Below are 72089 nucleotides of genomic sequence, written 5' to 3' on the forward strand. Positions count from 1 at the left end.
TAGACAGAAACAGGATAACTTCAAGCAAAGTTTTAACTTAGTTTACTAGTTGTTACTAGGTGGGTATATGGACAGGCATTAAATAGAGAAATTGCATGCTGGGGTCGGATTACCAATCAAACAATCATATATTAGGGGCTAGTTGAGAAGTAAGTAGACATAAGTCTAATTTACATATAAGCAAACATGTAGACATGCTGGAAGCAGAAAGCACATAGGTCTAGTTAAAACAGAAGTAAACATGCTGAAAGCAGAAAACACATAGGTTTAATTAAACAGAAGCAGACATGATGATTATAAGGAAACATATAGGTTTAATTAAACAAAAAAACATGCTGATTACAAGGAAACACACAGATTTGATCACATAGAAATTTGAATTGATAGCAAAAGTGGAGGCATACCAGTTAAGAGATAGCAATAGAAGAGTCAAGCAAACAAGGCCCAAAGGTCTAGCCTTGGCTTCTAGTCGGCTAGATAGTGTAACAAACAAAGAATAGGAAAATCGTGATAGAAGATAAGAGCAAGAACTTTGTGTGTCTTTTAATGTCTGTGTGCGTGTGTGTTAAAGAAAAAGAGTGAGGCTTATATAGCAATGAGTAGAGTAAAGTAAATAAAGTAAAGAAGTTTAAAGGTTAGAAAATAAGGCAATGAAAATAATCAGTCAATCAATTAAGTATGACAAGGCCAATCAATAGGCAAACATCATGGGATTACATCCAAAAATAACTCGGAGTTGAGGTCTAAATAAGGTAAGTGGTAAGTCTGATAGCCAACTAGAGTCAGAACTATAAAAATTCGGCAAGTAACAGGGCAATTAGTCACACATATAAGGTAACACAAGTAAATAGAGATCAATTTGGGGTTGATAAGGCAGTTAGCCCATAAATTAAGCTTAATAGGAACAATTAAGGTAAGTAGTACCAATTAGGAGTCCCAAAATAAGGGAAGTAGGCAAAATTACAGGAAGCAATCACCTCAGTAAGCAAAGCAAATTTCAAACCCTAGACAGTTTAGGTAATCAATCAATTACTCAAGAATAACGGGCAAACATTGAAGCGAGCAATGAAATAATCGAACAAACTAAAAACTGGAACACATTCATGAAAGAATCAGTGGAAAAGGATAATCAAACATATAGAAATTTTTAGAAAAGCTTTGCAGAAACAGATGAAGTGAAACACTAGTTTGGAGAAACATTAAAATCAGTTAATGATAGGAGAACAAGAGATTTTTAAAGAAAACTACTGTATAAACTCAAAACCATTTCTGGTCTACAAGGATCTGAACAGATTCAAAGTGCAAGAGATGAGGGTTTTGATAAAAGGGGACAAGATGAGGGAAAAACCCAACCATAGCCACAAAGTCAACAATACTCACAAACATTGATGAACAACAGGCGAGTTCAAAAGAAAACGAAGAGCCTAAGTCGACTATGAGTCGAATCTCTTCGAGGTTCGCTCAGAAAATAGCAAGAATCGAACAACCAGTAGATGTAATAGGTTAGATAGGGTAGCAAGACACCAAATAACCCCATATATGGTCGGGGATCGAAGGGGTTTGGGAGATTTAGGGGTGACAACGCTAGGGTTAGGGATATTTTCAGAGAAAACGGAGAAGAAGAGGGATTCAAGGGTGACGTGTGTCGAAAAATGATTAGGGCTTGGGGGTTAGGGGTACTTAAAAAGGCAATAGTATCCTGGACCGTTGATCTCTAAGATCAACAGCCAAGATTTGATCTGGGTCGGGCGGATTTTAAATAAACGGGTTGTGGGTTGGTTGGGCTGGGGGTTTTAATTTGAATTGGGATGTGGGGTCCGAATTTAGTGATAATTAAAGGGGCTATTTGTTAAATACCCAATTTATTAATACAATAATTTTTAAAAATAGCTAATTAAATGATTAAAAAATGATTTTTATGCATAAAAGTGATTTAAAATAATTACTTAACATTATAAAAATATAAAAAGTCATTTTCTGTATAGATAATGTAATTATGCATATGTATGGGTTGTTATTGCAAAATATGCAATTATAGTCCTAAAAATGCAAATATAATAAAAAAAATGCAATTACTATAATTGAAAACTTATATGAGCATAAATGATGAATTTAAATGATCAAATCATTATAAAGTAATATGAGGGATAATTATTGAATATTTTTATAATTAAAATGCAGAAATAAATTAATTTAAGGTCTTTAAAAATTATAAAGTACTTGTGCATGTTTGTAAATGTATGTGCAATATTTTGAAAGTATGTATGCACATTTTAAAATACATGAGGAAAATATTTGGTATCAACATTACTTATAAATGCATTAGTATGACTTTGTGTTGACTAGCATTACGAGGAGTAGCTGGAGGTGTTTCAAGATTATTAGGTGATTGAATATCATCTAAATCTATTATCTATACCATAATTTTTTTGAAGTCATTCATAATCTACATTTAAATTTTCAGGTGAACATCCAGAAATATGTGTAAAGCTACTAGAAGAACCAGCACCACCTCTTGAATTTTTTGAAGTTTTACTCTTACTACTACCACTCGTACTAGTACATGCTTTTTTGGCTGCTCAAAATATATCCATTATGTAAATTAAATTAATAAATTAAATCAATAATTTTAAATAATAAAATAAAATATACACCAAAGAGGAGAAAGAGATGGAACGAGTGTACCGGGATTCCGGATGCCGCACTAAAGTTTATATCAAACTTCAGTTGATAGACTGATACTTGATATTTGATGATATTGAATATTAATACCACACTTCACTTAAGTACTTGATATTTGATAATTATAATTTTGTAGTGACTAAAGTAATATTTGATGAAACTTGAACCAATAAGTAATTGTGAATTTAAGAGCAATAATCAATATTATCAAGAGAGAATTAAGGTAGAAAGAGAACAAATTGTGAGGAAAAAATGAAGAAGAAAGGGAGCCATTTATAGTTTTTAAAAATTTAAAATAATAATTTATCCATTATTAGGTGTAACGACCCGACGGTCATTTTGAGCTCTAGCACGTTGTTCGCCGGTTTGAGGCCATGAGCAGCTTCACTTCAGGTATTACGACTTGTACACGTGTCGGAATTGAATTTCGGGATGTTCGGAGTTGATTTGGAAAGAAAAAATTCTCATTTCAGAACCTTTAAGTTGGACGAATTAACGAAAGTGTGATATTTAAGTAAACGACCTCAGAATCGGTATTTGAAGGTTCCAACAGGTCCGTATGATGATTTTGGACTTGGGCGTACGTCCGGATCGAGTTTTGGATGATCCGAGAGAGTTTCGCCGCCTATTGTAGAAGTTGGCATTTTGGAAGAATTTCTTAAATATGGATTGAGGTGTATTTCAATGTTGTCGATGTTCGTTTGGGATTCCGAGTCCGAGAATAGCTCTGTATGGTAATTATGGTATTGGGAGCATGTTCGGAAGTGGATTCGGAGGTCCGTAGGTCATTTTTAGGTAATTTGGCGAAAGTTAGAAATTTGAAGGTTTTAGAGAAGTTTGACCGGAATTGAACTTTTTGATATCGGGGTCGGATTCCAATTCTGGAAGTTGGAGTAGGTCTGTAACGTCGAATGTGACTTTTGTGCAAAATTTAAGATCAGTCGGACGTGATTTGATAGGTTTCGGTATCGAACGTGGTTTGAAGTTCTAAGCTCATTAAGCTTGAATTGAGGTGCGATTCATGATTTTGGTATTGTTTGATATGATTTGAGACCTCGAGCAGGTTCGTGTTATATTATGGGACTGGTTTGTGTGATTGGACGGGGTCCTGGTATCCTCGAGTATGTTTCGGGGTGGTTTCAGACCAAATTGGAGCTGTTTTGGACTGCTGTTGCTGGTGTCTGGTTTCCTTCTTCGCGAACGAGAAGGAAGTCCAGCATTCGCGAAGAGGATGTGTGGGGCTGCTGGGTTTGGCCTTCGCGAACGCGAGCCAGTGGACATGGAAGCAAAGCAAGATCTCGACAAGCCTTCGTGAAAGCAGCCAAGGCGGCGTGAACGCGAAAAAGAAAGGGGGAGTTGGGCCTAATGTCATTTTGCCTACGCGAACGCGTAGAAGGGAACGCGAACGCGAAGGGTCAGGGCAGCTGGCCCTAGCGAATGCGATCAGTGGGTCGCGAACGCAAAGAGAGATTCTTGGGAGTGAGGTTGTTGAGCTACACGAATGCGAGGGATGTGTCGTGTTCGCAACGAAGGGTCGGACTGGGCAGTGAGTTGTTTTAAAACGGGATTTTGACCATTTTCACTTCATTTCTTCCATGGGAGCCGGTCTTGGAGCGATATTGCAGCTCCATATTCATCATCTATGTCAAGGTAAGTGATTCCCACCTATTGCAAGTTAAATACTTGGATTATACGGATTTAGACATGAAAATTTGTAGAAATTTGGGATTTTGAAGAAAAGCCTAGAAATTGGTATTTTTTGGATTTTGACCACGAAATTGGACATGTAATTTGGAATAAAATATATATATTTGAGTTCGTGGTGTTATGGGTAAAGTTAATCTTCGGAATTTTTTGGAATCCGGGTACATGGGCTCGAGGGTGATTTTTATCGACTTTTCGAACGGAGTTAGAAATTATTGTAAATAGGATTATAATGAGTATTAGAATATATATATTTATGGATTTGTTCATTTATTGACTAGTTTTGGGAGCGCTAAGGATCGGTTTGAGTTGTTGGAAAAGCTTGGGAGCCGACCATGAAACTTCGGAACGAGGTATGTCTCATTTCTAACCTTGTAAGAGAGAATTAACCCCATAGGTGAAATAAATTAATATATGCTTCTATTTGCGGGGGCTACGTATGCACGAGGTGACGAGAGTCCGTACGTAGCTACTAGTTATGCATATGTCTGGGTTGTTCTAGGTTTACACCATGCTATGTTGATACTGTTATTTGATTTTGTTTATTATTTACCTTTAGAATTAAGATCAAGTATTCTTATTAAATGCCTTGAAAAGAGTTGAAATTGAAGATTTCAGGACTTGAAAGTTTTTATCTGAATTTCGTATTTTTGAAAGAATTAAAGAATATTATAATAACTCAAGAAATCTATGTGCAATCGAGTCTCAATTATATTCCGCGAGCAGGTAAATTTCCACTACTCTCATGGGAGCGGGTCGTTTGCCTCGGCAGGTTAATAGATGCATCTATGGTTCGTGTTGTTCGACCCTAGACAGTGCACAATTTATATTTATATTTATATGTTGGATCGAGCCGTAGGACCTCGGCATGACTTGCGCATGATAACTCTTTCGAACTAATAATAATTTACCTTGCTTTATTGGCTTGAGATATAAATTGTTAAATAATGAAAGACGAATTTGGTAACTTCCATTAGTAAAAGAATTTGTTCATTGTTTCTAGTTATTAAATTTTCGGCTATGTTTTGTATTCCATGCTTAAATAATATATCGACATTTTATTGTTAGCCCATAGTAAGTGTCGAAGTTGACCCCTCGTCACTATTTCTTCAAGGTTAGACTGGATACTTACTGGGTACGCATTGTGCACGTACATATGTGCCTAATGGCCCTGTGAGAGCAGAGACGTGGCGATTTGCAGGGACTTAGGTGAGTTGCATTTCCATATTTTGATCCGTAGCCAGTAGAGTCTCCTTCAGAGTTACTTATGTATTTTCATGTCTAATTTATATTCCGGACAGATGCTGCATTTTATTTTATCTTCCTAGTTGATGCTCATACACTTGTGACACCGGGTTTTAGGGTGATTATTGGCTGTTCAGCCCTGAATTGTTAAAATATTATTATTTACTCTGTAAATCCCATCTTTACTATTTAATAATTGAAGGAAATTATGATTTCAAAAATATTAAAATGAGAACCAAATGAATTAATTATTGTTGGCTTGCCTGGCAGTGGTGTCCGGCGCCATCACGACTTTTAATGAATTTTGGGTCGTGATAACATGGTATCAGAGAACTAGGTTCACTTAGGTCTCACGAGTCATGAGAGATTCTAGTAGAGATCTGCAATCAGTATAAACACGTATGTACTTATCTTCGAGAGGCTACAGGGTTGTTAGGAACACTTCCCTTCTTGATTCCTCATCATGCAATTTGATTCCTTTGAAGAGTATGCCTCCCTTTCCTTCCTATTCAATCTTATATGACGTGAAGAGCTTGTTATAAATCGAGAATAGAGGAATTGTAATGGTACTATAGACGTGGTGCAGGATATTTTCCCTGCTTATTTGATTGGTCTAATGTCATCGCCTTGCGGAAGGAAGTTTTTCCATTTAAGCTCTATAGCTATATTTTGCAGAGTTTTGAGGCTATGCACAGGTTGCCATGATGTTCGTGAGTTGTTATTGCACTGTATTGATGTGATGGTAGGATGCTTGTCTATGTGTCGGGGCAGTAAATGAATTGAAAAGAGGTTTACTCAGTGCATAATTCAGAGATTCAGTATTTTGATTCCAGCAGAGGAAAATCAATCGGACTACGAATGCTGAGATTTGGTTGATGGAGTAACAAGACTTGGTATTTTTGAGCGCGTTGGAATTTCATCTGTGATATGATGTCGTCGTCCTCGTTGAACACGTTAAGGTTCGCCGGTGTTATGGTCTTCATCAGTTTGCCTTCGGGGAAAAGTAGTGTGAGATGGTGCCAGAGAAGCAGTTGTTAGAGATAGTGAAGTGTAGCAATTTCGGAATTTAAGTGTGTATTTCTAATGATGACAGCTCGAGGAAGATGATCTTTGGAGAGGTTTAAAGTTGGCAGCGATCTGTTTGCTCAGGTGCTACATAGATGGATTTTGACTTAAGGCAACAACTGGGCAGCGAATGATGAGGAAAGACATGTGTGAGGTGTTTTGCGGTGGATAAACTACTAGAAGGCCAAGTGTGAGAAACAAGAGTCGAGTAGTTGCTTAAAGGAGTGAGTTTGACCAAAGTGGGATAGTGGCAGAGTAGCATATGTGTTCTGTGGTAGGATGACTACACGCCTTGAGAGAAGTTTAGAGTGATTTGGGATTCATGGTGGACAGTGACTAGGTCTACAGACTTAATTTGGAATATTGACTATTATACGGCGGGAGATTGGATACGACAGAAAGAAGTTGCTTGATATGAAGAAGGATACAACATGACTTTGGATTGGAATGTATTGTCGTACCTTTAGTTGGTGTTGACGAGGATTGAATAGACTTATACAGCTGGTGAATGAGCATGGACTCAGGATGGATTACTGATTTTATAGTAATTGTACCTAGTGTAGTGACGTTAAAACTTGTCGGCACGTAATTTTCACAGGTGGGTTATCTCCTGTGAGCAGGTTAGCGGTCGTGTGGTTGATGAAGCTTCTACGAATAATTCTACTGGCTATCCGGTAAGAGGTCGAATATGAAAATGTGGCTAGTGATTCAGAGAGTTAATGCTAACAGAAGGATTTCGAGGAATTTGGCGGGTTGATTGTGCAAGATCATATCAATGGGGGGATAAGGAATCTCGGTGTGTTCCAGAGTTATGCAATGGTATCTTCAAGCTAAGTGGGATAGCCCCACCACCTACGATTGGATTGCATGGTTATCTATTTGTGAGGTTTCTGGTTATCGGCGTATTGGTGGGTTATTTCGACTAAGGAAATCAGTGGTGATTTGAGCAAAGGATTTGAGGAATGTGTGCTATAATTGGCCGTATCAATTTATGTTCAGGATTTGGGAAGACTTAGTGTTTATGCTTCGTGTAGATTTAAAGTACAAGGAAAGTGATCCAGCCAGGTGCTTCTTTGAGACAGTGTTCACGTGATAGCAGGGCCTTAGAGTTTGATTATATTCGGGACCAAGTCAGAGTGGGTGACTCTCAACAACGGTTCTAGTGGACTCAAAAGTTAAAGCACAGTGCCTAAGGATTTTGAGTCCATATTATGGTTGAGCATCGAGCTTTTATAGCAGATTATGAAAAGGGGATGAGAATGTTCTATGTTATCTTCGGTCTACGGTGTAGCACTGGAGGAATGTGAGAGAATATCTTTGGATTCATAGAGGAATTATCAGAATGGGTATACTAGTCGAAGATGCGAATATGTGCACAAGGAGGTTATGAGATGGTTTGTGGGCTTTGAGACAACGTGGTCCCGTGAAATAAGGTCACTCAGAATGAGTGCGGATTTGGGTTCGTTATTTTTTGAATGGAATTATAATTATTCCTAAGGCAAGTCTGGAGTAAATTAGGGGAGGTCAGATCGGTTAGCAATAGTTGAATTGACATGATGGTGGCGATGATCAGTTCCTTCAACATGTTAAGTTATGCATGTGATTTGTGACGGTACGTGCGAGGCTTGCGGCCGCCGTAACTGACTTTATTTGGAGGCATTCGAGTATTATAGCTTGTTATGTGTAGATGGATCCCCGAAGAATTATGGTGGTTTAGACCACTACTCGAGGTTTGTATTTTTCTGCGGTTATGGGAATTCAGTCACGTGTTGCAATGGTTATCCTGAAAAGAGTTAAGTGAAGGGTTTCTATATGATGAAGTGTGTACCCTATTGGTGGTTTAGGAGTTATGATGGAATTCTTGTACTCCTGCGTTTGGCATTATTAAGTGCAATAGGTACCATGGGAATTGGAAGTTGAGGATCAAGGTTGCGGTTCGGTGTTGACAAGAATGTCACAAGCTCGGATGAGCAGAAAAGGATATAGAGGTTTAAAGCAAGTTGTTATTGTCTTCAGTGTCACCTGAGATCAGCGTCATGTGTAAGAGGCTTTGTGGATCCTTGAATCGCTTTACAGCATTTGTATGGCAGGTGGTATGGATGTGCAGACTTGTTACCTGGTGCGGGAGGTCGTAGGAGCTAGCCCACGAGAAGATTGTATAAGTGTGACATATAGTCACTTGATTGATTGAAGATTGAAATCATGGTACTACCGCTATTGTGAGAGTTTAGTCCTGGAAGGCTCTCTATTCATTTGGTTGTGAACTGTGGAAATTTGTTCTGGATTTGACGGTTGTTCTAGTGTGTCATGGACAAAGGGTTATTGTGGACTCTTGAAAGGTTATTAGCCTAGTACAGTGCGACCAGATGTGTTCATTTCAGCATAGTGTTATTTATGGAAGAGTATTCAGACATTGGATGTTATTTCGTCGTCGGCTATTTCATGTAATCTCTATTGTGCCATGTGGGTTGTGAGGTGGTTTTATTATGCGCACTCGTGTTGAGATCCCGTGTAATTTGTGGTGTTGTGAGAGCAAGATGGCTCTCAAGATACAGGTCATTTATTGCACCTTAGTCGTGCTTGAGTTTCGTGGCGTATGGCGCTATCTGTCTCCCCAGGATTTGTATTATGCACTTCACGTGCTTGTGGTTAATATTCGAGTATTTCGCAGTTATGAGCATTTTAGCTCGGTAAGTATTTCCATATAGATTATTATGTGTGGATCGGGTGGCACGCCGCCACGGTTATGTTGTTTGGATCGGGTGGCACGCTGCAACGGGCATCATGGTTGGATCGGGTTGCACGCCGCAACGGTATCATGTGTTGATCGGGTTGCACGCCCAACAGTGTGATGTTGAGTACATTTTCCCATATATATTATTGTGTGTTTTGCTTTTTTGTTTTTCTGAGGAAGGTTCATAGTATCTTTTCGGTTGTTTAAATTAGTTACGTGGGTTGAGTAGTTCTTTCCAGAGTTCACTTTCCTTATATATCACATTCGACCTTTGGCAGTGTCTGGGGTGGCTTATTGCCCGAGAAGCTTGTACTTGGTGAGACGAGATTATTGGGCGTGGAATCAGTGCGATCAAATTTACATGAAGCGTATAAAAGAGCAAATACCATTATTTGGTTCATAATGAGATAATGGTTCTTATCAAGAGGAGAAACTCAACGATTTGTTGACTCTGCAGTTGGTTATAGATTTCTACACATCTCTTCTGTCGTGGCAGTATTGCGAGAGTTGAAACAGGACTTATATGCGTCATGAGGTGTGTTGAGGGCATCAGATTCAAGGGATTCCGGCTATTATCATAGGAGGATGTTATTATGGTCATGTGAATTATGCGGTGCATGGTGTGAATTTAGTAAGAGTATACAATCATGTATTAGTACATCGTGTAGTGATTGATACAGTGTTCGTATGTTGGAAACATGCCTGGTAGAGAATTTCTGATGATGGAATTTGGCTCTAAGGATTATTTGCCTAAATAAATGGGAGGATCTTCAGATTGGCTCGAGGTAATGTGCTCAACTGAGTTGTGGTAGCACGGGTAGGTGCACGAGGTGTTAAACAATGATTTCGGACAACTCCAAAGCAGTTTTTAGCACGTTCAAGGACGAACGTATGTTTAAGTAGGAGAGAATGTCATGACCCGACCGGTCGTTTTGAGATCTAGCACGTTGTTCGGCAGTTTGAGGGCATGAGAATCTTCACTTCAAGTATTATGACTTGTACGTATGGTCGGAATTGAATTTCGGGAAGTTCGGAGTTGATTTGGAAAAAAATTCTCATTTTGGAAGCTTTAAGTTGGAAGAATTGACCAAAGTGTGATTTTTGAGTAAACGACCTCAGAATCGGAATTTGAAGGTTCCAACAAGTACGTATGATTATTTTGGACTACGGCGTATGTACTGATCGGGTTTTGGATGACCCGGGAGCGTTTCAATGTCTATTGTGAAAATTGGCATTTTAGAAGAATTTCGTAAATATGGGTTGTGGTGTATTTTAATGTTATCAATGTTCATTTGCGATTCCAGGTCTGGGAATATCTCTTATGCTGATTCTGGTATTGGGAGCCGTCCGGAAGTGGATTCAAAGGTCCGTAGGTCATTTTGGGGTCATTTGGCGAAAGTTAGAAATTTGAAAGTTTTTGAGAAGTTTGACCGGAAGTGGACTTTTTGATATAAGGATCGGATTCCGATTCTGGGAGTTGGAGTAAGTCCGTAGAGTCGAATGTGACTTGTTTGCAAAATTTAAGGTCAATCGGACGTGATTTGATAGGTTTCGTCATCGAATGTAGATGTTTGAAGTTCTAAAGCTCATTAAACTTGAAGTGGGGTATGATTCATGATTTAGGTGTTGTTTGATGTGATTTAAGACCTCGAGCAGGTCTGTGTTATGTTATGGGACTGATTTTTGTTATTGGACGGGGTCCTGGCAGCCTCGGGTGTTTTTCGAGGTGGTTTCAGACCAAATTGGAGCTGATTTGGACTACAATTCCTTGTGTCTGGTTTCCTTCTTCGCGAACGCGAAGGAAGTCCCGCGTTCGTGAAGAGGAAGTTGTGGGGCTGCTGGGTTTGGCCTTCGCGAACGCGAGCCAGTGGATGTGAAAGCAAAGCAAGATTTGGACAAGCCTTCGCGAAAGCAGCAAAGGACACGCGAACGTGAAGAAGAAAGGGGGAGTTAGGCCTAAGGTCGTTTGGCCTATGCGAACGCGTAGAAGGGAATGCGAACGCGAAGGGTCAGGGCAGCTATCCCTCGCGAACGCGATCAATGGGTCGCGAATGCAAAGAGAGATTCTTGGGCGTGAGGTTGTTGAGTTTTGGAACGCGAGAGATGTGTCGCGTTCACCAAGAAAGGTCGGACTGGGCAGTGAGTTGTTTTAAAACGGGTTTTGGCCATTTTCACTTCATTTCCTCCATGGGAGCCAGTCTTGGAGTGATTTTGGAGCTCCATCTTCATCATCTATGTCAAGGCAAGTGATTCCCACCTATTGCAAGTTAAATACTTGGATTATATATAGATTTAGACATGAAAATTTGTAGAAATTTGGGATTTTGAAGAAAAATCTAGAAATTAAGTATTTTTGAATTTTGACCACGAAATTGGACATGGAATTTAGAATAAATTATATATTTGAGTTTGTGGTGTTATGGGTAAAGTTTATCTTCGAAAATTTTTAGAATCCGGGCACGTGGGCTCGAGGGTGATTTTTATCGACTTTTCGAATGGAGTTAGAAATTGTTGTAAATAGGATTATAATGAGTATTAGAATATATATTTATGGATTTTCTCATTTATTGACTAGTTTTGGGAGCGTTGGGCATCAGTTTTAGTTGTTGGAAAGGCTTGGGAGCTAGCTATGGAACTGCGGAGCGAGGTAAGTCTCTTTTCTAACCTTGTAAGAGGGAATTAACCCCATAGGTGAACTAAATTAATATGTTCTTTTATTTGAGGGGGCTACGTACGTACGAGGTGACGAGAGTCCGTACGTGGAAACTAATTATGCCTATATCCAGGTAGTTCTAGGTTTATACCATGCTTTGTTGATACCGTTATTTGATTTTGTTTATTATTTGTCTTGAAAGAAATTGAGACCGAGTATGCTTATTAAATGCCTTGAAAAGAGTTGAAATTATGGACTTCGGGACTTGAAAGTTTTCATTTGAATTTGTATTTTTGAAAAGAATTAATGAATATTATAATAACACAAGAAATCTATGTGCAACCGCATCGCAATTATATTCCGCGAGCGGGGTAAATTTCCGCTACTCTCATGAGAGCGGGCTATTTGCCTCGGCAGGTTAATAGATGCATCTATGGTTCGTGTCGTTCGACCCTTGGCAGTGCACAATTTATGTTTATATATTGGATCAGTCTGTACGACCTATGCATGACTTGCACATGGTAACTCTTTGGAACTAATAATAATTGACCTAGCTTTATTGGCTTGAGATATAAATTGTTAAATGATGAAAGATGAATTTGGTAACTTCCATTAGTCAAAGAGTTTGTTGATTGTTTACGGTTATTAAATTTTCGGCTATGTTTTGTATTCCATGCTTAAAAAATATATCAGCATTTAATTGTTAGCCCATAGTAAGTGTCGGAGTCGACCTCTTGTCACTACTTGTTCGAGGTTAGACTGGATACTTACAGGGTACGCTTTGATTTACGTACTCATACTACGCTTGCTGCACATTTTGTGGAGGTACGTATGTATTGTCGCCCCCCTTTTTTCCTCGCGGAGTACGGGTTTTGACATTAATTAGGAACAACTCATTTTCTTTTGGGAATTGGGTATGAGATTTGAAGAGTCGTCACCTAACGGATTTAAGGTGCGTTAGGGTACCTAAAGCAAGTAACTTATAAAAATCGGTTTGCATTACCAGATATAGGGTAAGGGCTCGAAATAACCTTAAGGGAAAGGTGTTAGGCATCCCTCGCGGTCCACAACAGTGGGTCCCGGCTGAACTCAAATTATGTGAATTAGTCTTATAAACAGATAAAGAAATTTAGACAACTTGATATTATATTTAAAATAGGGAGTAAGAGGGGGGTCCTAGGTTTTTTAGCCTACAAGATCACTTTTGTACAATGTTTGGTAATCGTCCCCAAGTTGGGGTGCTACACATAGCATTAGCGCAAAGATCATCATATCTTTTACTACCCGATTACCTCCCCTTAGTGGTTATATAAGCGATGCTAATTAAACGTACTCTATGTGTGCATTACCCGTCCCTTCCTTGTGGCCCTAGAGGTGTTTAGGACCTCTAATTAAGGCAGTTCTAGACTCTTCTAAGGTGTTTAAAAGGAGAAAATCTAAGCGACAAGCAAAAATAAATAGGACATTCACATAAAGGGGCAATTAAAGGCTCACTTTTACCTACTCACACAAGCAGACAATAGCACGTCTCAAACAACAAGATTTTAGATATTTCAAAGGATCCTAAAGCAGGATATCTAGGTGAGCACAAAGCATAACATATGTAATGCTTATTAAAGCAGGGCAGCAAGTACCTAATCAGTTTGGCTACTGATATTATTACTTCTTAAATCTGGGCAGTTTCAGGCAGCAAGAAATAACCATTTTGAACCTACCTGATTTGCCTAAATGATGAACGGATGAGATTTTATAGACTAGATGTCTAAACTGTGAACTGACTGCTGATTTTAGAGGCTGATGTTATCTTAAACCCTGTAGGCATGATTTCTAAATGCTGAAATATGTAGAAATCCTATTAGCATGAATTTTATGTGCAGAAATTGATTTAAAACTTATAGGCATGGTAACTAAAAAATATAGGGTTGATTTTAGCACCTATAGGCATGGCCTCTAAATGCATGACTGATTTTTAGAACCTTATAGGCATGGTATCTAAATGCACATAATCAGACAAACATCAAAATAACTTATAGGTATGGTTTCTAAGTGTAGGAACTGATTAAACCCAATAGGCATGGTATCTACCTGTTCCCAACAGAATATATATAAGAATCCCTCCCAGTTTTACTAATATCCCAATATCTGTTTACAAGGAAATTACTATTACAAACCAATCATAAATGAATTACAGAAATAAATGATACTATACTATAAGGATCCTGGATAGGCCCAGAGTAAACCTAGGAAAAACTAGGCCTTTAAACAGTCTAAAGTACCATATCCCATAGTGACCGAGAGAGGGTATCCTAATGTGTCAAAGTTTCTAAGGGCCTCAGGGACCCTGGGCAATGCTCACACCAAGATCCTCCTTAAAGAGCAACAGATTTGTGCTGTGTGGAATGACCAGGCCAAGTGTGTCAGAGTTCAGAGGAGTCTCATGGACTCCTAAGTAGTGCTCACACTGGAGGGGCAGGACCCTAGGTATTCTAAGAATAGGAATGAAAGTGCTTTAAAAGAGTAGTGACAGTTTAAGGAAAATAATTTAGGAGTAAAATAGTTCATAGGTTCCAGAGGGAAACAACTCGGAAGTGGAAATATTTAAGGAGTAAAACAGTTCAGGACAAAAAACAACAATCAAAAACATTCTGAGAACAACAACATAGTCACAAAGCAAGAATTCACATTGCCCAGGGTCAGCGGAAGGAGTTTCAGCCTTGAACTCAATCAACAACCGACAAGATCTATTGATTCAGCAAAGGTTCCTTATGGTCTTGGTCCATTAACTAATATTAGGTGAACATAAAGCCTTGTACCAATCATAGGGCAGTATGTTGGATCAAACAATCACACATAAAGGCAAGCAAGTTGAAGGCATAGATACCATGATTTAATTAGGGGTTTATTAGGGATGAACATCTATAACAGGACAGCAATCATAGGTCTAATAACATAGGGGCAGGCACATAGATATGTTGTAAACAAGACAGCACATAAGTCTAGTGAATAGAAACGAGTAGGTTGACATGCTGAAAACAGGACCCTCTAGGTTTAAACATATGTGAGTAAGCATGATGATTAAGGCATTAGCATATAGCACATAAGTCTTAGAAATAGGCATACTAATACCAAGGAAACATACTGATTCAAACAATATGAAAGTAGACATGCTAGGAACAGAAAAACACACAAGTCTTGGAAACATACAATGCAGACATATTGAAGGTAGGGAAAAACCACATAGGTCTTAGTTAATAGCAGGCATGCTAACACCAGGGAGACATACTGATTCAATGACATGAAAGTAGGCATGTTGAGAACAAGAAGCATACTGATTTAGTAACATGCAAGTGATCATGTTAAGCAGGAAGTACATAAACTAAATCATACATATGTTTGAATAATAATAAAGTAAGGCATACCAGTTCAGAATTTACAGTAGGAGAGTGAAGTAAATAGGATCCAAGATCTAGCCTTGGGCTTTCAACCGGCTAGACAGTGCAATAGACAAATAGTAGTAGAGAGCAAGAGTTTTTAGAGGTGTTTTTCCTCAGGTCTCTGTGTGTGTGTTTGAACAGAGTCATGTATTTATAGGAGTCGAGTAGTGTAAAATAAATAAGGCAAGGTGGTTCAACATTGCAAATAAGGCAAGGAAAACAATCAAATAATCAATCAAGCTTGACAGGGCAGAAAATCAGGGAGTTATACCCAAAAATAACTCAGATTGAGTTTCAAATAAGGCAAGAAGTGAGTTTGACAGCCAATTAGGGTCAGAACACCATAAATCAAGCAATTAACCATACAAATAAGGTAACATAAGTAATTTAAGACCAATCTGAGCTTAATAGGCAAGGAATGTCAATTAAGAATCTTAGAATTAAGGAAAGCAGGCAAAATACAGTAAATCACCTCAGCAAAACATGAAACATTAGACGGTTGAGTCAGTCAATAAACTATTCAAGAAATAACTAGTAGAATGTTGAAGTGAACAACGAACAATCAAACAACTAAGACCAGAACACAGTCATTAAAGAAAAATTAATCAAACACATAAGGAATTTCAGAAAAGCCCTTTGCAAAAACAGACGAAGTGGAACCCTAATTTTGAAAAACATTTAGAGTCGATTAACAGTAAAGAACCAAGAGATCTTTAAAGAAAAATCACTGACAAACTCAGAATCACTCCAAATCTGGACAAATTCATGTCTAAAAGATTAGGGTTTTGAGGAAAAGGGGTGGGGTAAAGAGAATCTGGTTTTGAACCAAAGATTCGAACCATAAAACTCAAGATAATAGCACTCACAAACGGATGTGACCATAGGTAGACTCTTAAAGAGTCTCGAACAAGATCTGGGCTAGATCCCTTTGAGATCTCTTTCATGAGATAGAAAAATTGAACAACCAGAAGAAGTAGGAGACCGGTAGAGGTCTGAAACAACCATGGAATCCCATGGAACAGGTAAAAATCGAAGGGATTGGGGGTAGGTTTATGTGGCGCCGATTAAGGTTAGGGTTGGTCTCAGACAGAATCGGAGAAGAAGGGATTCAAGGGCGGTTGGTGTGTGAAGAATGATTAGGGTTAGGGCTCATTTGGAATAAAAAGGGAAAGAATGAATGGTGGTCGTTGATCTCTGTGATCAACGGTCAAGATTAGAGGGGTTTGGGACCGGGTAGAAGTCTTTAGGGTTTGGGCTGGGTAGATTTGGACCTGGTTTTTAATTGAATTGGATTGGGGGTCCGATTTTGGGTATAATTAGGGGCTATTTGTTAAATACCCAATTTACTAAATAAAATAATTTTAAAAATAGCTAATTAAATAATAAAAATAATTTTAATGTATCAAGGTGATTTAAAATAATTGCTTAATATTACAAAAATATAAAAAGTCATTTTCTGTATAGATAAGGTAGTTATGCATATATATAGGGGCTATTTTTGAAAAATATGCAATTATAGTCTTTAAAAATGTAAATATAATTATAAAAATATAATTAAAATATTTGAACACTCATATGAACATAAACGACGAATTTAGATGATTAAATCATCATAAAATAATATGAGGGATAGTTTTAAACATTTATGTAATTAAAAATATAGAAATAAATGGATTTAGGGCCTTTAAAAATTATAAAAATTTATAAAAATACTTGTGCATGTTTGTAAATGCATGTAAAATATTTTAAAAGTGTGTATGCATATTTTAAAATATATGAGGGAAAAATTGGGTATCAACATGTGCCTAGTGGCCCTGTGAGGGTAGAGGCGTAGTAATTTGCGGGGACTTAGGTGAGCTGCATTTTCATATTTCGATCCGCAACCAGCAGAGTCTCCTTCAGAGTTACTTATGTATTTTCCTATCTAAATTGTATTCGGACAGATGCTGCATTTTATTTTATCTTCCTAATTGATGCTCAACATTGAAATTGTTAAAATATTATTATTTACTCTGTAAATCCCATCTTTTACTATTTAATAATTAAAGGAAATTATGATTTCAAAAATACTAAAATGAGAACCAAACGAATTAATTATTGTTGGCTTGCCTAACAGCGGTGTCCGGCGCCATCACGACCTTTAATGGATTTTGGGTCGTGACATTAGGGGTGGGGGCTATTTTCTTAAGGGTTAGGCCGAAATGGCCATTTTTGCAAAAAAAATGGCCTTTGCCCAATGATCATTTTTGAATTTGACAGTTGGAAATGGTCATTTTTAAATTTTACCGTTGGCAACGATCCAGAAATAAATTAAAAAAATTTGCAGCGGTAACCGGACTGGACCAGGCTGTAGCCTGATAAAAACCCGGTAACGGGTAACCGAGCTAACCGAGTTCTGGGGCACCGGTTACCAAATTTTGTTCTTTGCGGCCCGCCTCCCCGCCCAACCCTCCCCAACCCGTCCCCATTCCCTAGCGTACCGGGCTTACCCGGGCTGAACCAGGTTAAATCGTGCTATGAATAGGTCAGCTCGGCCCGATTAACTGGCTTAGTTAATAGTAGGAACTGGAGTCATCATCATAATTTGACTTCTTGACTGTGCATAGGAGTCATTCAAACCAGTGAGAAACTGCAGTAGTCTCTGAGCCTCAAAGTGCTGAGCATATTGTTTAGACTCAGGACATGGACAACCTGGGCATGGCATTAGAGCATCAAACTCATCCCACAAATCTCTCAGCTTTGAGAAGTAGTCTGCTGTAGCCATGGTTCCCTGAGTCAAATTGTGCATTTCTCTATGAAGAAACAATACCCTAGAACCATTCACTTTGTCAAATCTCTCTTTTAGACCTTCCCACACTTTATGAGCACCAGATGTATACAGTACACTACTCGGCAAACTGGGTCTTACAATATTCATTATCCAAGAAAAAACAACAACATTAACCTTTCCCCACAAATCATGAAGCTGGGATTCGAACTTTTATTTTGAAAATCTTCCAGCGACAAAATCTAACTTACTTTTACCTAACAAACAAATTCTCATAGCACGACTCCACAAGGCATAGTTATCAACACCAGTCAATTAAATAGAGACTAGAGAACTACCTGGTATGTCAGTTGGTTGTAGGTACAGCTGGTGATTATGATCGATAGAGGGGAACTGCAAACCAGCTGGAGCAGAATTGCCAAAAATGCCATTAGCTAGTGTACTAGCTGTTGTATTGGTCATCTTCAGTACCAATCGCCAATTTTGACTGCAGCTTTAGAGAAATTACAAACCCTAGCTTCAATTTGAGATCACTCTAAGACAAATTCTGCACCTAATTCTGCAGAATTGAAGTAATTTAGAAGCAGAGGAGAGAATCGCAGAAAAGTCTAGATCGTTGCTGGTGGCTCTGATACCATGTTAGCTGCCATGGACGATTGATCTAGAACTTGAGAAGAGAGAAGACTAGCACACTGAAAGAGATGAGAAACGAGAATTATCTCATTGAAGTGGTTGAAGAAGCAAAAATAAAATTGTGTAACTAACTGTTCTAAGAGTACAGATATTTATATATCTCTAACCACTAACTAACTACCTTTATTAACAAACTAACAAACCTAGTTAGTTATTACAATAATAGTTAACTATAGTTAAGTATCAGCTTGTTAATAATACTTCAACAGCATTCATTTGAACTTTGTTTGAGTTACTACTTTTATGGGCCATAAAATTTATTTACCATTCAAGAATGTTAAGTCTAAACTTGAAATAATACGTTAAAAGATAAAACTGTGAAAACTTTAAAAAATAATTATAAATTACATTAATATAAATATTTTTATGTATATTTTTTAAAAAAAAATTATATAAATATAGCATCGGGTTAGTTTGGTTTCGGTTTGACTTTTTTAGTTAAAACTAAACCAAACCAATTATGGAAGGGTTTTATTTTCCAATACCAAACCAAACCACATCGATTCTTTTTTTCGATTTAATTCGGATTATCGGTTTAGTGTTGTTTATTGGTTTTCTTTGTACACCCCTATCTCTATGTATCTCATCACTTGATATACTCACCTTAATGGTGTGACTATTTACAGAAAAACTTGGCACAAGACTATTCACATTTCACACTCAAAAAGGCAAGAAAATTTGACTAGAGAGTTGGTTTTTGGGGAAGAAGCGAATTGGTGGTTATATTCAATAAGGATGTATCTTATACTCCACTTGTTAGAAACTTTTAGCATTTGGAACTTTTCTAAGATGTGAATCTAATTTTGGTCTCTTTGCTCAGATGCAAGGGCTCTACCCATCAGTTGAAGTAGTTGTATAGGATTTTCTTTTGCTCTTTTTTTACAATCATTTTTGTTGAAAATTTTGTTAAAAGTTGTTGGCTTTCTATTTGTCCTTATTACACTTGAATGTGTCACTTTCTTTCTTTTCTTCTACGTTCATGAATACGTGATTTATATATAGTAATTCCCTATTTTATGAATTGATTCGACGACAATAGGATAACTTTGCGAAGTCTGATCGAACTCATGGCTCGAAAATTATTACTACTTTTTATGTCTTTTATGATTTATATATGATTTTTTGGTGTTCAATCGAGTCAAGGATTTCTGATTTGTAAGTTTCGTATTTTCTAATTCTACAATTGATTGAGTGACAATTACATTTCTTTCTTTCTTTCTATCATCTCCTTTTGAATCTAATCCAAAACAGATTATTATATTATTGGGAAGAAATGAAAAGCCAAGTCAGATACTCAGGTATGATAATTTGAATTTCAGTGTCATGAGTCCAAATTCGATGATCTTTTAGTTATTGATGTCCAGTTAAGTCTTCTCTACTTTTTTTTCTTCTTTTTTCTATGTTAAAAATAGAAGAACCGTTCACCTAATCTCTTAAACTAAAAATAGCCGATGAATGTATATATTGAAGGGGAACCTCAGCGTAACTGGTAAAGTTGTTGTCATGTGACCAGGAGGTCACGAATTTGAGTCGTGGAAACAGCCTCTTGCAGAAATGTAGGATAAAGTTGCGTACTATAGACCCTTGTAGTCCGGCCCTTCCCGGACCCCGCGCATAGTGGGAGCTTAGTACAATGGGCTGCCCTTATATATATATATATATATATATATATATATATATATATATATAATTTATGTATACTGACTAGAAAAAGTAAATACTAAATATGGACGGCTATTTGTATAACAATCTTAAAAATATAAACTTGATCTCTTGAATTTTGATCCATCAACAAAACAAAAGATAAAAGAACAGAAAATTGTACGAAAATATAAAAAAGTCAAACTTAACCATAAATTAAAAACTTTAAACGTCATTTAGTAATATCAATGTGTGTTGCATTTCCTTGATATTTTATACGATGTCACCAGGAAAACTACGCCAACTTGTATGGTATTTGCTAGAATGGGAAATTTAGAGCAAGATTTTTTAATTTTCCTTTTTAAGACGTGCTGCCTTTTGCATAGCATTTATTATTTGTTGACCACTGGCTTAAATTCATGAAGACAGATCTAATTGATTTGATCTGAGTGATGTTTACATATTTTAATCCTTTTGCAACTGTGTATCATTCAATTGATGTCAGTTAACATATGTAAGATCAAATCCACAATTTTCTAATTATATTGGTTGTGTGAAATGAACCGCACTCAAAATAATTCAAATACATTTTTGATTGGGGATACTCTTGGTGGGTGACAAATTCATTTTATTTTATTAATAAAATTTTGCTTGAAGCCGATTTCTCCCCTATTTCATATATTTATTGGGTACCAAGTCATAGACTTTTTTTTGCTTATTTTAAAATACAAGCTATTTCAACTTATCCATGTGGAAAAAGAAAGTTAGGTAATAGTGGCAAATGAAATATTGATAAATAAATCTATGTCAAACATGTAAAGTGTTGACGTGTAGCCATTTTGTATACAAATTATATCTAATTAAGAGACTCCAACTCCTCAAGAAAAGTGGCGAAGTGAGTGCAAATGTCAAATATAGCTGTAAGGAAAACTTGGAATTACTTGCGTAAATTTCCACATGGATTAATAATGCCCTTCCTTCGCATTTCATTAATTATCATTGACCATTTGGAGTTTTTTTTATTATTGTGAATAAAAAGCTAAGTACATAAGACATATTGATACATGTCAAAATTTTGGTACACTTCACGCGTCTAAATATCAAGAATATAAAATAATAGCAATAATTTATATAAATAAATCATTGAAAATATTTGAGCAATGAAGCTTTTTTAACAGTCAACTATATGTAAGGGATTACATTAAGTATAAGTTGACAATTTGGATGAGATGGTCCTGCAAAAAGGATGAAAAAAAAACTTTACAAAAATGGTAACTTGTTCGAGAAGCTAGGTTAAATTACACTGATGAGAAACTTTTTATTCGTCAATGCAGAGAATTTAAATTTTCCTACGCGATAATATGCAATTTCTTTAATTATTCCTTTTACTTTATTCATTATGAAGCACTTATCCTTTAGAAAGAAGGATCAAAAGCAGAAAGACTTTCTAATTGTAGATGAATCAAGGCTTAATTCATAAATTGATAGTTAGTAGTAATTACATCCTTCTAATAAAGGGTGAAGCGTGTTATTTATAGCTACCAATCCATGGTAATTGAAAACTTAAACCGATAAGTAATTTCAACGTAACTCGGTAGTGCAAGGCACATATGGAATCCAATATATAATCCTAATAAATCCAATTTTAGTATAATCAATCTTTTGTCCATTATTCAATCATTAGATTTTCTGAGTTTATGTATTTGTAGGTAAACAACCATTAACCGTCCATTTTACCACGTATAAATATATTTACTTTACGTTAATATGTGTTACTTATTTTTTTCCATGATTCTTTGACCTTAAATTCAATTTTATAACGTAAGCAGTTGGGGCGAATTCAAACCTCAAACTTTATAATTTTCATCTATTTTAGAACATACTTTCTCACTCCCTTGCGAGCACTTTGATCCCAAATCTGTATAAGTGGCTGGCTTTGTCCCATGTCAACAAAGTCATTTGCCTCACATAATAATATCAATTGCACCATATTTATATTATTCACTTTTAATATTAATGGCAACTCTATTTCGCTCAAGCTTTACACAAACACCCTTATTTATTAGTATTTTGTATGATTCTTGCATATCGATTATTAATATAAATCTACGCGTTTGGTGTCCTCCGAAATGCCACTCATTTTAATATTTTGCATTGTTAACCAAAATTTTAGCAATAGACTTTCGTCATGTAATTAAATTCTTTTTTTTAATAGTAAAAAGTAAGTTTGTATAAGTAGGTGGCTTTGTCCACTACAATAAGTGTGTTTGTCAACGTAATAATAGCGATAGCACTATGATTCGCTCTCTTATTTTGGGGCAAACTGTTAACCACTTTCTACCCGTGTGTTACTACAAAATAATAAAAGCCAGCCCTTTCTTAGCTCATAGTTATAATTTTTGCTCTTACATTTCAAATTGCAAGTCTTCATAACAAGAAGGATCATAATAATATTGTTGCGTAGAGTTTACACAAAGACGAGAACATTACATTTAATGTTTGTATATAGTAGTTGTTGTCAAAATACTTTTAACATTAGCGAAAATCCTTTTACTTCTTTTATTAAAAGTTAGAAAACACGTTTCGCTCTTTCCTTTTGCATATAGCTAACAAATAAGTGGGAGGCAGAGGCGGACTTATGGGTAGTTGTTGAGATTGGAGTTGAATTGTATTTAATTTGTAGCCATATTTGTTAGGAATGGCTATTATTGCAATTGGTCGGGTAAGTTGTTAGTTAGTGTCAGTTTATTAGTTATTGTTAGTTAGTGTCAGTTTATTAGTTAGTGTTAGTTAGGCGGTTAGCAAATGGCAGTTGTACAATGTCTTGTATATGTAGGCGTACTACTTCTCTTTTCTTTTCAACGAATGAAGATAATCTTCTCAGTCCAAATCCTCTCTTCTCGAAGCTTCTTTACAGTCTCTGAGCTCCATGGACTTCAGCCATGGTAGTTGAGGCTGTTGAGCTTCTGCTCAAGTTCCTCCTGCTAATTTTCATATTTGACAAGGTATCAGAGCATAGGCTTCATCTATTGAGGTAATTCATGATTTCTTACTTCATTCTCTCTTTCATTTCAAATTGAAGATTTAGGTTTTTTTCGAGATCGTAATTTAATTTTTGACGTTTTGCTCAAAGTTGTACTCTATTATAGTTTCGTCTAATAGCGACGATTTATAGTAATTTCAGTCTGTAATTTTTTCGAAATTGTGTGGTTTTCTGTGTTGCCTCTATTACTTTGATTTTGTCTTCGATTCATGTTCAATCATCTGTCCTGTGATTCACGATTTGAGCGATGGCTGGACATAAGGAAAGCACTGCAGACAAGGATGCTTTAGACTCCTCGAGTCCACTGTACATGCATCCATCGGAGAGTGCCAGGTCAGTGTTGGTGCATGTAGCCTTTGATGGCACAGGATACAAATCTTGGAGGAGAGATATACTTAGAGCTCTCTCAGTGAAGAATAAGGTTGGTTTCATCACAGGGAAATGTCAAAAACCAACAATTAGACATGCAACTTTTCATCAATGGGAACGATGTGATTATATGGTGACTTCATGGATCCTAAATTCTCTTTCAAAGGATCTAGCAGATAGTTTACAATATGTGAATGATGCAAAAGAATTATGGCAGGAGTTAGAGGATATGTATGATCAAACCAATAGTGTGAAGCTTTATCAACTTCAAAAGGATATTAATGACTTAAGTCAAGGAACTCTCGACATCACATGTTACTATACGAAAATGAAGAAGCTATGGGAAGAGCTGAATACATTGAATGCACACGCACAATGTAGTTGTCAGTGCACTTGTGGAGCTAAAGCCAATATGCATAAGGCTGAGCAAGATAGAAGATTGATATTGCTTTTAATAGGGCTGAATGAGGTATACACTGTTGTGAGATGAAGCATATTAATGATGAATCCTCTTCCAAGCATTGCACAAGCCTTTTCTATTCTCATACAAGAAGAAAAGCAAAGGAAAGTCAAATCACACAGTCAGTAGCTCATGGTTGAATCTACATCCCTGAATGTAAATGGCCTAGGGAACACCAATTTTAGAATAAACTACAATCAACACATGAATACTTCTGTGAACAATAGCTATGAAAGAGGCTATATGGGAAACAGACCTAGACTATTCTGTGACTTCTGCAAAAGACCAAGGCACATCAAGGATAAGTGTTAAAAACTTCATGGATACCCTCAGAGTTCGAATTACAACAATGGCAACAAGGGAAAGAAACTTGTAGCAAATGTGTTTGATAATGAGCATATTAGAAAGCTTTAGAAATGGAAATAATGCAGACAACTCAGAAAACATCAACATGACTGGTAGAGCCATTAACTTTACAAGTATGACTGCTTGTACCACCTCTGTTGAGTCTAGTAAATAGTCTTATGAAAGTTTTAAAGAAAATATTAATTCCTAGATTCTTGTCAGGAGCCACTAACCATATAATCTATAACAAAGCCTCACTAAGCAACATTAAGAGTCGAGTTTACCCCTTTTTAGTCTCTTTACCAAATCGATACAAAGCAAAGGTGACATTAATTGGAGATATAATTCCCAGTCCTCGGTTCACTCTAAAAATAGTCTTATATGTGCCAGTTTTAGATTTAATCTGATTTCTGTACATTTATTGATAGTCCAGCTTGATTGCATTATCATATTCACTAAATTCTCATGTAATCTTCTATAGGACCTTTCACTGAGGAGGCCTTTGGAGATTGGTAAAGCTAAGGGCAGTCTCTACTTTCATTATTCAAGTTCAGGAAAGAGCAATTCTTTTGTTGTCACTAAAATCTCCACTACATCATCCACGCACAGTTCTGCACCTAGTGCACTCATCTCAACTCATAGTCATGGCATCAAAATGTCCACTACTCACACTGCACTTGCAATTCTGCACCTAGTGCTTCCATTTCTTCCCATGTTTTTAATAATAAAGTTCTACAAGTTGCTTTAAATCCCATTAAAAATCCTCTAATGAGATAGACTTAGTGTGCAGTGCATGTACTTCTAATAAAAATCTTGTAGATCTCTTGTGGCATAATAGGCTGGGTAATATGCCTTTTATCAAGATGAAGGGCATCAATTCTATACCAATAACTTTGCAAACAAATAACCTTTTCTCTACTCTATATGCCCAATGGCCAGACAAAATAGATCTCATTTTCCAGAAAGAACGACATCCACAACTAAGATATTTGAACTCTTACATATAGACATGTGGGGTCCTTACCATGCACCAACTCATGATAATTATTAATACTTCATTACCCTAGTTGATAATTATAGTGAATGTACTTGGACACATCTTCTAACCATCAAAGCAATGCCTTACACGTTATAAAAGCCTTCTTTGCAATGGTCCAAAATAAGTTCAATAACTCTATAAAGAATATCAGGACTGATAATGGCTTAGAATTTGTGAATACTGAGACAACCGTATTTTTCCCAACCAAAGGGATCACACACCAGAAAACATGCCTCTATACTCCACAACAGAATGGTATAGTCGAAAGAAAACATAAGTACCTTCTTAAAACTGCAAGAGCATTGCTATATCAGTCCAAGTTACCTATAAGGTATTGGTGAGAATGCATTCTAACCTCTACCTATTTGATTAAGATTACCATCCTCATCTCTTATAGGCAGATGCCCCTTTGAGATTCTGTATGCGAGGAAACCAAACTACTCACACCTTAGAAGTTTTGGGTGTCTATGCTTTCCTACAAATATGAAACCTCACAAAGATAAGTTTGAACTAAGGTCAACACCTCAAGTGTTTGTAGGATACCCTTTTGGATCAAAAAGGGTACAAGGTACTCAGCCTTGCTACAAGAAAGATACATGTTTCAAAAGATGTACTTTTTCATGAAACAGGTTTTCCTTTTGCCCTACCAGGAAAGCATACTGATCTAATATCTAAGTGTGAACATCTATCTCTTTATTTTCCTCATATAGGTCCCAGCATAACTCATACTAAAACTGCAGTCCTACGGGTAATAGTAATGGTAGTGATCTACATCAGGATCATCAACAATTAATGTCACCTGAACTCTCATTTGGTAATGACACTAATGACAACATTCATGAATCTGCTTCACTATCTTACCAAGACTACCAAAGCTCCTCAAATTCAAATAGAACCTTCAGCACATCCCTTGAACCTTGTATTCATACCCAGAGCCAGCAACAATTTCTTCTAAGTGATTCACCAAGCTCTGAACATTCTGAGCAGACTACAACCTTAATCCATAACAGACCTCAGAGAACACTCAAACGTCCTAGCTATTTGAAGGACTACATTTGCAATGTACCTAAACTTAACACTGATAGTAGGGAGCATATTCTAAATGATGACCACAGTTCACCCTCTTTCTCTTTTCACACATATGTTCCCCATTTACAACTTGTATCCCTCAACGCATTAACTAATGATAGTCAATATTTAATTGAACAATTTTCTTTTGGTTGTGAACCTGAGTCATATGAGGAGGCAGCTGCCATACCTGCTTGGCAGAAGGCTATGAACCAAGAATTTGATGCACTTTACTCCAATCACACCTGGGACATTGTGCCACTACCTACAGGAAAGAAAGCAATAGGATATAAGTAGGTGTACAAAGTTAAGCATAAAGCAGATCGGGGTGTTGAAAGGTTTAAAGCTAGTCTAGTTGTTAAGGAATTTACTCAGCAAATAGGGATAGACTATACTGAGACCTTCTCACCAGTTGTAATCAGAGCCTTGGTCAGCACAGCAGTGAAAAGGGCTAGGAAATTTTCCAGCTTGATGTAAACAATGTCTTTCTACATGGAGACTTAAGTGAGGAAGTATACATGCAGGTGCCACCAGGGCTAGCGATAGAAAAATAAGGTTTGGTGTACAAGCTAAACAAATATTTGTATGGGCTGAAGTAGGCCAGTAGGCAGTGATATGCCAAGCTGACTGAGGCCTTATGTTCTAAGGGATATGTGCACTCCATGATGGATTATTCTTTGTTCTACAAAAGGGAAGAAAGTTCAGTCATTTTTGTAGCAGTTTATGTAGATGATGTTCTTCTAACAGGGAGAAATTTGGGAGAAATTAAAGCAATAAAGACCTTCCTACTTGAGACCTTTAAGATAAAGGATGTAGGGAAATTACATTACTTCTTGGGATTAGAAATACTATACAAGCATAACTGGGTAATAATTACACAAAGGAAGTTTATGTCTGATCTGATAAAAGAGTTTGAGCGTTCACACTACACTTCAATGTCTTCTCCCGTAGATCCTTCAACAAAGTTAAAGGCAGGTGATGGCAATTTACCCACAAACCCTACTCAATACAAAAAACTAGTGGGGAAAATAAACTTCCTCACCAACATACAACTTGACATTGCTTACAGTGTTCAATATATCAGCCAATACATGTAGAATCCTAGAGACTCTCATCTCAAAAATGTTATGCATGTGCTTAGATACTTAAAAGGTGATCCTGGTCTGGGGATCTTCTTATCGAATAATGCAGATTAAAGACTGAGAGCCTTTTGCGATTCAGATTGGGTAGCTTGCCCTGAAACTAGGAAATCAGCTGGTAGTTATATTGTATTGCTTGGGGACAGTCCAATTAGTTGGAAATCGAAGAAATAATCCATTGTGTCCTTAAGCTCTGTAGAAGCAGAGTATAGATCTGCCAGAAAAGTGGTTGGAGAACTTGTTTGGCTGTCCAAACTTCTCGAGGAACTAACCATGCCTTTAACCCTTCTTATTCCAGTCTGCTGTGATAAGCAAGCAGCTCTGCACATTGCGAGAAATCCAGTGCTTCATGAACGAACAAAGTATATAGAAGTGGATTGCCATTTTTTAAGGGACAAGCAAATTGAAGGGTTGATTTCCTTGCATTATGTCCACACAGAAGAACAATTAGCGGACATATTACTAAGTCATTGATAGGTATCAAGCATTCCTCATTACTTCGCAAGTTGGCAGTGAGTACCTCCCTTCCAACTTGAGGGGGGTGTTGAGATTAGAGTTGTATTGTATTTAATTTGTAGCCATATTTGTTAGGAATGCCTATTACTGCAATTGGTCGGTTAAGTTGTTAGTTAGTGTCAGTTTGTTAGTTAGTGTTAGTTAGGCGGTTAGCAAATGACAGCTGTACAGTGTCTTGTATATATAGGCGCATTACTTCTCTTTTCTTTTCAACGAATGAAGATAACCTTCTCAGTCCAAAACTTCAAATCATCTCTTCTCGAAGCTTCTTCATTGTCTCTGAGCTCTATGGACTTCAGCCATGGCAGTTGAACTTCTGCTCAAATTCCTTCCGCTAATTCTCAGATTTGACAATATTATTGAAGGGTTATCGGACTCCGGAAGTTTTGGCAAAATTTTTGTACATGCATATGTATACACCTTAAAAATAATTATATTACCCTAAACATTGAAGTCTTTTTAGGGAACTAGTTGAGTAAAATAATGATGTCTAAGTCATGTTAAAATCTTGAATCTGTCTCTGGACTGAGAAGGCTCAGTTGGAAGATAATGGACGGTCTATTAGGTCAGTATGATTCGAACCCATGAGTCGTGACGTATATACTGAGTTGTAACATAATACTTGCAAGACTATAATCTTTTTTAGCAAAATAAGGTTTCACAATTGGAAAGTCATACTTTGCTATATTTTTAAATTTGAAACTATTCTAATTTCTAAGTACTAAGGTTTATTTTCAAAACAATTTAATAATGTATTAATTTCACTTTGAAAATGATCTAGTTAACCTTCAGTAACCAGAGACATGTTATGTAAGGAGTCAGCAGGTATGCCTCGACTTCTTAAATTTTAAGAATTATATCGGACAAATGCTTCAAAACTTTGTAATTCACTATAATCTTGATAAAGTCGATAATTACGAGTGCCACTTTAATTTGTAACCTGTCGAGTCAGAAGCTGATATATCAAGCAGTTAATTACAACTATCCCTTAACTAGGCTCTACAAATGAACACATGAGGAAAGGGTTAAAGCACACCCCTACAGATTTCACGGGTCAATAAATATAAAAACTAGTTAGTACAATGAATGTTATTTTCTTCGTCAATGTCAACACAATCAAACATCATCTTCCTCTAAAATATTATTACACAATTTAACTAATCATACAACAAACTGACCACTAATCTATCACATTCCAAATTCCTGTGCTCTTTTTTTATAGTATTTTTTATTGTGATTGCTTAAGACAGACAACCGTTATACTTATATTCCGGAAATTATAAAATGAAAAAGTTAATCAATATACATTAGACAAACTAAACCCTACACAGTTGACAAAACAGCATAAAAATTTCTTATTGTTATGAAATAAAAGCAATTTAGTAAAACATGAACAAGAAATAAAGACAATTTAGTAAAACATGAACAAGAAAGAGATAGAGAGAAATGAAGAAATTTTCTTCTTCAATTGTGTGTATTTTCCTATCTATTACAAGGCCTTTATATAGGCATGAAAAGTGAAGAAAATATGTCATGGAATATGTCATTGAACATAGAAAATATGTCATTGAATATGTCATTAACCATTTGAGACAAAGATTATGGAGGAAGAGTAGACATCCACCATATTTTGATTTTTATCATAACACTCCCCCTTGGATGTCCATAAATAATGTGCCTCGTTAAAACCTTATTAGGAAAAAACCCTATGGGAAAAAAATCCTAATGAAGGAAAAAGAGTACACATATTTAGAAATACGCCTTTTGGTTGCCTCGTTAAAAACCTTGCAAGGAAAACCCAATGGGACAAAACCTTGTAAGGGAAAAAGAGTACAACGCGTATTAACTCCCCCTGATGAGATCATCAGTTCACATCGTTGAGCCTTCGTATCCCAATCTTGTACACTAGTTTCTTGAAGGTTGACGCCGGTAGATATTTGGTGAACAAATCAGCCATATTATCACTTGAACGGATCCGTTGCACATTAATATCACCATTCTTTTGAAGATCATGTGTGAACAATAATTTAGGTGAAATGTGCTTTGTCCTAACTCCTTTATGAATCCTCCCTTTAATTGGGCTATGCATGTTGTATTTTCTTCATACAAAACTGTGGGTAGTTTATCACACTTCAAACCACATTTGTCTCGAATAAGATGTATAGTAGACCTCAACCATACACATTCTCGACTTGCTTCATGAATAGCAATTATCTCAGCATGATTAGAAGAAGTAGCCACGATTGATTGCTTAGTCGATCGCCAAGATATGACAGTGCCACACATGTAAACACATAACATGTTTGAGATCAAGCCTTGTGTGTGTCAGATAAATACTCCACATCGACATAACCAACAAGATCGGTATTGCAATCATTGCCATAAAATAAGCCCACATCGGTAATTCCCCTTAGATAACGCAATATGTGCTTGATTTTTTTTCCAATTTATCCTTGAGTGGAGCTATATCTTGTTAAGACATTAACTGAAAAGGTTATGTCATGCCTTGTAGTGTTAGCAAGATATATTAGCGCACCAGTTGCATTACGATATGGTACTTTAGGACCAAGAAGCTCTTCATTATTTTCATGAGGTCGGAGTGGATCTTTATTTATATCGAGTAATCTCACAACCATCGGGGTACTTAATGGATGTGCTTTATCCACATAGAAGCTCTTTAAAATCTTTTTAGTGTATGCTGATTGAAGGACAAAAATTCTATCTTTCATATATTCAATTTGTAGATCAAGACAAAATTTTGTCTTTCCAAGATCTTTCATTTCAAATTCTTTCTTTAAACAGTCTACTGCTTTAGGAAGCTCTCCGGGAGTTCTAATGATATTTGAATCATCAACATACATGGCGATTATAACAAATTCAAATCCATATCCTTTTATAAGGACACAAGGACAAATTGAATTATTCTTATACCCTTCTTTCAACAAGTATTCTCTCGGGCGATTATACCACATGGGCCCTGATTGTTTCAATCCGTATAAGGATTTTTGAAGCATTATTTAATAAATTTCTTGGAAACCTTAATATGCTCCAAGACAATTTAAATCTTTCAATGATATCCACTATACGCATATCAAGTTTTTCATATATTGCCAGATTAAAACCTGAAGTGACTATATCCACTATAAGAGAACATGTCTCCATATAATCAATGTGAGGATATTTACTAATTTTCTTGTGCCACAAGTCGTCTTTATGTCTATCGACTTGAACCTTTCGCACAAGAACACATTTATACCTCAATTGACTTTATACTTTCAGGTGTTGGACTATCCGTCCAACTTCACATTTTTCAAGTGAAGTCAATTTCATTGCGTATTTTTTATTTGGCCAATCTTTTATCCGTCCAAATTTCATGACAGATTTGATCTCAAGATCCTCGTCAATATTAATCATATTGAGCGCTACATTATATTAACAATATCGTCGACAATCATTTTATGTCGGTTCCATTATTACCCAATAAAGACATAACTTATTGAGATCTCTTTATTTCATTATTTTCAGGTACCTGAGCCTCTCCCATGAGGTCTTATGAAGTGTTATGTCGTGGTGCTCTTCTAGGGCACTTGCCTCCTTATTATGACCATTTTGAATATTTGCCCCTCTCCTTCTTCAAGGAGTTTTATCTTTGGAACCGATTGGTCTGTTACACTTCATGCGTGCCATAGACTCTGTCCCTCATGGACTTTATTCTATTTGGAGCATTAGCAGCTGAACTATGACATTTAGCTTTGGGTCAGCAAATACGTCTGGCAATAATTTGTAAATGAATTATCACTTGAACTTCAAGTTTATATTTTCTTGTAGGAGGATCTATATGTATTCATAATAATTCATTTCACGTATCACTTTCTCAGCTGCCCATTTTCTCCCCCTAATGTTGGAATCACCAACACATTTCCCAACCATCTTTGGGAACTCATCTTTGTGCATTTTGGTGGCATAATTAAATCATATAGCACATCCATATTTCTATATAGAAATTATTTGGTTCCTGACCCTGAACCGATTGTGATAGGGAAATTTTTTTATAACTTGGCTAGATGCGTACAAGTGCTGCTGTATATTAAATAATAAATCTCATACCAAATTTCGTTTTTGGGAGTTTTGTTCTCATAACCAATGATTTAGCTATAATTGGAGGCATACAATTTCTGCTAAACCAACTTGGATTTAAACCAGTATTATTAAGATAAATCATCATAATTTATATTCTGGAATTGTGCTCTAATAATTTGAGCAAGCAATCTTGCAAAAACCAAACTGCAAGTTGATAACAAATGCACATGTGACCATAAAATAGATGCATCTATTAAAATCATATTATAGTAAACAGTCCACATGGCAGGTGACTGGGCCCATATATATATCACCTTTTATTCCTTCCAGAAAATCAAAGGATTCAATCCCAACCTTTAACTGGTATATCATGAGAATAAGCAGCACAAGAGAATTCTTGAAGAATCTTCTATTCTTCAATATGTGTCAATGTAATTCTTAATTAATTTTTCGCATCATAATTGAACCGATATGGTCAACCGGTCATGCCAATTAATATTTATTTTAGTAAATCTCTAGTTTACTTGTGGCATATGATTCCAGCATCATGCTTATATTTGTGTAGTACAAATAGAAAGAAGATCGGGTAACCTTTCATATTTACCCGGTATGATTATAGAAATATGAAGATATTCAATCTTCCTTTCATTTATAGTCTCAATATGCCAATCACTTTGACTTATATATTTGAAACTCAAAAAGTTTCTTTTGAGACTTTACAATATCAATGTCATGAATAAGTTTATTCATCGGGGTAGTAACAAATTAGTTTTTCCGGAGTTCTTAACAACTTTTTGTACTACAAAATCTTTTATCATACCATTCATATGGTAAATATTTCATTCACGGAGAAAATTATATCATAATAAATTATCATGGTCAAAATCATCATAAGCAAAATCATTTCTTGCTTTAATTTTGCCTTTAATAACTTTTATAAGGCATGACAAAATAATATTTGGCATATCACATGTACGCGACCAATGACATATTTATGTAACCACACAATAATATTTATTCTCTTTATTTTACTCAAACCTCCCTTAGAGGTGAGTTGTGTGGTATTCATATAATCATGAATTGCATGTCTTTATTCATTGCTTTTATCACATATTGCCACATTCAACTTTAGGAATGGGTTTGCATTCTCAATGCTTATCATAAGTCACATTCTCTTCAAGGAATGGATCATAATCAGCGACGTGTTTTATTATTTTCATACCAATTTGATGGTAAGCATTGCTTTCACATTTTGAAGGACTATTTTGAGAACCCTTATTGTTCTCCTTTTATAATCATAGTGATGATTATTATTATTTTGATATTTGGAACGCTCACGTTCATTGTTTAACCACTTGTCTTCATTGAAACTTATTATGCATTGTTATCACATTCACTTCAAGAATGGAGCAAATCAAGTGGGACAATTTTCATGCCTTTTCATGAAAAATATATTATTTTTCTTTAGTCATCATTATATCATCAATATGGTACATTGGGACTCAAACCCAATGTCTTACCAATATAAAGGCATGGTAGACCATAATAAATTGGGACTCAAACCCAACTCTTATCATTATGGAGCATCAGGACTTGATCTCGATGTCTATTCCTCAATTAATGGCATAATAGGCTAAACAATATTGAGATTCATTCTCAAGCCTTAATTTCAATCACATGCCAAAAAAAGTTATACACAACTAATTTGCAACTTAGCAAATCAAATTTGCTTTCTTAAATAAGTGTACAAATCTCAAATCAGCGTAAAGCTTTATTAATTATTTGTAGCATCTATATGAAATACAATCGTTTGTAGTCAGAATATTTCTTCTAAATTCTATTAGAGTTTAAAAGGATCATAAAATCATTGTCATAATATTTATTGAGTCTCTCTCAAAAATATTGTTGTTTTCGGGGTATACCCTACCTATTGGATTTGATTTAACGCCATGACTTTCCTTCACTCAATTCAACCAAGCAATTAGTGAATAAATTTATCAAAAGTACACCATATAGGTAACAACACATATATAATACTAATACATAAATTTAGTATTTATATTACCTGAAAAGCGACATTATAGGTAACAACTTACCAGTTGTAGCTTGTGCATCATTCATATAAAATACTTAAAAATGGTATGTCAGTAGCAAGCATCAAGTAAGTCATGGATACTCAAAAATACCTCTTCTAGTAGTCATACTAATCATTGTTTGCTTTCAAATGATACGACCATAAATTATGAAGTATACTTTCTCAATAGCCGGTTTGTTTTCCAAATTTCAAAGAAGTAATTAATCAACCTAAATAAAGATGTGAAGTATTTTTTGTTTTCTTCAAGGTGATTTATGTTTTTAATCAGTATGACCATTTTTTTTTGTACTATATGCAAGTGTAAAAATCCAAAAGGAAAACAAATATTCATCCAAGTAAAAGAAAATGTTAAAAGCGGCAGGACAAATTGAAGATAGTTAACATACAAATATGCATAAGACAATTTATATAAAATATCCTTGGTTACCATGACATGCATCATATCAACAATTAACTGCTACTATGATTTTCACATATAGAACTTCGAAAATTTTATTCCATTCATGCGATATAAAAGATGTAATATTAATATGTGCTTATGTAATATAGGTGTAGTACGAAGTTGTGTGCATATGGGATTTAAGAGGAATGACAAGTATAAGATAATCATACCTTCTTACATTTCATTACTTACCATATGTAGTTTCTCTTTACATTTAACCATATGATGATATGTATAGCTTCTAATTGTAATCTTTCCGGATGTAGGAAAATTTTTGTAGATATATATACAATTGGTTAGAGACTCGTGCTGATAACGTGTTATGAAATAAAAGCAATTTAGTAAAACATGAACAAGAAATAAAGACAATTTAGTAAAACATGAACAAGAAAGAGATAGAGAGAAATGAAGAAATTTTCTTCTTCAATTGTGTGTATTTTCCTATCTATTACAAGGCCTTTATATAGGCATGAAAAGTGAAGAAAATATGTCATGGAATATGTCATTGAACATAGAAAATATGTCATTGAATATGTCATTAACCATTTGAGACAAAGATTATGGAGGAAGAGTAGACATCCACCATATTTTGATTTTTATCATAACACTTATCTATTTATGTGAAAGATAAAGATAAAAGAAAGAGGAGAAAGAGTGGACGGGAGAAATGCAACGTCAATGAAATACCAGTTAGTGAATCCTAATTTATTGAGTCAAGATGCGGAAGAATTTGGGCATATGTTTTGAGTCCTGAAGTTAGTTTTATTACTATTTCAGTTCTTTAGATTTAATTATTAGTCAAGTCTTTTTTAACGAGAGACTGAGACGTGGTGGTTTGCTGAGCTGAATTTGTTAGAAATCTGTTACAATGGCCCCATTTGTTATATTCCAGCATTTAATTTTCAGAAAGCACTATATTTTGGTGATTATTAGCTTGTTATACCTACCATTTACTGAATTATTTTCTATACCTATGTTTTTAGTTGTTATAAACTGTATTCGATTTATTTTTGCTACTGTATTCATGAATAAAGTAGCAAAACTCGACGAAAAATAAGAGAGTCCAGCTAAGCAGAGAATGTATTTGACTGTATTCGCGAGTTGTATTCGTGAATAAAGTAACAGAATTTGCGGAAAAAAAGGTTTTCAGTTGTTTAAAAACGGTAAGTGAATCAATTAACGCAATAGACTCCTAATATAACTCAACAAACTCAATTATAACACATGAAATTTGTATATTCAGTTATAGAAAAGATTCTCAACCGAAAAGCACCCAAAAAACAGAGCAATCTTTAGAGATTCAATCCATCCTTTCTTTCTTTTTTTAGTGGTATCTTTACTAAAATATTTTTTAGTGGTATCTTTACAAATAGATTTATATATTAAAATTATATAATTACATTGAATACTGTTAAACACATAAAAATACATTGAATACATGAAGTATAGCAAGTCATCTATAATGCAAAAATATATGAATACATACTGCAGACACATTTGAATACATATATACATCTGAATACGTAAATTATGTTAATTAAAAAAAATATGAATACATTCATAGAATACAGTGAGATAGTGAATACAATGAAATACATGGAATACAGCGAGATACATTGAAGAACAATGAAAAAAAAAGACAATAAATACAATGAAATACATGGAATACATCGAGATACATTGAAATACAATGAAAAAAAGGTAATAGACTCTTCAAGTTTCTCAACCCCAAACTCCGTCTCCAATCCACCGATATCCAGGCTGCCTCCATGTGGGGCGTCGCTGCCGGTTAAATGAAGACAGTTGTTGAAGAAGCACCAATTTAAAGGATCAAACGGAAACTAGAGACAAAACTTCTTCAGATCTCACAAGACAAATATGAACAATCATTGCAAAATCTAAGAAAAATTTAAAATGTGTAGCACAACTGTATGAAAAAAATCGCCGGCCGGAGGAGGGGGTTAGGGGTGGCACAACAAGGAAGGGGGGAAGTGGTCACCGACCGGATCTGTCGTTGGCGGAACACAGCCCCTGCTAGGGTTTTTAAAAGTAGGGGAGGAAAAAACCGGGAGAAAAAGAGAAGAAAAAGGAAAGAGAAAGGAGGAGAAAGGGAAGAGAGAGGGAGAGAGAAAAATAATACACAGCATATTTAATGGCTTAAAGGTAGGAAGTGGTCATAAATAGATATTTTGCTATAAAAATTAAAAGGTAGTCATAGGAGATAATTTTTTAAAAGGGTATTTATTTATAATAAATAAGGTATCAACCTTTGCTATAGGAGGTAAAATTTCCTTTACTTTAAGAGACATTTTTAGAAACCACTATTGTTTAGTGGCTATTAACTTCTTACAGTTATTATATACATAATTAAGCTATAGCTAATATTTAGTTGTTATGCTACTGTATTCGTTGTATTCACGCTATTGTATTCATGAATACAGTAGTGAAATTCTCCTAAAAAGTAGGGGAGTCCGGTTGTGCTACTGTATTTGCTATATTCGTGCTATTATATTCATGAATATAGTAGCGGAATTCGCTTATAAATAGGGAAATCCAACTGTTTAATAACGGAAAGAGGATCAATTAGCGTGTATCACTCCTAATTTAACACAACAAAATCATTTCTACATAAATTTTGTTACTATTATGTTGTATTCCATGTATTCGCACGATTGTAATTATAAATACAGTGAGGTAAAAACAGAGATTATAGATATTCAATTATGTATTCCATGTATTCACGTGAATGTATTTATAAGCCTAGTGATTTACGGGTGTTTAATAACGGAAAGCGCAATATGGAATTATATTTAATTACATTATAATGAATTCAGTTGTATTCAAACAACAAAAAATCAAGAAAATAGGGTATATACTATTCTATTCAATTCGACTATATACATTGTATTCAATTCACAAATATTCACTATTATAAATTGTATTCAATTCACCGTATTCAATTCAACTGTATTCAAATAAAAAAAACCACAACATATAATATATTCAACTATATTTTTAGATCTTTGGGATACATAAATACATGCAAAAAATTAATATATTTATACAAAAATACAATATATTTGAGTGTATTTATACAAAATATAATGTATTTGTATTATTGTATGTGACTAAATAGCAAAGAAGAGAAGAAAGTTCGTCCGAGATGGCGTTTTTCATCCAAACAAAATATTGTATACATTGTATTAAATCTAAAATTGGAGACAAATAAAAATCCAGCCCTCAAATCTTCTCCGGTGTAGCCACGGCCAAATCTGTTCGCCTAAGAGGACGAGCCAATAGTGGATGATGATGCCGATGATTCTGACTCATAGTTATGTAAAAATTGATGATTCATCGTTTTAAGAACTTCTACCATATTATTCATCCAACATTCATGTTGGTATACACACTGTAGATTGACTGAACCTTTAGAAGTTTTTTTAAAATAACTGAAGAGTATTCGGCTAGAGGATTCATGATTAGAAGTAGGTAATTTGCTCGAAGAGAGAGAGAAGGAAAAAAATTCCTGGGATTTTGAGAGAGAATTGTGTGTGTTTATCCTAAAATCCGAGTAACAATTAAACTTATTTTGTGGTTTTAAAGATATGTGATTTAATCCAATACTAATTGATAAACAAGGAATCAGATGTATAAATTAAAGAATAGAGGAAGTCAAACCAGTGTGCAAGCAAATCTCGACCCCGAGCTATGGCAGCCTCGAGGTGGGTCAGCGAGAATAATAAATTATAAAGCAATTCAGATGAATAGTAAGCAAGAATATGATGTATGTATATTCTCTTGTAAATGATTGATGATGTTACAAATGAATGGGCTCCCCTTTATATAATTGTGAAATTCTAAATAAGGTACATTTCCATTTTTAGTAAGGAATCTTATTGGACAACTGTCTAACTGCCTAGTACAAATCTGTTCCGAAATTTATGCCGTGATCTTAGGGCCACTGCTGGAATCTCGCTCTTTCTGTTATAAAACCATAATGGTATTATCTCGAGGTTGGTCATACTTGGCCTCGGTGTTCATCGAGCACTTCAATCTTCGAGTCTTGAACTCCGCCATCGGGCTCGAGCCCGGTATATTTTAAACTTATTCTCGAAGCGACACCTCGAGCCTACGAAATCAGGCACACCTAATTTCGACCGTATACATATAGTCCCCGTATTTCTTAGAATAAAATGATAAGAAACGACTTGAGCTTTGATTTTCTGGAGTCCCTGATGATGGCATCACCCTCGTGACGTAGGCGCTCGAAGTGATCGAAACGTTCTGTCGGTTCGCTTCCCCAAAATACTAAATGCTTCGCCAGTGGTGGTCGGCCACTAGCGTCGTTGAACCGTCGCCTCTTGCCTATAAATACAAGGCTCAAATTCGAATCAAAAACCTTTACTTACATCCTCAAACCACCTTCAAACTTCCCTTATCTCTCCCTCTCTTCATCTTTCTCTCTCATTACCTGTTACTCCCGCCCTTTTAGTGCAGAAAAATATCAAGCTCCGCCTATTTCTGCTTTTTCTAACCCAAATCAATGGCGAAAACCTCCAAAACAGTTTCCCAAAAGGAGAAAGCATACTCCTCCTCTTCCCAGTCGGCCGGTGATAAAGTGTCGGCCCTTCACGAGATTATTCCCAGCCCTTGTGTCATAAAGAAAGACTTCAAAGTTCAAAATCCCCTTGCGATTCCTGGACGATACGAGCACGTATCGAGGTATATTTGCTCGATAACATAAAAGCACCTCAAGGCCATGAAGAAGGACTGTGGCTAAGGGAATGAGGTCGTGGTACAGATCCCCCCCATGAGAGTATCACTACTCATGTGGAGGGGTTCCTAAGTGTTTACACTTACCCCTTCACGTTGCGTCCTATCGATCCAATCGTGATCGACTTCTGCAAGAGGTATCAGGTCACCCACAGCCAGATCCACCCTTCTTTCTAGCATATAGTGATCATGCTTCACTATTTCTGCAGCAAGGCCGAGGGGCTAGAGTTCACCCTCAATCACCTTATCGGATTGTATCGGCCTCAACTTTTTCGAGGGTTGATCAAGCTCCAACGCTGGTCGACCAAGGATTTTTTTGCTATTAATGATGAGGATAAGGACCGGGGCTGGATGAGTTAGGACTTGTGACGTCATCCCAGAGGAGAAAATGTCGTTCCCAGAGAAGTGGAATCTCGATCGTAAGTGAAGTTTTTTTCCAGTAGCCTTTTGTATTCCGTTTTCGTATTGTGTGATGCCTTCACCTTTTTTGCAGCGGTTGCTTGGATGCCTCATGCAGTCGTCGACCTCGAAGACTGGGTCCGAAAACTAGCTGTGACATCCTCGTATGACGAGCGCCGATGGCATGACTTGGTGAGGGGTAGATGGGAAGCCAAACGGCTACGGTAAGTTCTTCTCGCAAATTTTTTATGCTTTCCCCTTCAATGGAAATGTTACTTCACTCATACCTAATTTTCATTCATGTAGGCATTGGAGATATCTCTGAAATAAGGCCAGTCCCGCCTGGGGAAGAGACCGAGTCCCCGATTCCGAAATTGGGAAAGATAATAAGAGAAAAAGGGTTTCGAAGCCCAAAGACCCCCCAAGATAGAAGGGTCCTACTCGAAGACACAGGAGGAATCTCATTCACGTGGACATAGACACAGTCCACCAGCTTAATGATGAAAAAAAAGACGAGGGTGAAGAATCGACGCTGGTGACCCGAGCTAGGAAGCAAGTTGAAGCTATCAAGCCCTCTGAACTGGAGACCCTGCCTCATGGTGAGGAAGCTCTGAAGAAAGTGCGGGCAAAGCCCCCGAATTGTCCAAGGTTGAGATTGTTCCTCGGCCTTCAACAAGCATACCAAAGGGGATAGGTTCTGAAATCCCCAAGGCTGAACAGAGCGCCCTGAGCGATTTGCTCGGGGCCATGACAATAAGTCACTCTCCTCCTTTACCGGCTTATTCTGAGGAGGCCATAAGGGAAGCCTGAGCTCTGCAAATGCCTGACTTAAGTGGAGTCCCCGGTGAAGAAGATCCTTTCTGGGATTACTTTACTAGGGTCGATGATTCCGCCGATCTCAACGACACATCTACTCTCTTCGAAGAGGCTCAATGTCTTTTCTCTCAAGTAAGCATTAACTCCTATCGTTGCAATTTCTTCTTCTCCTCTTGCCCTAAATGATATCTCTTTTTATGCGTAGGCCTTTACCAGGTTTAGGGCCGACCTAAGCCAATGCAAGGCCGAGCTCCAGAAGACCTCGGATGAAGGGAAGGCACTGAAGCTCCTTTGCGGTCAAAAGGAGGAGGAGCTCAAGGACCTTTGGGCAGACTTGACCAAGGTTCTTAAAAATGAGGCTGAGTTAGACAAGCAGGTAACTATCATTTTGAAAGAGTATGGTCTACTCGACCCAACTGTGGAGGCTAATACTTCAGTATCTCAGCTGCAGCAAAAACTAGAGATGATCGGTCTGCTTCGAGGAGAGGTCGATCAGGTTAAGGCCGACTACAACCCGGTGGAAGGAAAATATGGATCGCCTTTCTGCGGAGAAAGAGGCTGCTCTAGCCAAACTGGCATCAGCTGAGACCCAGCTCCGGGGTGCTAAAGAGAAAAATTCGGCCCAATCCAAAAGGATCAACGAGCTCGAGGTCAAACTTGCTGAAGCCAGGGCTGAGGTCGAGAAGACGAAGGTCACGACCGATAATACCATTATCGTATACTTGAGAGATGCTGAGGCTACTCAAACGGAGCTAAAGGATATCTCTATTGCTGCTGAAGTTAAATTGTCATGTGTTGTCGATCATGTCAGATAATAATCCCGTAGAGAGACTCTCGAGGAAGTGCACGCTCCTGGCTTTGACCTCTCAGCCGCTATCGAGAATGCAAAAGCTTTGGAGGACAACACTTCAGCTTTACTCTCCGATAATGAAGACTCCACTAGTGGATCCAAGAGCGGAGGAGACGAGGATGAGGTCCCCGAGGAGGCGGTCCTCGAAGATGTGGCTCCCAAAGATGCAACTCCCAAAGTAGACTAGGCCCTTAGGATTTTGTTTTTTTTTGTGTAAAGCCCCTTGTGGCCATTGTAATTACCTTCTATGTATAAAATATTCCTTTTTTTTTCTGCTCCATCTCCGATTTGTGGTAAAGCCTGCTTTGTTTTCATCTCGTGAATTTTTTTGATGTTATAACTTCAATAATAGAGTGAGCACTAGCTCGAACTCAGAGCAAAACAAACCCTTAGGTTTTTTAGTAATCAATGGGCAAGCTTTGAACTTATAATAGAATACCACTTAAGCTTTTTTGATGAATCCTCGAGCTATGCTTAAGTCGATTTTATGCGAGTTCGGGATGGTGGGACCCTTAGGTCCGAGTAGAGTGAGAACAAGATCTCGAACTCTAAATGTTTTGGCCCTTAGGTTCTTTTAGGTTGGGCCGATATGGCTTAAATGACTTAGTAAAATTTCTTTATGCCTTAGCATGTATTTTTTACCCATTGGGTTTTTGGAAGTCCGATGTCGATTAGAACCCCTTTGTCTTTTGTGCCTTAGAGAGTTCATGTTAGGATAATTTGATGCCTCTTAAGGTTTTTCAAGGGTTGATTTTATCGAAGCCCTTTTTAGTCATTTTGTCGGGGATAGCGTTTTAACCGATTTTTTTGAAGTATTTGAAGGCCTGTTGTTTATTGCGGGATTCGGACGTCTCCGAGCTGCGTTATTTCGGACGTAGCCTTTATTTCGGCCGTAGCCTTCGGGTATGCCTCTTGGACTTATCTCCCGATAACATTTTGAACTTGTTCGAAATGTCTGTCCCCGAGTATGATGGCCTTGGCCTTTACGTCGAGGGGTGCCTCTTTGAAGTTGTGTGACTTCACATAATTCGAGCGTGCAGTCCCCGGGTTTTCGAGGTATATTTGCATTTGTCCCTTGAGCCATTTCTCACAAAAATCATAGTATAGAGTATAGTAGCATATTTTCTTTGAGATACAAAATGTTTGATATAGAAAGAATACTTCTTTGAATAACGGATACATGCGTACATTTTTTGCCATCGGGGCTCGACTAATCTATACGGGCACAGTTCACTCGACCGTTTGGACCATTACATGGTTTCCCTATCAAGACCCTTTGACATGAAGTATTTTTCTCAAAAATATAACCTCTAAGGGTCATGCCCCCCCAGTATTCGAGGTTGAATAAGAATAGGCCTTAGATATTGATGAATTTTTCTCAGGTAGCACATAATTGTTGCCTCGTTAAAAACCCCGCCGGAATAACCCATTTGGGATAAAAATCGGTCTAAGGGAAAAAGAGTGCAACGCATGCTTTAAAACCTAGACCTTCGTGTTGAAAAGTTTCCTCGACGCTTCGATCGAACACATGCAATAAGTTAGCATCAAATACAAATAGAAAAGGGAAAGAATCATACCTCAGCAATAATATCGTTTGAGTAGTGATACGTTCCAATTGTTTGGCAATTGTTCGCCTTCCATCATGCCAAGTTTGTAAGATCCCTTTCCGATGATACCGATGACTCGATATGGTCCTTCCCAATTCGGGTCTAGATTCCCTTCGTTTGGGTCTCGAGTATTTAGGGTGACTTTTCTTAGAACTAAGTCCCCTATTTCGAAGTGGCGAAGGTTAGATCTTCTATTGTAATATCTCTCAATTCTTTGCTTCTGTGCAGCCATCCGGATAAGCACAACTTCTCGCTTTTTATTCAATAGCTCGAGGCTAGTATTCATGGCCTCGTGATTTGATTCCTCTGTTGCATGTCAAAATCTGGCGTTAGGTTCCCCGAACATGACTCGAATTAAGGCCTCAGAGCCATATAATAAGGTGAACGGGGTTGCCCCCGTGATGGACTCGGATATCATTCGATATGCCCAAAGAACTTTGGGTACAACTTCTCATTTCCATTTAGCATCGTTCAACCTTTTCTTTAAGTGTTGAATGATAGTCTTGTTTGCCGATTCAGCCTGTCTATTTGCGCTTGGGTGATATGGCATTGATAGGATCCTTTTTATTTTATGTTCTTCGAGGAACTTCGTTACCTTGTTGCCGATGAATTACTTTCCGTTGTCGCATACGATTTCAGCAAGCATCCCAAATCGACACACGATGTGATCCTAGATGAAGTCGATAACTTCTCCTTCTCTGACCTTCTCGAAGGCCTGTTCTTCCACCCATTTAGAAAAGAAGTCAGTCATAAAGAAAATGAATTTAGCTTTACCTGGGGTTTTTGGCAGAGGGCCGACAATATCCATCCCCCATTTCATGAATGGCCACGGGGATAGGACTGAATGAAGTTGCTCTCTAGGCTAATGGATCATCAGTGCAAACATTTGACATTTATCGCATTTTCGAACAAACTCCTTAGTGTCTTTTTCCATGTTATCCCAGTAGTACCCTGCTCTAATGATTTTGTGAATCAAAGAATCAGCGCCAGAGTGGTTCCCACAAGTGCCTTCATGGACTTCTCGTAAAACATAATCAGTATCCCCCGGCCCTAAACATACCACCAATGGTCCATCGAAGGTCCTCTTGTATAATATTCCAGCTTCATCCAATATGAATCGGGTGGCTTTTGTTCGTAGGGCTCTTGACTCTTTAGGGTCCTATGGGAGCTTTCTGTTCTTTAAATATTCAATATATTTATTCCTCCAATCCTAGGTCAAGCTTGTAGAATTTATCTCGGCGTGACCCTCCTCGACCACAGATCTCGATAATTGGACGACAATCCCCAGGATAATATCGTCTTCTTCGACTGATGATCCCAAATTTGCAAGTGCATCGGCCTCACTGTTTTGTTCTCGAGGTACATGATCTAGAGTCCACTCCTTGATGCGGTGCAATGTTACCTGTAACTTGTCCAAATACCTTTGCATTATATCCTCCCGAACTTTGAAGCTTTTGTTTACTTGGTTCACCACCAATAAAGAGTCTCACTTGGCTTCAATGACTTCTACCCTAAATATTTTAGCTAGCTCAAGACCTGCAATCATGGCCTTAAACTCGACCTCATTGTTAGTCAACCTAGAAGGTTTGACAGATTGTTTGATAGTGCTACCTATGGGAGGTTTCAAAACAATGCCAAGCCCGGACACTTTCACATTCGAGGCACCATCCGTGAAGAGGGTCCATACCCCCGATGACGTACCCGATTTTAGTAGAAGTTCCTTTTCCACTTCGGGTACGAGGGTTGGCATAAAATCGACCACGAAGTCTGCTAAACTTTAAGAGTTGATGGTCGTTCGGGGTTGATATTCGATATCTTACCCGCCAAGTTCGACGGCCCATTTGGTCAATTGGCCCGACAACTTGGGCCTGTGCAAAACATTTTCGGAGTGGATAAGTGGTTATCACACATATTGGGTGACATTGGAAATACGACTTTAATTTTCTAGACGCGCTTATTAATGCAAGTGTCAATTTCTCTAAGTGTGGATACCTAGTTTCATTATCTCTTAAGGTCCGACTTACATAATAAATAGGAAACTACGTACCTTGCTCTTCTCGAACTAGTACACCACTTACCGCTATCTCGGACACTGCCAAGTATAAGTACAGATTCTCATCTGCCTTCGGAGTGTGGAGCAAAAATAGGATCGATAAGTATCGCTTCAATTCCTCCAATGCTTGCTGACATTCTAGGGTCCATGCGAAATTATTTTTCTTTTTGAGTAAGGAAAAGAACCTGTGGCTTTGATTTGATGACCTCGAAATGAATCGGCCCAAGGCAGCTATCCGTCCGATTAGCCTTTGTACAACTTTCACACTATCTACGACGGTGATATCCTCGATGGCCTTAATCTTATCGGGGTTGATTTTGATTCCCCGATTTGATACCATGAAGCCGAGGAACTTGCCCGAGCCAACCCCGAAGGCTCATTTTTCGAATGTTTCCTGCAAATAAGTCAAATGGTCCTCTGCGCGCAGGGACTTAACTAACATATCGTCAATGTACTTCCATTGATTTACCTATCTATTCCTCGAACATTTTGTTAACTAGGCGTTGGTATATAGCTCTTGTATTTTTTAGCTCGAAGGGCATTACATTGTAACAATAAGTTCCATACTTGGTGATAAACGAGATCTTCTCCTGGTCTTCCGGGTTATCTTAATTTGATTGTACCCGGAATAGGCATCGAGAAAAGTAAGGATCTCGTGGCCAGCTATGGCATCGATCGATATTAGGCAGTGGAAAAGAGTCTTTAGGGCATGCCTTGTTCAAACCCTTGTAATCTACGCACATTCTAAGTTTGTTCCCTTTTTTAAGGACTACAACTACATTGGCTAGCCATTCGGGGTATTTTACCTCCCGAATGGATCCTATTTTATGAAGCTTAGTTACCTCATCCTTTATGAATGCATGCTTTATCTAGGACTGGAGCCTTCTCTTTTGCTTTACCGGTTTGAACCTGAGGTCGAGGCTTAGCCGGTACGTTATTATCTCTGGTGGGATCCCTGTCATTTGTAAATGGGACCAAGCAAAATAATCCATGTTATCGATAAGAAATTGAGTAAGTTTTTTCCTGAGTTCGGGGGTCAAACCCGTTCCAAGGTATACCTTTCCTTCGGGTAGATATTCGATAAGTATCACTTGTTCCAGCTCCTCGACCGTTAACTTGGTTGCATCTGATTCTTCAGGAACAATGAAAGTTCGAGGAGTACATAAATCCTCTTCTACTTCTTCGATTACCTATTTCTCCGATTCGGTCGAGGCTGGAGACGGTGATTGCTATTTGGCCGTGTGCTTATCTTTGGTGCTCGATTTTTCTGAGGTTGAAGGTGTTTATATCAGCGTCACCTCGTCGACTGCAAACATTTCCTTTGCAGTGTGTTGTTCTCCGTAAACTATTTTCACACCATCCATTGTTGGGAATTTCATCATTTGGTGAAGGGTCGATGGTACTGCCCTTATGTTGTGGATCCAGGGCCTTTCGAGCAGTGCATTATATCTCATGTCTCCTTCGATGACATGGAATTTGTATCTTGGATGGTCCCGGCAATGTTTATTAGTAGGATTATCTCCCCATTCGTTGTTTCACTTACCATGTTGAAGTCGTTTAAGACTCGAGATGCAGACACAATTTGGTCCTACAGGCCGAGCTGCTCTATGACCCTCGATCTGATTATATTGGCTGAGCTACCTAGATCCACTAAAACACGTTTAACTTGAATTTTATTTAACATAATAGAAATTACCAGGGTGTCGTTATGTGGTTGAGAAATGCCTTCTGCTTCTTCATCATTGAATGATAAGATGCCTTCGGGCACATAACCCCAAGTCCGTTTTTCTTTGGGGATCGACACCTTGGTACGTTTGAATATAGTCCCTTGTGGAACATTGACCCCGCCAACGATCATATGAATGACATGCTGCAGTTCTTCCTGCTTATTCTTTCTGTTGGCGTCTCTTTCTCTGAAGTGATTCTTGGATCATCACTAAGGAACTCTCGAAGGTGGCCCTCGTTGAACAACCGAGCTACCTCCTCCCTTAGCTGTCTGCAGTCTTCGGTCCTATGGCCATGTGTTCCATGATATTTACACATCATGTTTGGGTTCCTTTGAGAAGGATCAGTCTATATAGATCTGAGCCACTTGGTGTTTTTTATCCTTCCGATAGCCGATACAATCCCCGATACATTGACACTGAAATTATACTCCGATAACCAAGGTGCTTCTACGGGATCGACATATTTATCAAAACCACTCTTACTCATAAGTCCCCGAGAACTTTGCCCTCGATCATTTCTTCGGTCATTCCGAGGAGGATTGCGTCCCGAACCATTATTTCTTCGATCTACGATATATGGCTAATACCGTTATCTATTCGGCCTTGGTTCCCTATTGGTTTTCCTCGGGGCTTTAACTGCCAATAGGTTTGGATGAACTGAACCCGAAGGGGCTCCTAGGTGGTCGTCCTCGACCCTGTCTTCGATTGATATCGATTGTGCACATATGCCCAAGTTACAGCTGAATACTCAATCAGATTTTGCTTCAACTATCGTGACGCTATCGAACTCCGCTCGTTCAACCCCTGGGTGAAAGCTTGAATGGCCCAATCATATGTGATCAGTGGTAACTCCAATCACTCCTTCTGAAATCGGGACACGAACTCCCTCAGAATTTCGTTATCCCTTTGTCTTATCTTGAAAATGTCTGATTTTCTCGTTGCGACCTTTATGGCCCTGGCGTGCACTTCACAAAAGAATACGCTAACATGGAAAATAAATCGATGGAATTCGGTGGCAAGTTGTGATACCAAATCATTGCTCCTATTGATAGAGTTTCCCCAAATTTTTTCAACAAAACGAACTCGATTTCATCGTCTTCTAAGTCATTTCCCTTTATCCTGCATGTGTACGTAGTGATATACTCATTAGGATCGGTGATCCCGTTGTATTTCGGTATATCTGGCATACGAAACTTTTTTGGAATGGGCTTCGGAGCCGCACTCTAAGGAAAAGGCTTCTGCACGAACTTTTTTGAATCCAAACCCTTTAAGATCGGGGGTGCCCCCAGTATTTGATCAACTTAGGAGTTGTATGTTTCCACCTTTTTGTCATTATCTTTGATCTTCTTTTCTCCCGACTTGATTCTTTTAGTGAGCTCCTCGAGCATTTTCATAATTGTAGGATCAGTACCTGATCCGTCACCACTCGTCCTTTTCGGCACTTGCTCGGTACGGCGAATGATTTTCACTCGGAATTTTATGATGACTTTGAAGCTGAGCAATATCGGCCTGTTGAGCCTATAGTATCTCGGATATTACTTGGAGACTAACTCCCCCGTCTCCTACACCCTGTGTTCATTGGCCACCAGATCGGCCTTCCCTGCGTACATTCCCTCCGGGGTCTGTACCTAAGTCTGCGTTCAAAGCAATGTGCGAACTGACGTTGACTGGATCGACAATCCGTACTTCCCCAATGTTAATCGGTGGTACACCGGCTCCTAGAGCAATTACATTATTGTTTTTCCCGTGGAATCCAAGACCATCGTCGCCATATACGGGTGCGTTTTGAGAGCCTGACATGTTTTAACCTAAGAACAAAAATTCTTGACAAGAACAAGTGTGAAAATAAAGTGTGTTATCAGAATCAGTACTGAAACAATCACTATTATCCTTAGCCCCACGGTGGGCGCCAAATTGCTTACCCTTAAATTTGAGTAACAATTAAACTTATTTTGTGGTTTTAAAGATATGTGATTTAATCCAATAATATTTGATAAACAAGGAATCAGATATATAAATTAAAGAATAGAGAAAGTCAAACCAGTGTGCAAGCGAATCTCGACCTTGAGCTATGGCAGCCTCGAGGTGGGTCAGCGAGAATAATAAATTATAAGGCAATTCAGATGAACAGTAAGCAAGAAGATGAGGTATGTATATTCTCTTGTCAATGATTGATGATGTTACAAATGAATGGGCTCCCCTTTATATAATAGGGGAGTCCTATATAAGATACATTTTCATTTTTAGTAGGGAATCTTATTGGACAGCTGTATAACCGCCTAGTACAAATCTGTTCCGAAATTTACGCCGTGATCTTAGGGCCACTGCGAGAATCTCGCTCTTTCTGTTATAAAACCATAACGGTATTATCTCGAGGTTGGTCATACTTGGCCTCGGTGTTCATCGAGCACTTCGATCTTCGAGTCTTGTACTCCGCCATCGGGCTCGAGCCCGGTCCATTTTGAACTTATTCTCGAAGCGGCCGATCGAGCCTACGAAATCGAGTACACCAAATTTCGATTGTGTACAGTGTGTTAACTGAAAGAACGGGAGAGAGAAAATATAAATAGCGTATTAGTGTATACCATAAATACCTATTTTGCTATAAAATATAAAAAGTAGCTATAAAAAATATTTTAAAATTATTTTGGTTTATAATAAATAAGGTGTATACCTTTGCTATAGGTAAAATTTTCTTAATTTAAAGGAATCTTTACATAAATAGCTGCCCGATTTTACTATTTACTTTTCCTATATACTATTTAAAGTAGAGCATAAACTCCAAGACTCAAATCAGTAATGTCATTTTGAAAAATAAGCGCATCACAATTAAGAAAATATATAATAAAACAACTGAAAATTAAAAAGCTCATAGCCGGTGTATAAATGTTACTAAGTGCAGCAGAATGGCAAAGAATCCTCGCCCTAATCAAATGTCTTGAATTCGAGTTGTGGAACGAAGTCCCCTTTCAAAAAAAAATGTTAAAACTCTATATTGAGCTTTCTACGCTGGGAAATCCGCTTAATGAGCTCAGTGCATTCTGAATACCCGATGGTTGAAAAAAGTGTATAAACCATCCAAAATTTTACTCTATATAGATTATCACGCTCCTTTATTTTTTCAACTTCTTATAGTATAAAAAAGAAAAAACTCAATTATACAAGCAGATAGCACGGGCTAGCCAGTTTTCGTAGTGGTCATTCAAAAATAGACAGCGTTTGTAAAGTCATTGAAAAATATTCACTATTTTGCTGTAACACGGAAAGTTCCAGCATCATATACTGGAGATCGGTGCACCTGTGTATGAACTTCCAGCATATTATGCTGGAACTCCAACACGCGGAAAGTTCCAGCATAATATACTGGAGATTGGAGCACCTGTGTATGAACTTCCAACATATTATGCTGGACCGGTATATTATACTGGAACTCCAGTATATTATGCTAGAAGTCCAGTATCCTGTATAATATACTAGAGTTTCAGTATATTATGCTGGAGTATTTTTTGGATTTTGAACAATATTTTCGTTCAGATTTATCTTTACATGAAAAGTAGCTAAATTTCGATTACTATTGAAAATGTGGTTATTTTTGAATGATCACTCGTAAATCTGGCTATTTCTAAATCTCCCAATGACGAAGCACATAAAAATAGCACGGTATAGCCAATTTTCGGACTGGTCATTCAAAAATAGTCAGCGTTTACCAAGTCAATGAAAAATAGTCACTATTTTGCTGCAATAGAGACCGGTCCAGCATAATATACTGGAGTTCGGTGCACCTGTGTATGAACTCCAGCATATTATGCTGGATCGGTATATTTTGCTGACTCTAGTATAATATACTGGAGACTGGAGCACCGGTGCTCCAAACTCCAGTATATTATACTGAACAATTATACTTGCTGGAACTCCAGTATATTATGTTGGAGTTCAAGCATACTTATGCTGGAACTCCAGTATAATATACTGACGTATTTTTCGGGGTTTGAACAGTGTTTTCGCTCAGATCTATCTTTACATGAAAAGTAATTAAATTTCGATTACTTTTGAAACTGGGCTATTTTTGAACGACCAGTTTTAAATCTGGCTATTTTTTAATTTCTCCCCGGAAGCACAAAGGCAGGCCCAAATCCCCCCCCCCCCCCTCTTCCACTTGACGTGATTCAGAATGCACAAATTAAATGCCTTTATAGTGGCTATATATATGCTGCTACTTTTCTCCTTCCTCTCAGTTTATTTTAATCCATCTATAAAGAAATAGTTAAGTACCATAAGATTGTACACAAATATTATTTAAAAAGCTTCACAGTGAGTATCAAGTTCTCAAGAAAAAGTTTAACATACTCAAAGGCTCATGGTGATTCGAACTTTGATATTTAATCCGACAAATTCAATTGTAAAAGTTGTCTCAGTCAATTCATTTAGTATGTTAGTGAAGTCTTGGTCTAGACTCTAGTGCTTAATTAATGTGTCAATTTGGAGGCAATCATATCAACATAAGCTTTGTATGTACCTAATAAGTTTTGCGTAATGGTAGTGAAACTGTATTGGTGAACCAAGATGTAAAAGAATTAGTTTTATAAATACGTACCAATTATAGGTTAAAAATTATTAAGAACTTTTCTATGCTATAATGCTAAGATAATTCTTGTTTTTACTAGAGAAATGTATTTATGTTTACTACATTAAGAGTTTACTTTGAGGATGTTTTGCCGTTTTTAGTACTGTACCGATGATGTGCCGAGAAGTGCTTTGTTGGAATTGGATTGAAACTTAAGACCATAAGCTCTAATAGTTTACTGGATAATTGAGTTGTGGGACATTCGCGGCCATCCAAATACTGATAATATACATAAAATAATATATAAATTACCTTATAAGTTATATTAAAATTATTATAGTGATTAATAAACGTGGTAAATGAATGTTGTATGTGTAATGCACAAATTATGTAGGGAGCCAGATATTGTATTGTTGTTCAACATTTTGATGTAAACGAGCCCTTAATGTTACTTCAATCGGGTTTGGCTACCATCCAAAACAGAACCGAATACAAGATTGAGGAACAATTAGATGATAGTACGCTTAAAAGCTAGTAGTAAAGTAGAAAGGAAGTTATATCATAAATGGATGATAGTAGCATTTATAGAGACTAATTTCTGATGACTCTATTCTCCAATTCAAGTGTCGATAATTCTTGTAAATTTCGTAACGAATCATACGTGTCTGATTAGTGATCACGTTGTACAAGAGTAGTAATAATCTTAATAATTTTATTGGTTTGTTCCGATTGAAAAGGAAATTATATCAAAAGTTATCCAAATTGAGAAAGACGTATCAATTTGGAATATATTCCTATATATTTGTTGTTTTTCTTTTTATAACTAAAATAAAATGCTCCAATGGAGTAAAAAGGGAATATCTCAGCAGGAAACAAAAATTCTCGAATATAACGATGAGTGATCAATAACACCACGGCAATCTAAAATGCATTTTCAAGAGATTCAGTCCAAATTAATTGCTTTACTTTGTGCTGCATTTCGTACAATAAAAATGGAAAATCTAATTTAGATTAGAAAACAAAATGAATTTCAACTTTGATACATTTTTTTTTTCTTCTTCTTGGTGCTTATTTTCCATCGGGTGACTCATTGTCATTTTCCATTCCGTTTTTTACTAAAAGAACATGGATTAGGGAATCCTAAGTAAATGTCCCAAATGAGTTCCAATTTACCAACCTCTAGCCATTAATTATAGACTTACCAAAACTAGCCAAACACATATAAAAATTGAAAACCAAATAAGTAAGGTTCTTTCTCTCCAAGAATCACATGCAAAGATCTCCTTCCATATTTTTTAGCATGATCGGCAACATTAGATGCAAGGCGGAAAGAAAATTTCATATAAAAAAATATATATACAAGATTCCAAAAATCTAAGCAAAAAAGAAGAATTTTTAATGGGTATGATTGAATTCATTGAAAACATATAGATGAGTTAATATACAAAATTTGAGGAAGATTGAAGGTGATTTGGTATCAAAATTCATAATTAAAATCGAGTTCAAACATGTATCACGCATGTATCTCACACATGTATACATGGATATACATGTGATACACATTTGATACATATGCATATGTGATACCCAAATGCTACACAGTGTGATACACATATCATTTTTTTCATCTTCATCTTCTACTTCGAATTTTTAATTCAAACCACCTCAAAACTCCACCAAATCATCTCAAAACTGAGATTCAAGCTCCATAAAATGTACCCAGTCTATTCTAATAAATACCTACTCAAAAGAAAGCAAAAATATGACCCTTTTTTTTGCTACAAATAGCTAATTGGCTAATATTGATAATATTTGGGTAATATTAATAATATTTTATGAATTGACCAATTTTTGTTATAAACTACTTATAAATGGGCATAGCCAGTAGTTACCCTAAACAAATTCTCTCCCATTACTACTCTGAATGGACTAAAGAGTCTAATTTTTTACAATTATTGTAAGCTTGATTCATATATAGCTTGCTTGGATACAAAAACCTTGCCGCTACTTCTGAAATTCCCCCCCTCTTTTTTGTACTTCTGTTATGTTCTATCACGAATATCATATACAAATTTATTACAGGGACTTTTGAATCCTAGACCTTACATCTAAATAATGTTAATCAAACCTCTTCAGCCACTAAACTGTTCATTGTTATTAATGACATGAAAATCAGAAGTTTGCTACTAAATTTGCCATTCTATTAAACAGGCATTTGTAAATGATAATTCTAATAGAGCAAAATTTCTAACTACAAACAAGTATCTAAAAAATTTTTAGCTTTGAGCTCCAAAAACTCTTAACAATTCTTAAAACTATAGCCTATGCACTTGCCTGGGCTTAAGACTTCAGCAAGATCTTGACTCGGTTGGAGCATCATCAACGGCGCTTGGTGCTTTCCTTGCCTTAAGATCATCGACGTAATTCTGGTATAAGTAAGTCCCGAAGCCCCAAATTGCCATCAGCATAGCGATTATTTTCACACCATTCATCTTGTCATGGAGGATTACGACAGCAGCAATAGGGGTGATCGCCAAGGAAAGTGTACTAATAACATTAGAGAACAATGAGGACACCACGAAAACCAAACCTACAACCCCGACTGAGCAAATCTGCCAAGCTATAGCTGTCCAAACCAGAGTCATCACATATGAAAGTTTTCCAGCAGTAAAACTACCCATTTCTCCCTGCAAAGTCTTCCATTCTCCACTAGCAAAGAGACCCACAATAGAGACACCAGTGGCTACAAGTGCTGTGTAAATTTGCATCTCCAGAACCACAGAAAATGTTTCTTTCTTTAGAACCTTTTGGAATGAAAGCTGCATAAGGGAAAGCAAGAGAGCGTACATAGCGGAAGCGCCAAGAGTAGCAAGAAATCCAATGACATATTTCCACTTAGTTACGCCTGAAGGCTTATCAGTATCATCGTTAACAGCAAGAAGAGCAGTAGATAAAGAAAGCACGACCACAGAATTCATGATTAATGCTGTGAACTTTTGACCATTTAGGAAGAAAGAAAGGACTGCGCTGAAAATCAATTGCGTTGCACAAATAAGGGAATACGTAGAAGCAGAGAGATACAATAGTCCGATGGAATATAGCATGTTATCTCCTGCAACCATTGCACCAATTACGAAATAGACTACGCTAACTGTGATGAAAGAAGCTCGATTGGAGCCTTCTGAATCATTTTGAGGAGAAGTAATGAAAAGGTAAGGAATGAAAAGAACAGGAAAAGCAGCTGTTTGGACGAGAGTGGCCATCCATTTACTGTTACCACCCTTGTCATAGTAAAATCTCCCCAAAATAACAGCAGCAGCTTGACCAGCAAGCAAGAAAATAATGTTGAGTGCCAATAGAAGCCAAAAGTGAAGACGGTTCAGTTTCGCAAGCGGATGCTGCCCGTTTGAGGCGCCATCTTTTCCCAAAATTGGTTGCTGATTATCTGCTGTTAGAACAAAAATCGAGGACATAATGAGAGTGGTATCACCAAATACAAAGAACACAACTGATCAATAATCAAAGACAAAATGCAAGAGAGGTCATAGATGGAACTCCGAGAATAGCCACTGATTGCAAGTAGTCAATTGTCCTCTCTCCCTAACATCCCATGTCTGGTGCAACAGAAATATACCTCAAATTCATAGTCACTTTGTATCCACATATTCTTCTAACAAGCACAAGCAGTTATTCAGGAACAATTGAGAAGTAATCGAAGAATAACAACTACTATTATGTCCCATTACCAAATAGAAGCAATCCAACCTCTTCTAAATTTCTCAGGGGTGCTCATTCTAGAATTTAAAGTTTATGGGCTTTGAACTTGCCGTTGAACCCATAGCCCGTCCTAGTAATTGGGTTCGCAACTAAATATGTATACATATTCAATAAATTTCCTTATACAAGTACTATGTCTAAGCTAAAGTTATTGGGTTCATCCGAACCCGTACATGATACTCTAGCTCCATCCCTGGTGCTCAAATGTGATGACTTCGTGGACTAATATGGATCATTGGATTAAAATCTAGAGAAAGGATACAAGCTTTTCATTGGCACTAGAAACATCCTAGTGCAGTTATGAAAAAGGTGCTAAATTTTAACTCTTCACTATCTAAAGAGAAAGAAAATAGAGCTTACCCCACAGCGACCTGAAGTATATGATACAACAACAGCTCAGAGCTGAAAATGAAAAAATTACACTCATACTTGACAAAACGAAGGAAAAAACATTTTATCATTTTCCCTTCTTAATTTACTTTTTGGACCAAGAAAAAGATAAGATTTTTATCAAATTAATGGATGATACTAAATGAGAATTACTGGATATCAATTCTTTATTCATAATTAGGGTAACAAAAGTTATATGAATCCTTACGATCCCTTTTTTTTTATGACCGAGAAATCCGTCTGGGGCCGATCTTTTGGACCAACCGCAGCCTTCGAAACTCGGTGGATAATGGCCTGCCCCTCTACCCTTCTCCACTTCTTAAATACCAGGCTTTGATTTGCATTGTGTGGGGCTTGAACCGTGACCTAAGACACAAATCCACCCCTTTTGGCACTTGAGCTAGGCCGTGGGGCCCTTACGATCCCCTAATCACAACACAACCCACAATACTAATAACCCAACAACAGAGTGATCAGAAAGAAACAGAAAAAGTCAAGTCACAGAGACCTAATAATCCCTTGTTCAAATTGAAACAACCAATTGACCATAAACAAACAAAAAACCCACAAAGTATAAACAAATATGATTAAAAATTTATGTGAACACGCAGAAAAAGGAGAAAGAGAGGACCTGTCATGGTGGAAAAGAAGGACGAAATTTGGCCAAACGGCCACAGCTCAGCAGCCTTAAGTCAGAGAGAAGAACGGAACTTCAATAATTTACAAATATTTGATTGTTGCAAATTTAAAGGGAAAACTTTTGGATGGAGGGTCTTCGGAAATTACACCCCCCTCCCCACCCTACCCCAACCCCCCCCCCCCCAAAGCATAACCCAACCAACCAGACCCCCTAAATATTACGTAAAAAAATATTGTTAAAAAAGAAAAAAGAAAATGGAAAAGAACGTTGGAAATTGAAGGCATATTTCGAAGGGTCATCAAGATGACCATGAAGGGGAAAAAGAAAGCTGAGCTGGACATAAGTGAAATTGATGTGCCTGGGTTATGATCAATGAGAAGATGACACGTGGAGACAAGTATTTGACAGACCCGTGAGGAATAAATGAGAACATCATAGTTTTCTCATTTGTGTACTACATAGATGTTTGACTTGCAGAAAAGTTAGTGGAGTACCTCTTAATTGGATTGGATAAATGCGATTAGATTCACCAACAAAATGAAAAAGGCTTAATCGCAGGAAGGTTTCGTGTTGCGTAATGTTTGTGAATTTGGATTTAGACTCGATTTATTTGGTTGAGTAATATAAGGCTTGATGTTTGGTGCAAAGACTAGTTATACAAAACTTATTATAAAAAATTACTGTATAATGACGACAATAAATAATAAGACTGAATTATGTGGTGAATAATAATAATTATGACACTAAAGTTAACGTGAAGTGTCACTAATTAGTGTGTATATGTATGTATACACACGCACAGAAAAAAGAAAAACTCCGAATCATATAAAACATAGTAAAAATTAATCAAGAATTCTTACTACTACATAGTCCATACAGTACAAGAAGCTATTATTTAAAAGTATTAATGTAATTTGAGGTGCTTTGCTAACAGTAACACACGGATTGATTTCAATTTTCACATGCTATCACACATAAAACAAGCACGAATTCTTACACAAGTTATGCAAATATTATTAACGCATAAATTGTTCTATCTTTAATTTAGAGTTTTATGTAGGGAATCAAATGTTGTAGACTTAGTAGGCGTTAGTGATGCACATTTTGAACCGGGATACTCTTTTCACAAGCCGGAAACAAAAGCGCTCCTTTCCTTTGCCAAAAATTACAGAAACAAAATAAGACGTACTATCAATTTGAAAATTTTCTTTTTAACCGTATCAATAGTTTCGCTGCATTCGAAATATCTTGTGGAACACTGGCTTGGAATATGTTCGTACGTAATTTCCTTTTTCTTTTCTATCACAACTACTATTTGTCTTCTTTAGTGAAGTAATAACAAACATCTCGTGGAATAGGTTCTCGATTCCCGAATATAGCAAGTGGTGATCAATAACACCACGGCAATCCAGTTGCTATTCACAGAATCAGTCAAAGGATAATGGGCTAGATTTTGGGCTGCATTTCGTTCAAACGGCGTAGTAAGAAGGGTGCTCTTATCACATGACAGAACGTAGAAACAGAATTTTCCTAATCAATCGAGGATATTACATAAATCATAGTCCAATAAACTAACCCGCATTCAAGATTACTAGCACTCTGAAACTGATTGATAAATGTAAAGCAAAGGCTTGAGATTAACAAATGATGCTACAATACCTCAGAACATGAGAAGTATAAATCAATAAGAACAAGTACCCTCCTGTTACAACGTTGGCAGAGGAACACAGAACTATTTACTCTTAGATAACTCAAAGTACATATCGGGATTTGGTCTACATTCCAGCGAGAAGTACAGACTTATAAAGCCGTATAATGTAGCTGCTTTTATAGTACCATCTATTTCAACCATACACAAATTTTCGCGCAAGGTTAGAAAATGATCTGCAGAAAAGTATGTCACAGCCAGAGTAGTATTGTACTAGCAAAGCTACATCCTGTTCAACCATCACTTAAGCACGTCCAACCAAAATTTCCTATTAAAGAACCACAATGAATCAACTGATAGTATGCACTTAGAAGAGTTGTTCCCCAAAAGGAGAACTGCTAAATTGCATAGGTCTAGAGACTAATACAAATAAGTGACACATGCTAGGTCTTACTCAACTAGGACGACAACCTCCTGTATCCAACTTTAACAAATAACAAAACTCAAAGTACTCAAATGTTTCGAAAGTCGAAAGAAATTTACAGACACATTTGTTATGGAAAACAAAATGTAAGAACTTGAGTTGAAAGCTATAGAATTGCAAACCATTAAATTAACAAGCACATCCTCCTGACTGTGGTTGTGATTGGGATGCATTTGGGTTGCTTGACTTGAGGTTGACATCAACCATGTCTTCTTGCTTAGCTGAAGACAGTGTTTCCATTCCTGGCAATGCTGCTGCGATTTTTCTAAAAAGAGGCTGCAAGGTTGATTATGCACTATCAGCAACAAAATAGCAAGTGGGTGCAATAATAAACAGTTCACAACAATAACTTGAAAACATCAAAGCCTGATTTTCTTAGCATGACAGCACAAATGATGCAGATTGTAGTCTCCCAATGAAAGATAAGCTTTCTCACATTTTATTGAAGCCAAGTGTAAAGCTAACATTACTTACTTTAATATTGAAGCCGGCCTTTGCACTGGTTTCAATGAACATCACATTTAGTTCGCGAGCTTTTGCTTCTCCTTCCTCGATTGAAACTTGCCTGCAATTTGTCACAGGACCAACGAGCGCGTGAGAATTCTGCCATTACTATAGCAATAATAAACTACTCATAACAGCACAAAACTCCAGTAGCAGACAACACAACACAAAGCTCACAAATATTTAACCATTTCCTTAGGCACACACTACACTTTGCAAGGAGCAAAAGATGGGCATACCCTAAAACATTCCCTTAGCTCTGGTGTAAATCTGGAGGGAGCTTAAACATAATGGACCATGATTCTCACTACAACTATCTCCTTTTTCTTCACATAAAGTGGAATTTGTAGCATATACAAAAAAATGACAATTACTTTATCACTCCATGAGGTAGACACAGAGAACAAGATAGGTAAGAACGTTAAGGATCTTTAGTAGAGACCTTGACATCACGTAGCCAAAAATGCAGTAAGAAAAGGTCAGTAAATTGAATGAGATGTGTGATAAGAGTACATAAAGGAAGGTAAAGATTACACATCACTGGTCTCAAACAAAGCCTCTCTTACCCCCCCCCCCCATACCCTCCAGAAAGAAAAAGGAAAAACAAGAATGAAATAGTTATGGCTACCTTTTGTCAACTAGATCAGTTTTGTTACCAACAAGGACAATAATAACATCGCTGCCCCTCTCAGTTCGAACCTCCTCAATCCACTTTGAAGTATTTAAGAAGGACTGCCTGCCTGGAATCATTAAAAGTACAAAGTCACTTTAGCAAGGGATATATCATCTATGTAATTCTTTTCCAAGTAAGCATCTATAAGTAAGGATTACACATAAATTGAGTATGATCAAGAAAAAACTGCATAATATCGAAAAGTAACATACTTGCAACATCAAACACAATGACAGCAACAGAGGAGTCCCTAATATAGCTTGGTATGAGACTCCTAAATCTCTCTTGACCTGCAGTATCCCTGAAAAGGTATCACAAAAAGCAAATCTAAGAGCACTTTAAAATGTAAATTGACTGCTACACCCAGCATCAAGTGAACCAAACAAGAAGCCTAGCAAAAGTGAAATTTTTTCCCAATCAATGAAAACAGGTCAAAGGAAATTTATTACCAAGAACTAGCTAGAGAAGAATGCTTTGTCAGGCCAGGTTATTTTCAAAAATATGTCTAGGAATTTGACGATTACTGATAACCCAATAGGAGGGATAGAATTAAACATTAGGATCTCTCTTTCTCCGCCAGAAAACTGAAGCAAGATCAGCATATCTGAAGGCATCACTAAATAAATCTGTTTTAGCAAGAAAATATAAACTAACCAATTGCCATCTCCTGATATATGTTAACAACCCATAAAACCAAGGGGCTACATCACTTTTTATTGAATAGGGAACTCAAGACATCACATTGTACTGATAATTGTCTTACGTTGAATAGATTTATGCTATTTCTCCTTTACAAAATGGCACAAGGTGACGTATTAAGAATGTTATAAATAGCGTTTATGCTAATTAGAGCTTGAAGAGCAGGTATTGTCTCATCAAGAAGCATATCTTACCATAGCTGCAATCGTACTGTACGATCTTCAAGGTACATAGTCTTAGACAGGAAGTCAATACCAATTGTAGCCTGAACAAGAAATTAAGTAAAATGAGGATGAGAAGAAAGATTATTCTTCAAATTGAAATACTTCACTAGAAGAAGCGTAGCAGGGACTAGAAAATCAAGGTTACGAGCAGTTTCACAATCAAAAAGAGAACACAAAAGCTATTCCATCAAAGCATGGAAATTGAGGTTGTTCTAATCATAGTCTAAAAGTCGGCAAATCACGAAAAAGGTAAAGCAAGTCATTAACTGCCAAGGTTTAAGACTGTGATACATTATCTTGTCAACGATGTGCAAGGAAGAAAAAGCTGCTTTTCAGATTATTTAGAGACCGAGAAATATGGCATGACAAGCAATAAACTAGGAACAATTTCTCTATCCCACTGCTGAATGCTGAAGTGTATATTTCCAATACTTGTATAACAGAGGAGTTGATTACTTCACATTCAACGCTGCAAAACCTATCAGTCATTAAGGAAACCAACTTAAAGAGAGCAACGTACTCCACTCAAAATTTGAAAACAGACAAATAACCTATACTTTTGTACTACACTCTAACAAATAATATGACCAACAATGCATGGTGTGAAATATATATTACCGAATGCATGGCAGTGCACATGCCTCTCAGTATAAGCATATGATGCATACAAGTAGCAATAAATGTGTGTTATAGATAAAGATATTGAACAATCACTTGCTCACGAAATGCACACTCAGATATGTTCCAGATATAAAAGCATTATTTTCAGATGCAAGGGTATCCGACATTCAGATCTGTTTCAGATAAACCATACTATACAGCACCATTCTAAACGAGATTAGAAAAATTCAACCTCTATATAGAATCCTAGTAAGAATAACATGTCTTCACCTACTCTCTGATTCTACTATGCATAAATTTATCAAGTGATGCTCGAAAGACTAACCTTCCAATGTTAATGTCAAAGCTAAGCGTATACTGAATCAGGAACAAAGCGAACCGCAAAAGTTGATAGTAGCACAAATAAAAACTCTAACAAAAAGAAGATCATCAAGTCCTTATAGAGCAAACTAAATATCGCTAACAACAAGCAGAAGACAAATGTAATTAAGAAGCAGATCCCCAGAAAAAAGAGGTTAACGAATCACATGAATAATGAAGCAGAAAAAGTGTATACCTGATAAGTGTTATCGAATTTATCATACATGAATCGCGTGATAATACTGGTTTTGCCGACAGATTGATCTCCTAAGAAGACGAGCTTGTACTTCGCAAGAGCCGAAACTGGAGCCATATCTAATCGGATCTTTCGAAATCGCCAATTGAATCGCAGTTCAGAGATAGCGGATCCGATCAGGATTTTCCGACGGAGTATCAGAGATCTCGCCGGAAAATGATCACGGAGAAAGCGAATGGGAGTATGGATTCGTGGGTTTAGCGAGAGAAATTAAGAGTGTGTGTGTGTGTGTTTTGTATGGGGAGGTAGCAGAGCGCGTGATAAGTGTTTTGAAGAGGGTTGGGCTTCGGCGAAACACGCAGTCTGTGTTCCGTAACATGGTTGCATTACTTGAATTTGGCACATGACATTTGCGGTGCGATTTGCTGGCTTTCGTAAAATAAATTTTTTATAGATTCCTTGTATTCATGTTCTTCTTTTTTCTATTTTGTACTATTTCTTTTTTGAAATCGCCTCTGATTTTCAAGTTGTAAAAGAGTTTAACTAATATTTACTTTAAATTTTACACCATTAGATTACTTTTACTTGTAGTAGTAATCTATCTTATTTTTAATATTAGAATCTTGTTATAAATAGAATTGTATTTAAGGTGAATGTCTATAATTTAGAGAGATTTTAGGGATTTTACTTAATGGTTAAGTCACTTTTTCCCTATAAATAGAGGGGTTCTATTCAATTATAATTCATCCCAAATCAATAAGAATTCTCTCTCTACTTTTTTCTGTAATAAACTTTTTCTTCTTTTATTGTTTTATAACACGTTATCAGCACGAGACTCTAACAAATTAAGTAAAGCCTTGGGATTGAGCATAATGATTGTCAATTGTTCCAAGAACTTCATTCATGATTAAATTTCGGATTTAAGGTAAGTATTTTACTTTATTTTTCTCTTTTAAATTCTTAACATTCTATAATTTGATTTTAAATACAAGCAAAGACGATAATTTTTTATTGTAACACTAATGGAAATTGAAAGAAATTATAACCACCCAAAGTAGTAAAATTTCTATGCCTTGCCATGATCAAATTCATGTATGATTGTGGGCAAGAATTGAAAACTCATTCCATTGAATTTGTTTCATTCTCATTCCCTTAAGAGAATGTGATAGCAGTATGTGATAAGTCTAAAAGAAGACAAAATTATTACTATGAATGTATCAATGGATGTGGACGTAGCAATAGACGAAATTGTAATCATCATCATTGTGGTAATGAGAATAATAAGAATTCTCAAAATAATCATTCACTTTGTGAAAGTAATATTTGTCATCGATTTGACATGAGATTTTGTAAAGCACATATTAGATGATTATGTCCATTCATGATGTGAATGTGACAACATGTGATTTATGAATACATATTCATTCTTTGACGAATATGAACGTACTAGTGGTAGTGAATATACCACACTCACCTCTAGAATGAGGTTTGAGGGGAAATAAGAAAATAATATCATTATTATTGCATGAATGGTCATTGGTCACATACCTATTGTACACCAAAATATTTTGGCGATGTAATTATTAAGGGCAACAGTAATGCAAGGAACAGATCTTGTATAGAATTCTGACCATGACCGTAATGGTATAACTTTTAAAAAAGATATTCACCATAAAAATATTGATGAATATGTGGTAGTACCAAATTAATTGAAAGCTCTGAAAGAGCCAATTATTACTATTTTGGATGAATAAAATTGATTATCAATAAGGCATTGCGTTGTAGTAAGTCTCAAAGTAACTTAATTGAGTTTCTAAAGTATTCACGAAAGCAATTCGTTATATTAATAAAGAAAATTTTTAATATCTTCTATTACTACAAATTGTAGCAAGATAATATGTATGTGAAAAATTACCCGCTTGATTTTTCAGTTTGTACTACACAAATAAAAGAATACCACAATAAAGTGGATATTTATTGATATAAAAACTCATATCATAATAAACTTGGAGTTTATTGATAATTGCACACATCATGGTGTAAATCTGAACTTTATCAATATTGATAATTTATTCAGTTGGCATAATTGGTTTAGCCATGATAATTTAAGTATGATGTGAAAAAATAAAAGAGAATTCACATGGGTAAATATTAAAGAACTAGAAAATTCTGTTCGAATTCTCTTATGTTGTTCTTATTAATTAATAAACCAATTAAAATTGTGATTGAATCTCATGAATGCTGGAAATATAATATGTGAATATGGGCTCATTCACATGTCATGTATACCACATAAGATGCATCTATGAGATGGTTACATGTGCGATTCTTATTAATCCGCAACATGGTGTTTACGAGGTAACTTGCTCAATAATTTGATTTAGAGCATAATTTCCATATTTTTTATTCAAGATAGTTCATCTTGATAAGTTGGTTTATAACAGCTGGTTTAATAAAATAATTATTGAGTGTCTCCACTTAATAGCTAAACAATTGTTTATGAGAACAAAGTTATCTATATCAATTTGATATATGTCATATACCAAAGTATATTATTTCTCTCCTCACAAGTGGTTTAGGGTCAGGAACCAAATAATTTCATCTTATTATTATTGACGTGTAGGGTATATTTTGATTAATACCATAACGCACAAAGATGGTTCTCAAAGTCGAGGAAACAATTTAGTTTTTCTAACATGAGGGGGAAATATGATAAACAATTAAGAAAAAGTTATGTGGAATGAATTATCATTTGTACATTTAGATCCTCGAATAAGATAATATGAACTTGAAGTTCATAAAAAGATAATTTATTTGCAATATATTGCAAAGCATGCCAGACATAGTTGCTGACCGAAAGAAAGTAACAATATTCTCATTGCAAATGTTCATATTAAGTCTTAGAAGGACAAAGTCTATGGTACGCTTAAAGCGTATAGACATATCGATTTCAAATAAACTTCTTGATAAAGAAGACGAGCAAATGATCATAATAAAGGAGGCAAGTGATTTAGAAGATCACATGACATAAAACTTCATAAAATCTCACGAGAGATTCAGGTACCTGAAAATATGAATGAAGAGATCTCTATGTTATGCCTTTATAAAAAAGGAGGTTGGAACCGATATATATATATATATATATATATATATATATATATATATATATGAGGATCTTAAGTGTGGAGAAACAATTCAAGTAGAAATAGTTTCTTACGAAAGACATATATAGTTTTGGACCTGCAGTTCAAACACTTGAAAGTATAAATTCAATGGTGTGTGCAATCACCTTGATTCATCTTATATGTCTAACATAACATAAAAACTTGATATGCATCGAAAGTCGATTTGTATGGCTTATATGACAATCTCTGAAGGATTTAAATCGCTTAAAGCATATACAATTCTTGGTCCTAAAGTACCACATCCTAAGTACAATTTGTGTACATATGTATTTTGCTATAACTATAAGCATGATAATGTGATAGCGAGAATACCTCTATGGAGATATTGAAGAGCCATTCCACGACATTATATGAAGATATTATATATCTATCAAGAATGAGATTTCAAGGTGTAAAATATTCATTCATGTCAATATGGTTGATTTGTTTATCAAATCCCTACCAACGATCTCTTGAAGATGGTGCACAAAATTGGGATGTGATAACTCAAGGATGTGAATTGATGCTCTCATCAGGGGAAGTTAATACGCATTGTACTCTTTTTCCCTTACAAGTTTTGTCCCAAAGGGTTATCCTTGCAAGGTTTTTAGTGAAGCAACTAAAAGGCGTATTGTTAGATATATGTACTCTTTTTTTTCTCTAGAATTTTTTCCCACTGAGTTTTATTTTAGTTAAAGTTTTAACGAAGCACATTATCTATTGAATAAACATTCAAAGGGAAGTGTTATAAATATAATTGTATTTAAGGTGAATGTCTATATTTTAGAGAGATTTTAGGAATTTTACTTGGTGGCTAAGTCACTTTTTCTCTATAAATAGAAGGGTTCTATTCCATTGTAATTCATCCCAAACCAATAAGAATTCTCTCTCTCTACTTTTCTGTGTAATACTCTTCTTCTTCTTTTATTGTTTTATAACAAATCTCACTTTTTATGAAGGTTACTTGTAAATATACATATTAGTGAGGAGAGACGAAACTACATTTCTAGCTACGGGATGGCAGAAACTATGTATTTGTATTAAAAAATCTACTGAATATATACAAATAGTTTATTTTCAACTTAATAAATTATAATTTTTAAAATTCAGAACGCATAAACTCAAAATTTTAGATCCATTTCTGATACTGCAATAAACTTTTCGTAGCGAAATACCACGACATTCACAATATGAATTTGTTAGCATTGAAAAACAAACAAACAAACAAACACGAGCTAACAAGGGTTGTGGTGGAGTGGTAAGTACTCCTTCATCCTTAATTAGATGTCTCGGGTTCGAGTCCCTGGTATAGAGTAGCCTTTGTTAAGGAGCGCTTTATTCCCCAATATGGAATTTCTTGGCGAGAATCCGGATTTAATCGGCCCCAATGTGGATACTGGACACCGGATGGAATAAAAACACAAGCTAACACTAAAAAAGAATTGGTATACTCTGAGGGTGTGTTTGGTACGAAGGAAAATGTTTTTCATGGAAAGCGTTTTCTTAGAAAATGTTTTCTTGGAAAATGAGTGATTTTATCACTTATTTTTTCTTGTTTGGTTGGTGAGTGAAAATTTTTTTCCGAAAAATAGTTTCTAGTGTTTGGTTAGAGAGTATAAAAATTTTTAGAAAAATAATTTTTTGTGCTACTCTCCCAAACCCACCTTCTCCAAAATCCCCATGTTTTTGTTAAAAAAATATCTTTTCTGCAACATGAAAAAAATTACTCGTTTTGTTAAATGAAAGAAAATACTCAGTTTGTTGAAATGAAAGAAAATACTTTTTCTACGTCATGAATAGAAAATACTTTTTTTTAAATGAAAGAAAATACTTCTTTTACATCTTGAAAAGAAAGTACTCATTTTGTTAGGGGAAAAAATACTTTTTCACGAAGAAAATACTTCTCATAGGGTTGGAAAAGAGTTTTGGAAAATGTTTTACCTTCTTTTGATAGGAAAAATATTTTCCTCCAATTAGAGAAAAATGAGCTCATGAGAAAAATATTTTTCAAAACAATTAGTGGCGTTTGGACATAAGAATTGTAAAATTCCAATATTAGGGGAAAAAAATTTCAAGTGAAAATGGTATTTGAAATTTAGAGTTGTATTTGGACATGAATATAATTTTAGGTTGTTGTTGAAGTTTGTGAGTGATTTTGAAGTTATTGAGGGAAAGATGATAGAGATTGAGAGGAAGATGATAGAGATAATAGAGAAGAAAGAATGATATTCTGATTCATTGTGTATTGTAAGAGAGCTAGATTACATATATTGGAGTTTAGTCTAACTAACTTCCTAACTAACTCATAACCACCTACTTAACTACTTAAGCTAATAATGAAAATAATATTCTTCTGCTTTTTACATTATTTAACACTCCACCTCAAGTTCGGTGGTGTAAAAATGTCAAACACACCTAACTTGGAACTTAAATAAAGATGTTGAACTTTGCTTAACCCTTTTGTTAGCAAGTCTGCTGGTGATCATTTGTGGAGACATATTTTGTGCTGACCAGTCCTTGTTGAATTTTTTCTCTCACAAAATGGCAATCTATTTCTATATGTTTGGTCCTTTCGTGATAAACAGGATTAGCTGCTATTTGAATAGCTGCTTTGCTATTAGTGAATATGTCAACTGGTAGATTGATTTCAGCATCAATTTCTTTCAGCATTCCTAGTAGCCATGTTAATCATGCCACAGTTGCAGCTAAACTTCTATATTCTGCCTCGGCAGAACTTCTGGAAACAGTAGTTTGTTTTTTGGATTTCCAGGAAACTAAGGAGTTGCCAATCTTGATTAAAAAACCAGTAACTGATCTCCTTGTAGCTGGACAAGCTGCCCAGTCTGCATCACAGTATGCAGTGACAGTGTTACTGTGATGACTGTATGGTAGGATACCTTGACCTGGACTGTTTTTAACATACTTCACAATTCTTAATGCTGCTTCCATGTGAGACTTTTTTGGTTGTTGAACAAATTGGCTTAGAGTTTGGACTCCAAATGATATATCTGGTCTTGTTATTGTCAAATATAGGAGTTTTCCTATTAGCCTCTAATAGGCAGCCTGATCAACAGTAGGATCTGCTTCTGATTTTTCATTCTTCCAAATGTGCTCATCATATTGTTTAGATGTAAGCTTCGCATTTGTATCAATTGGTGTAGCTACTGGTTTAGATGTTGTTAATCCTACTTCTGCAATGAGTTCCAATGCATATTTCCTCTGATGCATATCAATTCCTTCATTGGATCTAGCAAATTCCAAGCCCAGAAAATATCTTAACTCCCCCAAATCTTTCACTTTAAAAATGTTTTTCAGAGATTGCTTGGTATCTTGAATAAGTTTCAAATTGTCACCAGTAAGTAACATGTCATCTACATATATTAGAACTAGTACCATACCTTCAGTTGTCCTTTTGATATATAAGGAATGATCATATTGACTTTGCTTGAATTGTAATGTTATAAGAGCTTCAGATAGTTTCACATTCCATTGTCTTGGATCTTGCTTTAATCCATATAAGGATTTGGTAAGTCTACATATACCATATTCTCCCCGACTTCCAAATCCTTGAGGTAGATCCATATAGATTTCATCAGGTAAATCACCTTGAAGAAAGTCATTGTACACATCCATTTGATGTATATGCCATTGTCTAGCAGCTGCTAGTGCTAGTATTGTTCTAACAGTGTGAAAAAGTTTCTTGATAATCAATACCTTCTTGGTGGCTATAACCTTTAGCTACAAGTCTAGCTTTAAATCTTTCTATCTCCCCTGAAGCTTGATATTTTATCTTGTATATCCATTTACAGCCTATAGGTTTCTTTCCTTCAGGTAATTTGATTAATGTCCAGGTATTATTTCTTTCTAATGCCTTTATTTCTTCTTGCATTGCTGCTATCAATCTTGGATCTTTACTGGCTTCAGCATATATAGCAGGTTCAGTAGTAGAAGAGAAAGCTGCAGTAAAGGCCTGATATTTTAAAGATACGTGATCATATGCTATATATTTGTTCAATGGATAGAGTACTTCTTGATGAATGTTTAATGACACAAAATCCTTCATCCATGTTGGTGGTTGTTTGCCTCTATTTGACTTTCTTAGTAGTTGTTGTGTATTGGATTGACCTCTAATCAGTGTTCTAGTTGATACATTTTGAGTATTCTGTTGTGTTTGAACTTCTTCTTCACTAGGTGTCTGATGATCAATAAACATATTGTCTTGCTGACCATCATGATATTTTTCTGTGTCATTAATTGGCAATGTTGTTGGTGCTTGAGTGTTATCTATATTAATGTGATTGCTAGTCTGTTGACCTGCACTATTTTCAAACATACTATTAGTATCATCTGTATAAGAGCATGTGTATGGTGTAGTATCCACAAATAGAGGCGTCAAAGATGGAGATTGTCCTTTGAATGGGAAGATGTCTTCTCTGAATAGAACATCTCTATTGACAAAAAAAGACCTGTTGTCTAGATCATATAATATGTAACCTTTGTGAACTTCTGAATAACCCATATGAACAGACTTCTTTGACCTAGTCATCAACTTATCATGTTCTTGTACAATTTTTGCAAAGCAAAGGCAACCTAACATTCTTAAGTGTTTTAGTGAAGGTTTTCTGTTGTATAGCCTTTCATAGGGAGACATGTTTTCAATAACTGAACTAGGTAGTCTGTTAATCAAATATACTGCATCAAGAATGTAATGACCCCAAAATCTGATAGGTATATGTGCTTGCAGTCTTATGGCTCTTGTTACTTCTAAAATGTGTCTGTGTTTTCTCTCAGCTACCCCCATTTTGTTGAGGGGTGTAAGCACAGGTTCTTTGATGTATCATTCCCAGATTTTTAAATAGGTCTATACAAATAGAATTCACAAACTCTATGCCATTATCTGTTCTGATAACTTTGATAGTCTTATTGAATTGTGTCTTGATGTATTTGAAGAAATGTTGTAGATATAAGAAGACATCTGATTTTTGCTTAAGCAGAAAAACCCAAATCATTCTACTGTAATCATCCACTATAGTAAGAAAATACTTGTTACCATCAAAAGTAGCTACTCTGTATGGACCCCATAGATCTACATTAATCAAATCAAAACAAGAATTACTTCTTATGCTACTAGTTGGAAATTGCAGTCTAGTTTGCTTAGCACAAGTACAGATAAAACATTTCTCTACTGTGTCTTTGCATTCTCTTAAGTACTATTATAGAGACATGTCCAAATCTTTGATGCCACAGCTCTACATTGAACTTATTTGCCTCACTTGCTGTCAGTTCCCTAGCAGCACACATAGCTCTATTCTTATTCCTTGCAAGTTGAGCCAACAAGATGTATAATCCTCTTACTTCTTTACCAATCTCCCTCACCTTTTCAGTGAAGAGATCCTGAAAAACACAAAAATCAGGAAAAAATATTGTTGCACATTGTAATTCTTTTGTCATTTTTGATACTGAAAGCAAATTATATTTGAACTGAGGCACATGGAAAATATTAGTTATAGTACTCTTATCAGAAATTGAACTTGCTCATGTGTGCGTAACTAAAGATACATCACCATTTGGTAGAAGAACTTGTTGCGGAAGCCAAATGTATATAGTGTGAATAAGTCACAACTACAATACCAAAAATTATGACAGCCACCAAATAATAAATAAGACAATAAAGCAACAATAAAGGGAACACCAGAATTTACGAGGTTCGGCTAATTTTGCCTACTCGTCGGACACAACCAATATTTTATTTCACTCCAAAAATACAAGTGAAATAATACTAAAGAGAGAAGATACAAATGCCTTAAACAGATGAGAAGGCAAATGAGAGGTGTGTTTCAATCCTAAACATTAGGCCTTCTTTTATAGGGGAAAAATCCCCCCCAAACTTAACTCCCAACCAATGTGGGACTTTGGCATTTTGCCAAACTTCAACAAATCTCCACCTTGGCAAAATTCCACATTTTCAATTCTCTCTCAATAACAAATTTTGGTTGTGTCTTCATCTTCAATCTTCAGTGTTCAACAATGTTGATCAAATCCAAACAATGTTGAAACTTGACCGCAGTCACCACCTTTGTCAGCATATCAGCAGGATTCTCTGTAGTATGAATTTTCTTCACCGTGACTCCACCTTCTTCTATGATTTCTCGTACGAAATGATACCGAACATCAATGTGCTTCGTCCTTGCATGATAAACTTGGTTCTTCGCTAATTGAATAGCACTTTGACTATCACAAAAAATTGTGATACCTTTTTGTTCAACACCAAGCTCCTTTAGCAATCCTTGAAGCCAAATTGCCTCTTTCACAGCATCTGTAATAGCCATGTACTCTGCCTCTGTTGTAGACAAAGCAACTGTTGACTGCAAAGTAGACTTCCAACTAACTGGTGCCTTTGCAAAAGTAAACACATAACCAGTAGTTGATCTTCGTTTGTCCATATCACCCGCAAAATCTGAGTCACAATATCCAACTACAAACTGATTGTCTTCCTGCTCAAAAACTAACCCGACATCTACAGTATTATGAATATACCGTAGAATCCACTTCACAGCTTGCCAATGCTCCTTCCCTGGATTGTGCATATATCTGCTAATAACTCCAACAGCTTGTGAAATGTCAGGCCTTGTGCAAACCATTGCATACATCAAGCTACCAACAGCATTTGCGTATGGTACCTTTGACATATACTCTCGTTCAGCTT

General features: G+C 36.4%; 6 protein-coding genes across 9 annotated transcripts in view; 2 read left to right on the forward strand and 4 right to left on the reverse strand.

Annotated features, from left to right (window-relative positions):
* Positions 1–15327: 15327 nt before the first annotated feature.
* On the reverse strand, positions 15328–18434 carry LOC138872554 (uncharacterized). Its single transcript, XM_070150772.1, has 3 exons — positions 18084–18434; positions 15503–15571; positions 15328–15411 (listed from the first exon to the last, which is right to left on the reverse strand). The coding sequence occupies exons 1-3, from the start codon at positions 18432–18434 to the stop codon at positions 15328–15330; spliced, it is 504 nt and encodes a 167-aa protein (XP_070006873.1).
* A 5474-nt stretch (positions 18435–23908) lies between these two features.
* On the forward strand, positions 23909–24904 carry LOC138872555 (uncharacterized). Its single transcript, XM_070150777.1, has 2 exons — positions 23909–24499; positions 24824–24904. The coding sequence occupies exons 1-2, from the start codon at positions 23909–23911 to the stop codon at positions 24902–24904; spliced, it is 672 nt and encodes a 223-aa protein (XP_070006878.1).
* Positions 24905–25918: 1014 nt separating this feature from the next.
* On the forward strand, positions 25919–27239 carry LOC138872556 (uncharacterized). Its single transcript, XM_070150778.1, has 2 exons — positions 25919–26205; positions 26615–27239. The coding sequence occupies exons 1-2, from the start codon at positions 25919–25921 to the stop codon at positions 27237–27239; spliced, it is 912 nt and encodes a 303-aa protein (XP_070006879.1).
* Positions 27240–54134: 26895 nt separating this feature from the next.
* On the reverse strand, positions 54135–56952 carry LOC104217962 (probable purine permease 11). 3 transcript variants are annotated; one of them, XM_070165928.1, is made up of 3 exons: positions 56802–56948; positions 56379–56596; positions 54135–55451 (listed from the first exon to the last, which is right to left on the reverse strand). In XM_070165928.1, exon 3 carries the CDS (start codon positions 55264–55266, stop codon positions 54352–54354), a length of 915 nt encoding a protein of 304 aa, XP_070022029.1. In that variant the 5' UTR covers positions 55267–55451; positions 56379–56596; positions 56802–56948; the 3' UTR covers positions 54135–54351. The 3 variants fall into 3 exon arrangements, with proteins under 3 accessions (XP_070022029.1, XP_009766627.1, XP_009766626.1); XM_009768325.2 differs by lacking the exon at positions 56379–56596 and having other exon boundaries at positions 54135–55448; positions 56802–56952; XM_009768324.2 differs by lacking the exon at positions 56379–56596 and having other exon boundaries at positions 56802–56949.
* Positions 56953–58447: 1495 nt separating this feature from the next.
* On the reverse strand, positions 58448–62680 carry LOC104217961 (ras-related protein RABH1b). 2 transcript variants are annotated; one of them, XM_009768323.2, is made up of 7 exons: positions 62220–62680; positions 61013–61083; positions 60332–60420; positions 60075–60186; positions 59417–59507; positions 59065–59218; positions 58448–58786 (listed from the first exon to the last, which is right to left on the reverse strand). In XM_009768323.2, the coding sequence occupies exons 1-6, from the start codon at positions 62334–62336 to the stop codon at positions 59072–59074; spliced, it is 627 nt and encodes a 208-aa protein (XP_009766625.1). In that variant the 5' UTR covers positions 62337–62680; the 3' UTR covers positions 58448–58786; positions 59065–59071. The 2 variants fall into 2 exon arrangements, with proteins under 2 accessions (XP_009766625.1, XP_009766624.1); XM_009768322.2 differs by having other exon boundaries at positions 58763–59218.
* Positions 62681–70537: 7857 nt separating this feature from the next.
* Positions 70538–72089, reverse strand: part of LOC138872557 (uncharacterized) — a 6788-nt gene continuing 5236 nt past the window's right edge. The window contains exon 3 of the mRNA XM_070150780.1: positions 70538–70777. Within this exon, the coding sequence (XP_070006881.1) occupies positions 70538–70777 (240 nt within the window). The remainder of the gene's footprint in view (positions 70778–72089) is intronic.

Source organism: Nicotiana sylvestris, chromosome 1, assembly GCF_000393655.2.
Source record: "Nicotiana sylvestris chromosome 1, ASM39365v2, whole genome shotgun sequence".
In the NCBI taxonomy this organism is placed as follows: Eukaryota; Viridiplantae; Streptophyta; class Magnoliopsida; order Solanales; family Solanaceae; genus Nicotiana; species Nicotiana sylvestris.

Coding starts and splice junctions, on each gene's coding strand:
- LOC138872556 (XM_070150778.1), top strand. CDS start 25,919: ATGTACTTGGACACATCTTCTAACCATCAAAGCAATGCCTTACACGTT. Junction 26,206..26,614: donor CAGTCCAAGTTACCTATAAG/GTATTGGTGAGA, acceptor CTAAAACTGCAG/TCCTACGGGTAATAGTAATG.
- LOC104217961 (XM_009768323.2), bottom strand. CDS start 62,336: ATGGCTCCAGTTTCGGCTCTTGCGAAGTACAAGCTCGTCTTCTTAGGA. Junction 60,421..61,012: donor ACAGTACGATTGCAGCTATG/GTAAGATATGCT, acceptor ATACCTTTTCAG/GGATACTGCAGGTCAAGAGA. Junction 59,219..59,416: donor AGGCCGGCTTCAATATTAAA/GTAAGTAATGTT, acceptor TCAACCTTGCAG/CCTCTTTTTAGAAAAATCGC.
- LOC138872554 (XM_070150772.1), bottom strand. CDS start 18,434: ATGAATATTGTAAGACCCAGTTTGCCGAGTAGTGTACTGTATACATCT. Junction 15,572..18,083: donor AAATTATGATGATGACTCCA/GTTCCTACTATT, acceptor TGCACTGTCTAG/CCGGTTGAAAGCCCAAGGCT. Junction 15,412..15,502: donor CTACTGTAAATTCTGAACTG/GTATGCCTTACT, acceptor TTACTAAATCAG/TATGCTTCTTGTTCTCAACA.
- LOC138872555 (XM_070150777.1), top strand. CDS start 23,909: ATGGCTGGACATAAGGAAAGCACTGCAGACAAGGATGCTTTAGACTCC. Junction 24,500..24,823: donor TTTTAATAGGGCTGAATGAG/GTATACACTGTT, acceptor GGATACCCTCAG/AGTTCGAATTACAACAATGG.